Source organism: Colletotrichum fioriniae (assembly GCF_027942845.1).
Source record: "Colletotrichum fioriniae strain IMI 355084 chromosome Unknown scaffold_19, whole genome shotgun sequence".
Classification (NCBI taxonomy): domain Eukaryota; kingdom Fungi; phylum Ascomycota; class Sordariomycetes; order Glomerellales; family Glomerellaceae; genus Colletotrichum; species Colletotrichum fioriniae.
The window spans coordinates 272,480-329,638 of record NW_027076855.1 but is presented as its reverse complement, the minus strand read 5'-3'; the positions used below and the strand labels follow the sequence as shown (position 1 = coordinate 329,638).

At 52.1% G+C, this 57,159-nt stretch overlaps 15 protein-coding genes and 2 non-coding genes across 17 annotated transcripts; 9 read left to right on the top strand and 8 right to left on the bottom strand.

Annotated features, from left to right (window-relative positions):
- Nucleotides 1-1,579: 1,579 nt before the first annotated feature.
- N0V96_011822 (uncharacterized protein) lies at nt 1,580-5,236 on the top strand (the record flags this gene model as incomplete). The annotated part of the gene is made up of 3 exons (XM_053192627.2): nt 1,580-1,737; nt 1,822-2,523; nt 2,593-5,236. 3 exons carry the CDS (start codon nt 1,580-1,582, stop codon nt 5,234-5,236), a joined length of 3,504 nt encoding a protein of 1,167 aa, XP_053049984.1.
- Nucleotides 5,237-11,055: 5,819 nt separating this feature from the next.
- On the top strand, nt 11,056-14,879 carry N0V96_011821 (uncharacterized protein; the record flags this gene model as incomplete). Its single annotated transcript, XM_053192628.2, has 2 exons — nt 11,056-12,898; nt 12,949-14,879. 2 exons carry the CDS (start codon nt 11,056-11,058, stop codon nt 14,877-14,879), a joined length of 3,774 nt encoding a protein of 1,257 aa, XP_053049985.2.
- Nucleotides 14,880-15,166: 287 nt separating this feature from the next.
- Nucleotides 15,167-16,146, bottom strand: N0V96_011820 (uncharacterized protein; the record flags this gene model as incomplete). Its single annotated transcript, XM_065759410.1, has 3 exons — nt 15,167-15,313; nt 15,391-15,785; nt 16,074-16,146. The coding sequence occupies 3 exons, from the start codon at nt 16,144-16,146 to the stop codon at nt 15,167-15,169; spliced, it is 615 nt and encodes a 204-aa protein (XP_065611974.1).
- A 780-nt stretch (nt 16,147-16,926) lies between these two features.
- Nucleotides 16,927-17,007, top strand: N0V96_011819. Its single transcript has one exon. It is a non-coding gene; the product is annotated as a tRNA-Thr (tRNA).
- A 1,806-nt stretch (nt 17,008-18,813) lies between these two features.
- On the top strand, nt 18,814-21,095 carry cat1 (catalase 1; the record flags this gene model as incomplete). The annotated part of the gene is made up of 2 exons (XM_053192630.2): nt 18,814-19,041; nt 19,095-21,095. 2 exons carry the CDS (start codon nt 18,814-18,816, stop codon nt 21,093-21,095), a joined length of 2,229 nt encoding a protein of 742 aa, XP_053049987.2.
- A 309-nt stretch (nt 21,096-21,404) lies between these two features.
- Nucleotides 21,405-22,355, bottom strand: N0V96_011817 (uncharacterized protein; the record flags this gene model as incomplete). The annotated part of the gene is made up of 1 exon (XM_053192631.1): nt 21,405-22,355. The coding sequence occupies one exon, from the start codon at nt 22,353-22,355 to the stop codon at nt 21,405-21,407; it is 951 nt and encodes a 316-aa protein (XP_053049988.1).
- A 1,232-nt stretch (nt 22,356-23,587) lies between these two features.
- N0V96_011816 (uncharacterized protein) lies at nt 23,588-24,505 on the top strand (the record flags this gene model as incomplete). Its single annotated transcript, XM_053192632.2, has 1 exon — nt 23,588-24,505. One exon carries the CDS (start codon nt 23,588-23,590, stop codon nt 24,503-24,505), a length of 918 nt encoding a protein of 305 aa, XP_053049989.2.
- Nucleotides 24,506-28,934: 4,429 nt separating this feature from the next.
- Nucleotides 28,935-29,007, bottom strand: N0V96_011815. The gene has a single exon. It is a non-coding gene; the product is annotated as a tRNA-Lys (tRNA).
- Nucleotides 29,008-29,601: 594 nt separating this feature from the next.
- Nucleotides 29,602-30,634, bottom strand: N0V96_011814 (uncharacterized protein; the record flags this gene model as incomplete). Its single annotated transcript, XM_053192633.1, has 2 exons — nt 29,602-29,897; nt 29,956-30,634. The coding sequence occupies 2 exons, from the start codon at nt 30,632-30,634 to the stop codon at nt 29,602-29,604; spliced, it is 975 nt and encodes a 324-aa protein (XP_053049990.1).
- Nucleotides 30,635-34,684: 4,050 nt separating this feature from the next.
- THR1_2 (Trihydroxynaphthalene reductase) lies at nt 34,685-35,755 on the top strand (the record flags this gene model as incomplete). Its single annotated transcript, XM_053192634.1, has 3 exons — nt 34,685-34,796; nt 34,960-35,497; nt 35,557-35,755. The coding sequence occupies 3 exons, from the start codon at nt 34,685-34,687 to the stop codon at nt 35,753-35,755; spliced, it is 849 nt and encodes a 282-aa protein (XP_053049991.1).
- Nucleotides 35,756-36,912: 1,157 nt separating this feature from the next.
- N0V96_011812 (uncharacterized protein) lies at nt 36,913-37,366 on the top strand (the record flags this gene model as incomplete). Its single annotated transcript, XM_053192635.2, has 2 exons — nt 36,913-36,916; nt 37,095-37,366. The coding sequence occupies 2 exons, from the start codon at nt 36,913-36,915 to the stop codon at nt 37,364-37,366; spliced, it is 276 nt and encodes a 91-aa protein (XP_053049992.2).
- A 2,649-nt stretch (nt 37,367-40,015) lies between these two features.
- Nucleotides 40,016-41,747, top strand: N0V96_011811 (uncharacterized protein; the record flags this gene model as incomplete). Its single annotated transcript, XM_065759409.1, has 4 exons — nt 40,016-40,111; nt 40,345-40,572; nt 40,625-41,638; nt 41,676-41,747. 4 exons carry the CDS (start codon nt 40,016-40,018, stop codon nt 41,745-41,747), a joined length of 1,410 nt encoding a protein of 469 aa, XP_065611973.1.
- A 137-nt stretch (nt 41,748-41,884) lies between these two features.
- On the bottom strand, nt 41,885-42,722 carry N0V96_011810 (uncharacterized protein; the record flags this gene model as incomplete). Its single annotated transcript, XM_065759408.1, has 2 exons — nt 41,885-41,887; nt 41,916-42,722. 2 exons carry the CDS (start codon nt 42,720-42,722, stop codon nt 41,885-41,887), a joined length of 810 nt encoding a protein of 269 aa, XP_065611972.1.
- Nucleotides 42,723-45,328: 2,606 nt separating this feature from the next.
- On the top strand, nt 45,329-46,441 carry N0V96_011809 (uncharacterized protein; the record flags this gene model as incomplete). Its single annotated transcript, XM_065759407.1, has 4 exons — nt 45,329-45,433; nt 45,498-45,724; nt 45,781-46,127; nt 46,194-46,441. 4 exons carry the CDS (start codon nt 45,329-45,331, stop codon nt 46,439-46,441), a joined length of 927 nt encoding a protein of 308 aa, XP_065611971.1.
- Nucleotides 46,442-49,887: 3,446 nt separating this feature from the next.
- Nucleotides 49,888-51,524, bottom strand: N0V96_011808 (uncharacterized protein; the record flags this gene model as incomplete). Its single annotated transcript, XM_065759406.1, has 4 exons — nt 49,888-50,259; nt 50,316-50,690; nt 50,745-51,333; nt 51,388-51,524. 4 exons carry the CDS (start codon nt 51,522-51,524, stop codon nt 49,888-49,890), a joined length of 1,473 nt encoding a protein of 490 aa, XP_065611970.1.
- Nucleotides 51,525-52,153: 629 nt separating this feature from the next.
- N0V96_011807 (uncharacterized protein) lies at nt 52,154-54,070 on the bottom strand (the record flags this gene model as incomplete). The annotated part of the gene is made up of 1 exon (XM_053192640.2): nt 52,154-54,070. One exon carries the CDS (start codon nt 54,068-54,070, stop codon nt 52,154-52,156), a length of 1,917 nt encoding a protein of 638 aa, XP_053049997.2.
- Nucleotides 54,071-54,800: 730 nt separating this feature from the next.
- On the bottom strand, nt 54,801-56,516 carry N0V96_011806 (uncharacterized protein; the record flags this gene model as incomplete). Its single annotated transcript, XM_065759405.1, has 4 exons — nt 54,801-55,181; nt 55,251-55,494; nt 55,548-56,379; nt 56,447-56,516. 4 exons carry the CDS (start codon nt 56,514-56,516, stop codon nt 54,801-54,803), a joined length of 1,527 nt encoding a protein of 508 aa, XP_065611969.1.
- Between the last annotated feature and the right edge of the window lie 643 nt (nt 56,517-57,159).

The window sequence follows — 57,159 nt, the reverse complement described above, 5'->3', positions numbered from 1 at the left end:
GGATTGTTTCGGGGGATTGTGGCTCATGGCACCCCATCTCTACCAATCATCCACGCTCGTCCGTGCCTCCGACAGCAGGGTTGGTCAATCTGGTGTCTTGCTTGTTGTTGATGTGCTTGGTGCGGAGAGATTATGAGGAGCCAGACATGGGATGGATGGTGTGGATGGCGACAGGCATGGTGGCATGGCATGGAAGCGAGGATTCAACGGGAGACAGCAAGAAGCCGAGGACCAGGGCGTGGAAAAATGAGTGGTAAGCTGAGCATGATACTCACCTCAACCTTGCTTTCCCGCCTGCCTGCTTGTTTCTTGTTAGCTCGCATTTGTGTGGTGTTCGTGTGGTTGGTTGGTGGCATGGGACGATAGCGACAGCTTTGAAGCCGATGACGTTGGTGAGACATTCCACAGCGCGTGCTGGTCTGCAAGCTCCCCAGAATTAGAGGCTTGGAGCAGGCTTGCAGCAGGCTAATGGCGCCGCTACAGCGACCTAGCGTACTAGCACAGCTGGACGTCTCGGTTACCTCACCGGTTTATTATGTCAGCACTCAGGGAAGAAGTACTCTTTTGGGTGTAATTCCACCAAATATCAATAAAAAGATACATCGTAGCCTGGCCCGTGCTCTTCCCCCTCGGGTCAAAAAAAACTTGGCCCGCAGAAGCAGGAAGCTGCCAGCCTGGGACGGCCTCTTCTCCTGCCTCCTGCCTCCTTCCTGCCTCACCTTACGCAGGGAAGCGAACGGTAACGAACGCGAAGGGAAGCAGCAGCACAACAACAAGAAACACCACACCTTTTTTTTTGCATCACGGCTTGCTACCTTATCCTACTTCTCCCTCTTCCCCTCGTCTTCTTGCACTAGCTTGTCCATCATTCTCTCCCATACACCTCTGGGTATTCACTGCCATCTCGTGTCTAAATCATCCTTCACCGAATAGAGGAAAACAGCACTGCACCAACGTATCCCATCTCCCCCGAAAAAAAGACCCCTTCGGCTTCGGACGCCCTGAAGCAAAACTATCGCCATTCTGAAGGTAGATCATCAACTCCTAGCTCCACTATCCAACCCCCAAAGTGGCTCCCCCTCTTCGGTCCTCCCCTGCAGCTTCATCGTTCCGAAGGCGAGTGTTTGCTGCGTAGTAGCTACGCAACCCACATACGTTCGTTCACGCAGCTCTCCACTAGGCTCTGGGTTGCCCAGCCCGGTCCAGGCCGCCTGAAGCAGCCCATGTCCGTCGCCGACTGGGAACTGCGACATCTGAAAATCATCAGAGCTTCTACGCAACCCTCCCGCTGATTTCTTTTTTTTTCCCACCATTCCCACCTTTGATCTCATTTCCACCTTTCTTCCTCAATATCCTCTGCGATACCTCCTTTCATATCGCCTAGCTGACCACTGTCTGTTACCCAGTAGTTCGGCGCAGTCTCGAGTCCTCCACTGCATCATCCTCGACGCACGCACGCACGCACGCACGCACGCACCAGTTTTCCCGACTAACGGTACCCTACCCTGCGATAAGGAAAACACCAAATCACGTCACTTACGCGAGCTGCCTGGTATATCCAGACCACACAACCTCCGCCATGGAGGCTTCCAGTGGCTATGCCAGTAACGGCTATCCGAAAGCTCCGAACGGAAAGATCAACGGCAAGATGAACGGCCAGGCTGTGACAGTCAAGAGGAGGACAACGCCTACAAGAGGGCCCTCGTTTCTCCGCCGTTCGTTCAACATCTTGGCGAGGTATGTTCCCGATTCTTGGCCGTCACCAGCATCACGGCCCTGTGCATATTGTGAAGCGTATTCGGACTAACACTCAATCCCTAGGATCCTGACGTGGTACTCCCTTATCTCGATCCTCTTCCGCTGTCCCGCAAACCTCGAAGCTTGCGACGAGTCTTCCCCAAAGATTTGCAAGCCATACTTCCAGCTGAAGCAGGCCGTATTACCTCATGTCGAGCCCTACTATGATACCTATGCCGCTCCCTACGTTGAGAAGGCTGCCCCTTACTACGATATTGCCAACGAGAGGGTCTTCGTCCCTACGAAGGCTTATGCGACCAAGTACGGCGCCCCTCGTCTCCAGCAAGCCCAGTCTTACGGCCAGGCACAATGGGAGAAGAACATCCAGCCGCAGTTGTCCGTCTACCAGAAGTTAGCTCAAGACAAGTATGACCAGACCGTTGCACCTCACGTTGCCAAGGCCTCCACCACTGTTGGCCCGTACTACGACATTGCGCGTACAAGTGCTCTCCAGACCTACCACGATGTTCTTTTCCCCTCGTACCAATTCGTGCAGCCTTACGCCGCCCAGGGCTACGCCGTCGCCTCTCAATTCACCACCGAGACCGCTGTTCCCTCTGCCTACTGGGCATGGAACAAGACCTACAGCTTCCTAGATGCCACAGTTTGGCCCCAGTTCCGGGTTTTGTACATTGAGAATGTCGAGCCTCAGCTAGCTAGGATTGGACAGCGTCTCGGCCGCTACAAGAACAAGACAAAGGGGTCGCTCGAAAACGTCTCTGAGAGGTAAGAAGAAAAATGACGCATGCTTCTACCACTGCTTCAAGTTCACCCACTTACCAGTTGTGTATACAGTGGTTCTGCCAAGGCTTCTTCCTTCACAAAACCCGCGGCTTCCACCGCCTCCTCCCTTTCCTCGTCCGCCTCCTCCGTAGTTTCATCAGCTACTCAGAAGGCATCCACGGCCATTGAAAGCGCTCATATTCCCGACGCATCCGAGGTGGCTCAACACGACCACTCTGAGCAGGTTCACGCGCCCCCGGCTGGCGAGAACGAGTCCGACATCCGCAAGATCGCCAGGGAGACTGTCATCGAAGACCTGAGTAGCTGGCAGGCCAAGTTCGCCAAGGCAGCTGACGAGGGTGCTTCTGAAATCGAAGATCGCGTCGAAGAGATCTCCCAGCGCGTCATTAAGGAGAGAGCTCATGGCCAGGGCAGAACCCTCGTGACCGAGCTTCAGGATGCTGCCAAGTCTGAGGTTGATGCTCTGCAAAAGCAAATCATTAAGCTCGTCCAGAAGTCTGTTGATGCCCCGGAATCCGCCCAAGATGAGCTGCTCGCCAGTGTTCGCAAGGCTGGTCTCAACGTCAAGGAGAAAGCTCAAAAGATCCGTGCCTGGAAGGCCGAGTACGAGGCCGAAATCGAGAGCTCCGTCTCCGAGGCCGCTGATACCCACTTCAAGATCCTCGAGAGTATCCGCGACCTTGCCCTTCAGCGCATTGGAATGAAGTGGGCTTGGATGGACGGCATCACCTACAAGGATTGGGCCAAGTATCACGAGTTGAAGGACCGCTTCGCCGAGTGGATGAGCGATCTGAAGAAGCTCATCATCACCCACCCCGGCCTGGAAGCAGCCCGCGAGGCTTCCAACGAAGTCGAGGATTCTGGTATGGCTGTCGCTCAATCAGCAGCCCAGGAACTCGCGAGGCTCAAGCAGATCGGTCTCTGGAAGCTCGCTGCAAAGGATTCATCCGACAACTTTGACAGTGAGACGGCGCGCCTTGCTGCCGAGGAAGCCGATCGTGCGCGTGAAGCTGAGGTCGCTGCCGCTGAGGCCGCCAAGGTCGCCGAGGCATCTGCTGCTGAGGCTGCCGCCACCGCTTCCGAGGCAGTTTCTACCCCCGAGGAGGACCCTCTGGAGTCAGCCGCCAGCTTGATCGAAGATGAGTCCCCCGCTTCCGACCTCAACTCGGCTGGGGCCGCGAGCTCTGTTAGCAGTGTCGCCAGCGAAGTCAAGGAAAGTGTGAGCAGTGCCATTCCCGCTGTCTCTTCCGCTGTGTCCGAGTCTGTCAGCAGCGCCGCTAGCCAAGTCTCCAGCGCTGTGTCCGGCAGCTCTTCCAGTGTTGCTTCGGAGCCCGACCTGGCATCCACCATCATCCCGGGCCAGGACCAGACTTACGTCGTCGACACTGATGGAACGTCGCCTGCAGGCGATGAAGAGAATGCCCTGCCTGGAGAGAAGTTGGAGGAGGAGATCATCTCCGAATCCGTCGAGGATAAGCCTGTTGCCGCAGCCACTGAGTCTGTGAAGCCGGCTTTCCTAGGAGCTGCCGCCCAATCCGTGCCCAGCCGGGTTCCCATTTTGGACGACGACGAAGATGAGGAGAGCGTTTCTTCCAGAGCGCAAGAGGCCTACTCCGCCGCTGTCTCCAAGGCATCTGAGCAGTACTCGTCCGCCAGCGCCGCCATCTCCATCAAGATCTACGGCACCCCTCAACCGACGGCTGAGAAGCTGGTGGCGTCTGCTTCTGGTATCTACGCAGCTGCCATCGCGTCAGCCAGTGCCAAGTATGATGAAGCTGTCAAGGCCGCCTCAAATGCCATCTACGGCACTGTGGCTCCTAAGCCTACCCCCTCGTACGACTGGTCCAGCGTCAAGGCTATCGCAATGCAGCGTCTGAACGAGGGACGTTTGGCGGCTGAGCAACAGTACGAGAGCGCCAAGATTAAACTTGGCCTCGCCACTGCGACTCCCACTTCCACCGTCGACAAGCTTCTTGAGCAGGCCAAGTACAACTACTACGCTGGCCTCGGTGTGGCTCACGCACGGTACTCTGAATTCATGGCCGCCGCTTCAGCTGCCATGAGCTCCGCGACTGCTACTTCCACCCCGATTAACATTGCCGGCACCGCATCTTCGGCTGCATCCTCGGCTGCGTCAGTCGCCACCCGCTCAGCTGATGCGGTTGCCTCCGGAGCGCAAAAGGAAGCCATGGCTGTCGCTTCCGCAGTCAGCGATGGGTTCTCGGCGGCTGCTTCGATCGTCAGCGACTCTGTTTCCGCAGGTGTTCAGGATGTTGTCGATGCCGCCCAGGCCATTGAGAAGGGTGTGTCTGACACCTGGGAGGCTGTTGTCAGCCGTGCCAGCGTTCAGATCTACGGCAAGCCTACCCCTACCGCATGGTATGACAGCGCCTACAGCGGTGCCGGACAGTACGCGTCGCAGGCTACTGCTGCTGTGGTCGAGAGTTTGGCCGCTGCGCAGGTCCAAGCTGCCAAGCAGTACGAGGACATGAGCAAGCTCGTCTCTGAGCTCCTTGTGGGCAAGGAGCCTACCGTTTCCGAGAGTGTCCTGGCTCGCTTGCAGGCGGCCTACTCCACGGGCATCGCCTCCGCTGCCAGCATTGCTAGTGCTGCTTCCGCAACTGTGTCTTCTGCTGCCTCGGCTGTTACGGATGCCGTTAAGGAGACCGTCCAGCACGTCCGCGATGAGTTGTAAACGGCTCTCAGCACATACAACGCCTCCTGAAATACCATGAAAACATACGATTGCATGAGTAATAAATAGCACACGAAATCATCTCAAACCCCGCCTGAAAAGGCAAATACTTCCATCACGCTCTTTTACGTACCAGATACCCTCGCGCCTCGAGTATCGTGGCCGACTAGTCTCGAAAATTTTCTTTTCTGTCCTGCTCTCATCTGGCTACTTTGTAGCGCCGGTCCCGAAGCCATCGAAATTGTTGTTCGTCGATACGTCTTCTCAAAAAAAAAGACGTGGAGCATCTGATTCCTATTTTACGCATTGGAGGTGTAGGAGGAAAGGAGGAAGTAAGGTGAAGACGAGGCTGGCTTGTGGTACAATGTGGCAGGGCACGGAGCTGGCGTTTGACAGTGGGAAACTGGGATCGCGGTTCTTTGGGGATACAATGACCGGCTGGCCCAATACTATTTCACCTTTACGTTTATGTATGCTCATGTGTTATGTCTGTCTGTATAATTACAGTTTGTGTAAAGAAAAGATTTGACTCGAATGGGGCATTGCCTGTGAATGATTGAAACGACGATGAGACTCTCGAACTGATGACGCGAACGGCGTTGGTGCACTTTGGGTACCTACATTCTCTGGCGTTAAACATGAATTATAGCAATACGGTCTGTCGACACAGGATGGGCTCAAGTTACATGGCAGTCATGTGTCATTGGATCCTGATACGATGAATCTTCACCGCCTTGGAGTAGTAGATGTAAACGGAAACCCATGAACGTGAGGTCCTTCGGCATGGAGAATGGACGATTGGCTTTCAGGACTGGTTCGTTGAGATACTCCCAATTGCGACGCGCCCTCTCCGCCGATTCACCCTCAAGTTCCCCTTTTCCTCGAGACATGTTGGTGTTGAGTAAGCTATCGTGGAAGGATGCCACGGCTGCAAGTGAAGTTCGGATACCCTGCCACGTCTAGATCTCAGATGCCTTGGAATGGCTTTTGTAGGGTGAGTTCGTTGCTATGACGATTTTGGGCCAGAGGAAGATAAAAGCATTTTAGATGGGCTGGCGATTAGAAGAGAATTTGATTCTCTCATCCGCCCTTTCTTCAATCACAAATCCTTCACAAGTTCGCGTCAACTCATTTACCCGCCGTCTCGCCCTGATATCCTCCAGGTATGAGAAGGAAAATTGCCTCGTCTGTCATTGAGATCTCACGACACATTAAATAATATCGGGTACGGCTCCTAGAGAACTGTTTTGCTTCCATGGTCTCCAGGTTTTAAGTCTTGGTTGTTTCTGTCATGAGAATTTGCTTGCTTCCTATATACACGGGGCCTATCAGAGAGTCTCCTTGGATCTTTGGCGACTCGTCCCAAGAACAGGTGTATTTCGAGCCTTCTGTAATAATTCTCTCTTGTTGGGGGGTCTCGAGGGTCGGGTAGCTGGCTTTCAGGTCGTACGCTTAGAGAAGGGGTAGAGCGAAGGAGTCAAGATACTCATATTGACGAACCAAAACATCATGCACGAAATCATGTTTGATACCTGACCCTTTGCTGTAATGGTACCGTCAATTCGATGCAGCTACCTCGAGTCTGATTAAAACGAAGTGAAGTGACTCTCAATTGGATGGGTATCCAAATACGTCGTCCGTTCTCTCCGGGGGTATATAATGCTCCTCACCAACATCACTTTGACCCCCGAGCCTGCCCGTCGGGAATCGGCCGAAGTAATATCCGTCGACTTCTCAGCCTCGTTCAAGGTCACAGTTTGCATAGTCAAGACGTTTTAGTTCTCACATTTCTGAATGGATAGATTGAATATAGATCATGGAGAGCAGTCGCAGTGCGGTATACCTGAAGAATAATTGACCATGTCCCTTTCAAGCAGCATTGTGAGCCTGCTTCTTGACAAGCTTACACGACGTCCAGCACCTTTACCGCTAACACCCCCTCACAGCAAATCGCGATCAATGGACAACGGCATCTCCTCCCCGCTTAAAGCATTCGATATCCAGATGTCACATAGCTAAACACCAGTTTCCTATCCGGCCGCGGTCCAGACCTGCTTCCGGGTCTGGGCTGGAGAATTCCCGGGGCAGTTAGAGCGTATCAAATCGTGACCTTTTCCCGCCGCGGAAGCGGTACAGAACCCGTGAGGGGGTGGTCGTTGGAACACATGCGTGAGCTACAGCAAAATTGTGATAACTTACAAAGCTGCGATGGCGTTCCGGGCTACTCGACACAAGGCAGCGAGATAAGGAGCGATGTGGTGACACAGGTCCCCTATCTCGACACACACCGCTATGGCAAGACCTGCGATTTGGATGTCACGAAACGACTCAAACAAAGGACTGTTCAGTAAGGTGAAATATGTTTTTGGACAGGATATGACCGTCGGTCTCTTGGCTTGCACATCCATACCTTCAAAGTTCAGGATCGTCAAAGCTTGACTCGAAGAGTCAGCAGTCCAAATTCCCCCTTCGAGAAAATTCTTTTTCTGATGAGCGTCAGAGAAACAACAGAATTCCATCATCGTGACTTGGTTCGTTCATCAATCAGAGTCAGAGGCATTTCATGTAGAAATGGCGCGAGCCAGGCCCCCATGCTGACCTTGCAGAAGCGAATGAATGGGGCAAGCGGGAAGCCTTTAGATTCGTCCGCTCGCAAAGGGTGTACGGAGCTTGCAATCAGTAACTTGCAAGTTGCAGTCTCACATCCGACCGCCGAGCAGGCAGCAGAATTATTTCCAACACCATTTTCCCCCCTTTTGCCCCGCGTTTGTGGTGCTTGATAGTCGGACCGAGCGTATCGTGGAACCCGACGTGTCTCTCTTCAGGTACCTAGAGTTTGGAGATGAGACAGGTTGAGAATACGTTGGAATCGTTACACGGAACTTCCTTCATGTATAAGGATCTGCCTTCGCCTTGGAATACTACCGACATGATGAATTGAGCGAGCAGAATATCGTCTTCTCGACGTGTTGATGGCTCCTGTCAGTGTCTAGCCTAGCCCTGCGACGGCAACCGCGAGGAGTGAGCTAGTGACGGATCTTTCCAGAGTACGAGTGTTGGTAGTCAGTACGAAAGGCCCTCTTTAGGAAGTCTCTGAGGACTTGAGGACGGGGCCCCTTGACGAAAGTCTGTCATTCCGACCGGGAATGTATGGGCAATTAAAGCTGCCGGGTGCAGCGATGTGGATATGAAAAGACGATTACTGCAGTCTGCGGTAGTGGTGTCGGAGATAATGTGGATGCCTCTCACTCGACGAGGTTTTAGTGTTTAGGCAGCAAGATAAAAAAAAAAGAGGAGGACGCCAACAACCATCCTGGGAGCGGAACCTAGGGACGGAAGGGCAGCGCCAAGTGCCGTGGTCAAATGGACTTCTGTGACGGAGCCGCTGCCTGTCTAGGACGAAGGGTCTGTCTGTAAAGGCACGACGAATATTTGGTACGGATACTCAAGTTCCCATTTGGAAGTTGTCTTCCATTAATAGGAAGAAGGAATTGGCGAGCAGAGGAGGAACTTGAGCCCTGGACGAGGCAGGGAGAGACGCCTCAATGTGCCTGGATGCCAAGAAAGTCAGTGACAGGTCCCCCGTCCAAACCTCCACGATCTGATGGTACGTGTATTCCAGACCTAGGCATCTGATCCATTGGGCAACCAAAGTAGGAAAGGTGAGTTTGGTGTCAAAGATTGAAGTGCCTTGATGCATGGATGACGGACACGGACTCCGTTTAGACGCCCTGCAATAGTCTGCGGTATCCATACTCTGTATGGGGTTCTCGTACACCAGAGCGAAAGAGAGAACGAGGATTGTGTGAGAGCACAGCAAAACTGGGCAAGGCAGCCGTCGATGGCGGCAGGGTTAGCACAGGTAGCGGTCCGCTGTCCACTAGGTGCTCAGCTCTCCTACGATGCTGGCGTGCTTAGTCTTTCTGGAGATGCGAGCCAGGATGAGGGAAGACACTAAAACGGTAAAACGAGCCTCAGCTTACTCAGGCTTCAGTGTGGACTGTGGAGGATGCTGATGGCTGATGAGAAAGCAGCCAACGTCGGGCGTTAGTGGTGGGCTAAGTAGTCCGAGCCTTAGTTCGATGCGGTTCCCGAGGATGTGCGTGCTGATCAGACGTAGCGTATCCGTATCTTGTGAACAAGTGGATTGCCATGTAAGAGATGCCCATTGGGAGGGAAAACGGGGGAATTCAATACGGAGTATCGTATATACCTGGGACAAACTGGGCAAAAAGACGTGCTGGACGCTGCGTTTTCCTCTTTCGTTATTCGAGTATGAGCATGTGAGAACCTAATTCGAGATGATCGCCCAACGTGTCTTGTTGAAGAGAAGCAGTGGACCTTGAAGTGTGTGCTTCCTGAATGGTGCTCTCGTACTTTCGAGTGCCAAGATCCAGACGTAGGTATTGACTCTCCATGGTGAATCACTTTTGTCAATGCAATGTAAATGTCAATGTTAATGGGTGAGAGCTTGAGAGGATGTTGATGGCAACGGGAAGGTTGAGGTACAGAAGGTACGTACTCTCGCCCCCCCCCGGCAAGTTCAGCCCCGATTGCCCGGGAGGGGCCCATATCGCAGGCTCCAGGATTCTTCTGGCCAATGACTTCCTCGATACATATGGGGCTAACCGAAACGAGCGAAACAAGCGAGGCAAGCGAGCCCCAAAGGCGCTCCTCCTCCTTCAGGCAGCAGCATTTCCAGCCAGCCAGCAATCGGCAGGAGCGACACAGCAAGCAGCCCGCGCGCACCTTCCGTCGCAGTGCAGCGCATCGCAATCGAATGTCGCACATTTTCACACGACACAATTGGCGGGCCACCAACTCCTCATCTCATCAACATCCACCCAAAGCATCACCAACATCAAGCCACAATTCTGAACCACCGTCCAGCCAGTCTCCGCCTCTCAGTTCGGATACCGGTACCGTATTTTATTTGCTGTCCCTCCTGAGCAGGCAGTGACAGGGTCCCGTCCGTACGGTGTACGGAGTACGGGTAGTGTGGACGGATACCTGATGGATTATCGACAGGAAAGGGTAAAGACCGTCCGTACCTAAACTGTGGTCTGTAGGCACCGAAATAATCCAATCCTTCTTCCCGCAGTCTCGGGTCTCTGCTTGGCTTAGGTTGGATCTTTGGTCGCACCTGGTCCCCTACCATACCTTAGCACCTCTCGGCCTCCATCCACTCGCTGGCGCCCATATTCTACGTGCCTACGTTCTTGGACTTCCTTGATGACCACGACGGGGCCCACGAGTGTTGGATGCAATCTTCTTCCCTCTTTACTTTCTTGCCTCGCACTTGTCTGCTTTCTCCCTTCACTTCAACAACAAGGCTGGCCATCTCACAACGAATATTCAAACCAACAAGCTAGAAGAGTGTTGGAACCATCTATTATTATCATCACCTCACTCACATACGTACGCAAGCAGCTTTAGCCGCGTAATCGCTCACTTCAGCTTCTCTGCGCTGCGGACGGCTGTATACGTACCCCCGTCCACGTCCAACGACCACTCACAGTCGCACTTCACCCGCCAACTGAGCCCCGCCGCCCGCACAACCTGGCTCATCCGCTTCCGATATTCACAGCGCCGACCCCGAGTCCCGACTTCTCATCACCACCTCCGGTCCTTTCTAGAGCCGCATTGCCAACACAGTCTCCGATTATGTTACTGTGAAGAGCTCCTTATAGACGCATTATCTAATTCTCACGAGCCGCGCTCACTTGCTCTGGCTTCGACTCCCTCACATCTCACCCCCGCCTCGCTGGTGAGGGGCTCACCTCTTTGTCCTTAACCTGCACAGTGTTTCAACCGCCAATATGGAGGGCATTCGTTCCACTGGCGGCTACATGCAGCGGCGCCTGAGTCGTCTGTATAATGACACAAAGAAGTCTTCAGACTTTGTTCAGGAACCGGTCAAGGCTCCCGAGGACCCTGAAATCAAGTCACTGTTCAGAAAGCTCCGCATCCAAAAGGACCGCGTATCGACCTGGGGTATCGAGTGGACAGATCCTAACCAGTCAGACGAGATTGATAGCTCACTATCAAAAGCCGGTTTGAGTGAGGTTGTTCACAGCATCCTTTCGACTGTTCGGGAAACGCTGTCAGAATTGGACGCCCTATGGAAGAGCTACACCAACCCGCTAGGCACAGTCTCAGAAAAGTCGGCAGATCGCAAGACCCCCTTTGTAACCTGGGACAAGGCAGTATTCGCCGATGCCATTGGAGATCTCACTCAGTCTGTCGACACACTTTATGACCTTTCTAGAACACGCTCCTCCGCCCAGATGTCGTCGCGTTCCAAGCTTGAAAAGTCCATGGCCTCCACGGAAGAGCTGCGGCCTTTTGAGTCCACTAGAATGCAGACGCCTCAAGAAATCGACCCGACAACATTAACAAACATTCGGTCCATGCAGGCCGAGCCCATGACCGAGTCCAGAGCTAATCTGCCGCCGCGCGATATCGTCTTCATGAGCAAGCAAGCCTGGTCAGACCTGTCGCAACACATTGGTCGGCAACCCTTTGCGCCACTTCTGTTGGAATTTGCAACGTTCGATTCCATGTACGCCATCACGGGTATCATGCCTCCCATGTCGCGCTTCGAGAAGCTGTCAGCCGGCTTGCAGCAGGACTCGCAGAGGGCTCCGGGTACTTGGATCGGTCTGCCGAGACTGCTAGGTTACTTTGAGGATCTGGAGCACGCCCGCCTTGGACTCGTCTATCACTTCCCGCCCAACTTCAACGCCGTCTCTTTCGAAAACTTTACGCAAAACCCTCTCTACAATGTTTGCACGCTCGCCGATCTATTGTCGCGACCAGACTTTGAGCCGACCTTGGAGGCCAAGTATCGTTTGGCTTCCAACCTTGTCAACACCGTATTCGACCTGCACGCCCGGGGTATCACTCACGGCTGCATAATCGACAAGAACGTATCTTTCTGCAACATGTCTACGCCCGACTTGACCACGGGTCCCGGCGAGGTGGATATTCGCCGGCCTCTCATCTCATCCTTTGATCTGTTCCCAGATGCTCCGTCGGATGATGAAACAGTCTCGCCATCGCTGCCACTTTTCCGACACCCCCTGGACCCTCGCACCACTCCGGCATCGCCCATCAACGACAAGATGGACTCTCGTATCCTCGATCTGTACTCTCTCGCCATGGTTTTGTTGTCAATCGGTCTTTGGACCAAGCTCGATAACCTCGTGCCTGATCCTTCTCAGCCAATTCCCGAGTCAGTGTTGAACCAGTTGGGAATTCGTTGCTCTACCCTTTACAAGAGGGCTGTAGAGACTTGCTGGACAGCGGTTGATACGTCGCTCCAAGGAGGTACCTCCGACGAGGAGCTTCTCTCGGCTGTGCAGGTCAGTGTGACGCGTTATCTCGACTCGTGCGCCATCCTAGACAACATCAGTTCTCTCGAAGATCGCCTCAACCTCGACCTTGGGAAGAAGACTTCCGTGTCTCCCATCAGCACACCCACTCGTCAGAGCATCTCAGGACCCTCAAAGGAGACCAAGGCGGTGGTGTCCCGACCTTCCATCGACACTCGCCGTTCCTCAGCTGATACCAAGACTCCCATTTCGGAACCCAGCTCCGCGCGCCGTTCGTATCCCTCTGCTGCAGAGGAGAAGCGACAGCTTGCCAGGCAAGAGGTTCAAAGTAAGTACTGCATCGCAGATTGCATCTTGCGGCCACTAACAACATCACAGCCGGCCCGGTGGAGCTTCCTGCCGAGTCAAAGCCTGCCAAGGCACCGTCTCCCAAGACCCGCCTCTACCCGCAGATCCCCTTGCCTCCCGATGCTGTGGAGAAGTGGAACACACTGGTGATGCCTCAAGTCAACCAAGCACTGCGCCACTTTTACCGCAAACACCGCGAGGAGTCTGTCGAAGTTTCCCTCGAGTCCATCGGCAGTTCACCGACAAGAACACAGCCGACCGTTCTGGTGGTGTGCACGTCTGTCAGCAAAGTCAAGGCTATCCTGACGCGCAAGCTGGGCGAGCTTTTTGAGGGCAAGTCTGGGTTCGGGTTGAAGGTTTGCAAGGGACAGGTTCTGAGGTCACGAAAGCAAGCCGGCGACCCCAAACGAAGCGCAGCACAGGATGACAACGATGATGATGACGGCGCAGTCAAGGCAGCCAACCCTGATTTTCAAGCGCGACCAAGCAATGGCGCGAGTATCGGAGCTTGGGTGGGGGACCGCCACCTGCCGCCCGTTAGCTTGGGCGGCCTCGTTGTAGTCGACGACAAGCCGTATGGGATGACGGTCCACCACATGCTGGACGATCCCGAGGAGATTTACAAGCACACGAAAGCCCAAGATCCGACGATGCGTAGTATGGCGCGAGATGCTGAAGACATTCGTTTCGACTGGTACGCCGAGTCGTCGGCAGAAAGCAGCAGTGGTGAAGACTATGCTTGCGAGTTTTCGGAATCAGAGGAGTCCGAAGCGTATTCGGAGACGGATGTTACTAGCGACGCGTCAGACGAGGAGGACAGCGGTGATGAGTCAGAGGGCGAATATGACCAACCCGGCGATATCCCTGGTGTTGAGCCGGGCTGCGGCGACGGATACATCATCACGCAGCCCGCCATGGACGACGTTGACGAGGAGTTTTATGCTTCGGCGGAGACGGCAAACGAAGATCACTTGGACAGCTTTACCGTTGGTGAGGTTTACGCATCGAGCGGCATCAAAAGGAGGGAGCAGAACGGACTCATCCACGAAATCGACTGGGCCCTTTTCGAATTCGCCGAGGAGAGACTACCTGAGGACAATTCGATACCCAGAATCCAGAGCAAGCAGCTGTCGCCTTCGTACGGGAAATTCCCATCAAAGCAAGGCAAAGTCATGCACCCCATGACCGTTGCGCCCACCACAGCGCTGCCCGGCCTGGAAGTGCAGTGCATGGCGCGCACCAGTGGCCTGCAGACGGGTCTCATCCTGCCCGCTCTGACGAGCGTCAAGATCTTTGGGCGGACGACGCCTAGCCACACGTATCAGGTCAGCAGTGCCGCCACCGAGACACCTGCCGAGTTGAGCGGTGGCGGCAAGAGGCAACCCATGGGTATCCCCGGAGACAGCGGCGCCTGGGTCGTGGAGCACGCCCACGGGCGGGTTTGCGGGCACGTCTTGGCGTGGAGTGGGCGGAAGCGCGTTGCGTATATTTGTCCAATGGACGTCTTGCTTCTGGATATCGCAGAGACTCTCGAGGCACACGAGGTCGGTTTGCCCGGTGGCGAGCCTGTTGTGAGTCTGAAAGGGCGGAACGAGGAGGATGAGGAAGAGGATGGGGGGACGTATAGAGACGACGAGCCTTCCTCGTCGCCTTTTTTGGACCCCAAGGATGACGATGATTTGGATGTCGTTTCTGAAGAGGGGGATGACGGCGAGCTGCCTGTTCTCGTTCGCTCACGCGCCCCTCCCCGAGGACGCGCTACGAAGAAGGAAGAAGGTCAACAACACCAGGACCAAGACCAGAAGCAGGAAGAGCCTGGCCACGAGCAAGAGAAGAAAAAGCAGGATGGCGCTTCGCAGGAGCGGGAAAAGTTTTCGTCTGGCGAGAATCATGATTTATCACGCAGGATGGAGTCTATGGGCATTGGCAGGAGTCGCATGGGCGTCGGCATGTGCAGCTGACTGGCTGAGGGCCTCGGGGTGCGTCCCGCGCCCTGTATTTGGAATACCCCATTTGGATTTTAAGTAGATTATGTAGCATTAATGAAGCATGAAGCGAAGTCATTACAACATTTGTCTCTTTGTGGTACGGCATCGACGTGAACGGCAGCAGAACGCATGATCTTGGTCTAGTAATGGAGACCCTTGATAGAGGGAGAGGCGGACGATGAGGCTGAATAGCATTAACGGTGGAAGAAAAGCTTCCCGCTGTAAGACGAAAAATGCGAGACGAACATATAGGGAGACGACTACATGAAGTCATCCTCCCAGTTCTCGTCGCGGTTCTGGTTGCTCGTGACCTCCATGTTCTCTTCCGTAAAGATATCATCATACGCGTGGTCCTTTTGCCATTTCTTCTCCTTGCGCTCCTGCATGACGCGTGCCTCTTCTCGTTTCTGCACGTTTTTGTTAGCACAATCTTCCCTGGAAGCTGAGTGGAGCTGAGTGCAAGACAGAGTATGAAGAGACTAACCCTCTCCAGAGTAGAAGCCTGATCCCTCTTCCTTAGCTCCTTCAACCGATCCTCCCTCTCCTGCTGCAAATCCGGCTTCTTCTCGACTTTAGTCTTGTTGAGCCTGTTGACGATGGGATTCTCGCGCTGCGCGACGAGGACCTTTTTCACTTTACGCGGGTCCTTGAAGGAGACTTGGCCGACGGCCATGCTGCCGTCCTTTTTCAAGTTGGACCAGGGCGTGTAGATGATTGTGATGTTATCCTTTTTGTTGCCCTCGATGGAGTTTGCTTTTGTGAGCTGGGCGAGGTCGGTGAGGAGGGGTTGGGGGATGGCGTCCCATGTCATGGGCGTTGTTGTGGATGGGTCCTTTGGGTCTGGGAGGCGGAGGTAGATGTGGGCTGAGGAGAGTTTGTCTACGTGGAACTTTTGGGGGTGTTAGTGAGGGAGGTTGAGTGAGGTGAGGTGAGGTGAATGATGAGGGTTGTGAGACGAGAGTTTGCGTACCCTGTGGAAGGTTAGTGAGTGATGAGTTTGAGGATGGGTGAGGCGGACTTACCAGACGTCTTCCTCCCAGCCGTACTTGATTAATTCCTCATCTGCTCTTCGTCATTAGCATCTCACTCTCTCCTTCTTCCATAACCGTGAAGATGTAGGCGATGCAAACCCCCATCCCGCCTTTACACAACCGGGAAGAAACGCACTCTCAAACTTGTCCTTGCCCACGTAGATGAAGGCGGCCGGGTCCACCGCCTTGGAGGTGAAGTAGTAGACCATTGCGCCGATTGACCTCTCCAGTCGGTAGGCTCTCCTTGTTAACCTAGTTATCCTGAGTCGGTATTGTAAGTGAAGTGAGGATTTGGCGGTGATTGACCTTCTCGGCTCGTTTGCGCGACGGGATTATTTGGCGGGGTTGCGATTTGCGACGCTGGAAAGGAGAGAATTTCGAGGTGGGGGTGGGTCTGGGTTGAGGTACTTACTTCTTAGCAGACGGGCCTCTTTTCTGCGCTGTCTCCAGCAGGGTATGGCGCAACGTCTGTTAGTGTGGTAGTAAGTGGAGGAAACAACAACCATGTGAACTCGACTTGGGCAGTCAGAGGGACAAAAGTGAGGTTCGATCAGAGCTCCTGCTTTTTGTCATTTTTGAGTTCTCAATACTAAAAGAAAAGATTATCTACCTTAACTTAAAACAGAATCATGGATCTAATGTTCGGAAATTTCTAACGCCGCCTGTTCCCAACCATAGTCCCAATTTTGTTGCGTCTATTCAAGTCATTTTGCCTACAGCATGAGTGTGGTGCAGCGATCTGCGCTCAGACAAGCGCGCCGTCAGCAAATCCTTTGTCGCGCCACGCCGTGCCACCAAAGCAAGCAAGTTTAAACTCTAGCCAAAGTTTCTTTCCGTGGCACCTTTCAGCCTCGTTCTATCGTTTTCACTGATTTTCCTATCTTTCCATCCATCGTCAACTTTGAACATGCTTCTCCGCAGCACAACAACGATCGCATCCACGTCCCCGACCTCGCTACATATTCTCTATAACCGGGCAGAAGAAGCAAGCCTTGTTGGCTAAGTGGTATAGCGTCTCACTAGTACCTAGTGACATGAGAAGATCGGCGGTTCGATTCCGCCACGAGGCAGTAAGAAATGATCACTACAGGGGTATATATGTTTTTTTGCATTTTGTTTGTAGAACATGAGACTTTGGGATAGATGGACGTGATACTTGTTTGTCAATCTAATTATTTTGTTGTATTAGGAAAGACGGAAGGATACCTAGAGTTACCTGCCAGATCAACTCATGTTAGCCACGCGCGACGGTTGATTTGCCCACATTTGCCAATGCATTCATCTCTTCAGTTTTCTGCACTAATGCTTCTTCACACATGCGATCGTCTCCGGGCAGCGTTACTTCACCATCTCGTTTACCATAGCGCTTCACCGTATGGCTAACATTGCGACCTCGTAGATACTGACGCATACAGTTTGAGCATCCAGAATCGAGGCGGTCGCTTTACCTCTGAGACCGAGGAACTGTTCTGCTAGAGAAGAGTTAATCTAATACCAGGTACCTAGAAAGGCGGTATCTGTATTGATGAGATTGGCGAGTGCAGCTTGATTTTCTGGGTGCCAGGATGTGCCCGTGTCAGTGGACCAGCTATGCGTCGGGGTACCTGCTGTTCGTCCGTGGTCTCAGCCCGGATCCGATTATTTCGGAGTGGACGGTTCAAGGTTGTAACGGCCTGAATTGAGTAACGACGTCTCTAACGGTTATGAATCCGGGCTGCGCTGGGGTTCAATTGCAACATCGTAACATGAATTACCACAGTCTTATGATGGAATCCATCCGACCAGAAGCCATGGTCCAGTGGGTATCTTTTTCTACCTCCATAATGAGAAAAGTGTCCGGCCGTGCCAACGAAGCGCAAAGTGAGCGACGGCGATAATTGGGCTCTATGTCGGTTTAACCTTGAAAGATAGACCCTTTTGCTTCGAATATATCTTAGACGCGCACCGGAAAGTCCTTCATGTCTCGTGAGTGACTTTGGTCTTGTGTGAAGAGGATGGAGTTGATGAAGTGTCTTATTGAGTGCACCGGGCTGCTCTGCTCTGAGTGTGCCACAGCACTCGTCCCTGAGTTGGAACCTTCATCTCAGCAATTCGTGTCTGTGGAAACCAAAAAAGTGCATCTGAAAGAATCATGACCGGGCAATGATCTCACTTGTACCACAAAACGGTCGAATGAAGAGCATCCTTTTACCAATATCATGGATGAGGGCATCCGCATCGCCCAATCATCTCGAAGGTACCTCATGCAGCTGTGGCTCGGTGAGAGAGAAGCTTGGGCCATCGGGGCGCATTGGAGGGGCATCGCGGTACGTATCTCCTGGAAGCCCTGATTGTACCCTTTATTCTGTAGGATTGATATCGTGTGATTGGCTACAAGGCTGGAGCTTCTGCTCCTTTCTCCACCCTCCGGACCACAGCTCCGGCGTCCACGGCAGGAAAGCGGGCAGGTAGCCAGGGGTTCGCGGCTTCTTTGGGACCCGGCAACGTCAACTCTGACATCAACATGGCGAAATATCTACACTTCCTCCTGCTTCTTTACTGCACACCTGGCAAACGGTCCAGTCCTGCCTGGGATACTCTGACTCTGGGGAATGTCCCACCAATGGGGCAAGCAATTGGACGCCTGGATGGTAAGCAATTCGAAGGGGCAGCAGTCGTTCTCAACTGACTGGTAGCACAAGATTGACGTCAGGCAGGCACGAGTAAATGGAACCCTACGAGGAAACAGACCTGGGCGAATAGTAACCTCCAATAGCGAGGCTTGCTTTATAAAGGAGGGGGTTCGTTCTGGTGCTAGCTCGCCCTCTCAAATTCTGATCTCTTTCCCTTCTCTCTCTCAACGGATACACATGCCGTCTTCCTTATTCTCTTGAAAAATGTCCAGCATCGTCCCCGATACCCTCAAGAAAGCTGGAAACGTAATCATGGGCCAAGGAAACAAAAAGAACGCTCAGCTCGCTGAGAACATGGTCGAGGTCAACGCCAAGGCTCCCATGACCACCGATTTTGGCACAAAGATTGAGAACACGGATGACTGGCTGAGGGTCTCCAACAATGACAAGACTGGTCCCATGCTGTTAGAGGATGCCATTGCACGAGAAAAGGTTTGTCTAAATCTCCTACCTCTGACCACAATCCACCATTAACACCCGCGCAGATCCACCGCTTCGACCACGAGAGAATCCCCGAGCGTGTAGTCCACGCCAGAGGAGCAGGTGCCTTTGGAACCTTTAGACTATTCGAAAGCGCCGCAGACGTGTCAAATGCTGGCGTTCTGACCGATACATCCCGCGAGACCCCAGTCTTCCTCCGCTTCTCCACTGTCCTCGGTAGCAGAGGCAGTGCCGACACTGTTCGCGATGTCCGCGGTTTTGCTGTAAAGTTCTACACCGAGGAGGGTAACTGGGATATGGTTGGAAACAACATTCCCGTCTTCTTCATCCAGGATGCGATGAAGTTTCCCGACGTCATCCACGCCGGCAAGCCCGAGCCTCAGCTCGAGTTCCCCCAGGCTCAGTCTGCCCACGACAACTTCTGGGATTTCCAGTACCTTCACACCGAGGCCACACACATGTTTTGCTGGGCCATGTCTGACCGCACCATCCCTCGCTCGTACAGAATGATGCAGGGTTTTGGTGTCAACACCTACACCCTCACCAACGACAAGGGCGAACGGCATTTTGTCAAGTTCCACTTCACCCCCGAGCTTGGCGTCCACTCACTCGTATGGGATGAAGCACTAAAGCTGGCCGGTCAGGATCCCGATTTCCACCGCAAGGATCTCGCCGAGGCCATCGAGAACGGTGCTTTCCCCAAGTGGAAGTTTGGTATCCAGGTTCTCCCCGAGTCAAAAGAGCACGACTTTGACTTTGACATTCTCGACGCCACGAAGGTCTGGCCCGAGGAGCAGATCCCGATCCGCTACATTGGCGAGCTGGAGCTGAACAGGAATCCCGACGAGTATTTCACCCAGACCGAGCAGGTTGCCTTCTGCACCAGCCATGTTGTGCCTGGCATCGGCTTCTCCGATGACCCTCTTCTCCAGGGCCGCAACTTTTCTTATTTCGATACCCAAATCACCCGCCTCGGCATTAACTGGCAGGAATTGCCCATCAACAAGCCGGTATGCCCCGTTATGAACTTCAACCGCGACGGCGCACACCGTCAAACCATCACTAAGGGCAACGTCAACTACTGGCCTAATCGCCATGAGGCTGTTCCTCCGGCAAACCACTCCAAGGTTTCCGGCGCCTACGTTGACTTTGCCCAAAAGGTGGAAGGAATGAAGCAGCGCACCAAGAGTGCCAAGTTCAAGGACCACTTCAGCCAAGCCCAGCTCTTCTTCAACAGTCTGTCGCCAATCGAAAAGACGCATGCCGTCAACGCATTCGCCTTTGAGCTAGACCACTGCGAAGACCCCATTGTGTACGAGCGCATGGCCCAACGTCTTGCTGACATCGACCTCGGTTTGGCTCAGGCTGTTGCCGAGATGGTGGGCGCGACTTCGCCGGAAAAGGCGAGCACACCCAACCACGGCAAGAAGGCCAAGGGCCTTAGCCAGCTGGAGTTTGAGCCCGAGACACCCACCATCAAGTCACGTCGCATTGCGATCATCATCGCCGATGGCTTCGATCCTGTCGCGTTTGGTGCTATCAAGGGTGCTGCCGCAGCAGCTCAGGCCACGCCAATGATCATTGGCACCCGTCGCTCAGAGATTTTCCCTGCCGGCTCATCCAAGACGGCCGGGAACGGTGTTGTTCCTCATCACCACCTTGAAGGCTTCCGATCTACCATGGTCGATGCCATCTTCGTCCCCGGCGGCGCTGATTCCATCAAGACTCTTTCCAAGAATGGCAGGGCTGTTCACTGGATTCGCGAGGCCTTTGGTCACTTGAAGGCTATCGCTGCCACCGGCGAGGCCGTTGACTTTATCCAGGCCGCCATCTCTCTTCCCGAGGTCTCCTTGTCTAGCGACAGCAACGTTGCGGAAAGCTACGGCGTTGTCACGATGAAGTCGGTTCAGCCTGAAAGCCTAAAGGAGACTTTCGAGATTGTCAAGAACAGCAAGGGCTTCCTGGAGCAGTTCTTTTACACGATTGCTCAACACCGCGTGTGGGCGCGTGAGCTCGATGGACTCAGCACCCAGTTGGCGTACTGATCCGATGATTGATGATATGAACGGTAAATGGCGTTAAATATCATGACTGTGTATTATAATGAACAATTGATAATGATTCCTACCTTCAAAGTTCCCACACTTTCGTGATTTGACTGGAGTCTGCGAAAAGTGGCTATGAAGGCTGTGCCACTTTCATCATGTGAAAGCTGAATTATTATTCTAGAAGTCCACGCCATCGCAAGATATACCAGTTAAGCTTCAATGTAACGTCACAGTTGCTCTTGGGTAACGGGCTGTATTAATGTATATTCCTTTCTACTCAATACTTCTACCATAACGCCAGCCAGCTTACGTGTTAGCAGCAGCCGTCGTCGTTACTGGAGCCGCAGTCGTAGCAGCAGTCGTCGCCGCGACCGTTGTCCCACTCGCCGACGAGCTCCCGCTTCCCGACGCGCCACCCTTAACCACGGTCGCCCTCACGACCTGACCGAGCGTATTGAAGACGATATTCACCAAGGAACTAAGCGGCTCGTACGAGTACGTCTTCTGCGTCAGCCCGTTACCGAGATCCTGCTGGGAGCCCGTAAAGGTCATATTCTGCTGGTAGTTTCCGATGATGGAGCTCAGGGCGGTGGCACCCGCGTTGGTGACCTCTTGCACAATATTTCCCAGGTTGTCAATCAAGAAGTTAATCTTGGAGTCGCCGTTGACGATGGAACCCAGAAGGCCGTCCACGGCACCAATGACGTCGTCGACGACGTCGCCGACGGTGTCGAGGAGGTTGATGAGCAAGGGGTTCAGATCCAGCGAGGCGAGCGTGCGGTTGACAATGTCGACGAGGTTGCCGAGGCGGATGACGAGCTCGAGCTCGGCTTCGACGTCGACGATGGTGATGTTTACCTTTTCGATGCCGACTTGTACGCCCGCGTTGATCGTGACGAGCTTGGCGACCTCGGCGGCGAGGTTCACTTCGGCTGAGAGATTGTCGACGTCCAGCTCGATGCGGCCGACGGAGAGCTCGGGCACTTTGAGGTAGACGTCTGCTGGTGGGGTGGTGGTGCTGCTTCCTGCGGCCGTGGTCGTGCCGCTGCCGCTGCCACTGCCGCCGCCGGCGTTGCCTCCGGAGTTTGCGGCGGTGGATGTTGGTGTTGTTGGTGTTCCCGAGGCTTCTGGTGTTCCGGAGGGTTGCTCTGCTACGACAGAGGTGGTTGCCTCTGCAGTGTCTGTCGCGGTAGGGGTTTGTGCTGCGACGAGGGCGACGAAGAGCGCCAGTAGGAGGGAGATGATGGAGGTCCTCATTTTGGGTGATTATAAAGGTGATGGGCTATTGCAAAGGAGTGTGTTGGGTTGAATTGGATTGGGTCAAAGGAGTGGACGAGGAGCACCAGGTGAGCGAGACTGGGAACGCTGGTGAGCTGTGGGAGGGGACGAGGCCGCGATGGGAGGGCTTGCTGGGGGGATATAAGGCGGCATCGTGGGAGGAGGAGATGGAGGTTGTCAATTTACCTCTTCCTGTCCCAGTATTAGACCTCCCCCTCCCTTTCCATCCCTGCTCAACGAGGAGTCTCCATGACTACATGTAGGTACGTAGGTAGAGTGTCATGGGTTGAGGCCCATAATCCATGCCACTTACACACACATGGGATGGAGCATCCGCAATGGTGTAATGGGGCCATTGGTCTCCATATCTAGGGCGGATATGGGCAGCGGTCCCGAAGAGGCGGTGCCCACACCCCTTTTGTCCCATGGAGTTCCATTCCCCGGCAGTCGAACATCTCGATGCTCCTAGGGGAAAAGGAGGGTGGTGATTTGTGAGACAAGGTGACAAGCTGCAAGCCACCGGGCCGAAGGGCTGCATGTGGACGGGCATGTTCAGAAAAACCTTGGAATATTCCATGTCTGTGTGGCTCCCCCGGGTTCAGATGGACCATGGATCGATGGGACATTTGGGAAATTACCCTCTTTTCCCCCATTTGACCTCTCGGCTCATACTCCATCCTATCATGCCTTAAGCCCACGAGCGTTGGCGACGTTGCATCGTGCGCGAAATAAAAGTGATAACACTGCGTCACTTGACGGGGGGAAGACGGCAGACCAGTCGGGGGATTCGCTGGGCGACGGGGGCGCCGCGTGCGGAGGAGGCTTCCGAGGACGAGACCTGGTCCTCATGAATGTGGATAGGAGAAAGAAACTCACCTTGTCAGCTGTCTTCCAGGATCTGAGGTTGAAGGGAGGGGTTATTGAGTTAATATGCGCTCTTGATGCAGTGACAATCCCGAAGCCTGGCTCGTCATCGGATCTTGCACTTGCTGGTTCCCCTCCCCCCCTCATCCACTTCCCTTCTCCTCATTAGATACTAGACAATACTTGTATCGTTTGCTTCCCCGGCATCGTTGGATCTGCAGCCCTTTGCTCTCGTCCGCGGCCCCTTCACTCCCTTCGTCTTTCCATCTCCAAACTGGCCTGCAGCGCCATCACAGTCACTCCTTTACAAACTAAGACAGGAAAGTCTCTTACACTCTCTTTTCACCATGGGCTTCTTCATCACCAGGGCTCTCGCCCTCCTCACCCTGTCAGCCCTGACCCTCGCTCAAGACGAGCCGAAGGGTGACGGCTATGTAGGCTACCAGCTCAACCGCCGCGGCGACAACGAATCCGCCGTCTACGAGACGGCCAATACAAAGACCGGCATCGACACGCTCAACCCGATCCCGGACGTGTACCTCAACGCCTCCGTGTCAGTAGGCGAGATCAGCATCGAGGTACAAAACATCACCGCCAAGGTGAACCTCGACGCGAAAGTCCTGAACCTGCTGCACTTCCAGGCCGGCGTGGACGCCAGCATCGACCGCGTTAAGCTGGGCATCTACAACGTCTCGGCCAAGGTCGAGCTCGAGGCGCGGCTGGAGAACGTGGTCAAGATGGTGGACGACGTGCTCACCAGCATCGACCTGAACCCCGTCATCGCGACGCTGGGCGACACCGTCAGCGATATCGTCAACAAGACGGTTGACGTTGTCACGGATCCCGTCGAGAGCAGCGCCGCTGCGTCCGCAGTAGCGAAGCGCGACCTCACGTTCCGGCTGGAGCACAATATTCTCTACTCGGTCAACGACTTCTCGGGCCGCACGCACACGAACCGCGTGCTGGCGCAGAACGGGAGCCTGTTTGACGTCTACCTCGACAACAGCGGCAACGAGAGCGGGCGCAAGGTGGTTGGGTTCTACAGCCGCGACATGACGTTTAGCGGGCACAACAAGACCATTTCGATTGACGGGCAGGTCAAGGAGTTTGAGCTGCAGTACGTGTATGCGCCGTACCCCGGTCTCGAGGCGTTTAGCAACATCTACCTGGATACCACGGGCAAGGTCGTGAGGACCAAGATTGTGGCTGAGGCGGAGGGAGGGGGCACCGCGACGATTAGCAACGATGATGAGAGTAGTCTTTAGAGCGCGGCTAAATGTAGCGACGCGGTGTTTTTGTGCAAGGGCCTTGGGCATAATGAACATGAGAATTAGGGACATGCCAGTTACCAATTGCTGTTAATCGAGATTTCGATCCTTCCAATGACTGCCTATGACATGATGGTGAACCAATGCGGTTGTGGACGTTGATTTGCCGTCTGAGATGGTGAGGCGTGCCAGTCTAGAAGCAGTCAGACCTCCGACGCCTGGATCGTTCGATTGGGACCGCTCCGGGGAGCCGCTTCTGGGACGGGGCTCGTGTGACAGGGTGGGATATAAGAGGCGTGATATCGGCTGGGGTGACATTTTGGTAGTTGAAGAGCACAAGAGGTAAGTATTCTCTCCGACTCTCGAGTATGTCGTCTGGAATGGAACGTGGCCAAAGCTGCGAGCACCACAAATCAGATTGTAAATCAGGCGTTAGTAGTAGTAGTAGTAGTAGTAGTACAAGAGGTGTAGCCGCGGGCAAGAAAGGGGAACGACGTTGTGACGTCGCGACGTTTGGATGATATGAGCAATGTGTTATTAAATCCAGTAATAGCAAAAACAGCCGCCATCCATTATGCCCGAGCAACCATCGAGGAACAAATCCTCCGCAGACTATAACGCTCAGAGTTTTCGGGCTGGGCCTTGTTGGAAAGGGCCGGACGGGAGATCTCGGCCCCCATTTGCCATTCTTTTTTTGATGAACCTGGCGAAGAGACGCACGGCGCGCAATGAGACCATGTACCCCCCTCTTTTGTAAAGTTGCTTATGAAAGTTGTGAAGTTGAATGCGACTCTGGCAGCCACTTTGGTTGCGACTCTTCTCCGCCGTGTTTGCCGCCCGGGCAAAATGTGGAAAGTGTCACTGTCAGAAACGGACTGCAGAGGCCGGTACCGCAGCGTCGCACCCGTTGATGGCCTTAACGATTCAATGTGCCGTCGACTGTAACCGCAACGCATTGGGGGGGAGCAATATCAAAGCCTCTTTGGATCGACTCATCAAACTCACTAGTGCTAGTGGTGTGGCTAGTGCTTGGTTACCAACGGCTTTTATGGGAATCTCGCTAACAAAGTCGCTTCAAGCTGCCGCTTAACTTTGAACTGTTCTAACTTCCAACGGTTGACGCTAGCTTCAAAGTGTGTCATTGCTCATCTTTTCTTCTCCTGGATGATGGTGTGTGTGGCTGGGCCAACAGTGGCCCTCGTGCCCCTGAGCAGCATGTCGATTTACGATTAGCTGTACATCAGAGAGCCCACACGCTCCAGTTTACCTAAAATCCCTTTAGCATTCGAGCCACTGCAGGAACCAACTGGCAACGTGCCAACTTCGCCAACAAACTCTTCCTTGCCAAGTGTGTTTGCTCGACGGGGACAGCAGCGGACTGGATGAAGTTGAATGGTCCGGCTCTCTTGACTTGATCCGTCAGATCCCCGATGAACGAAGTAACTGCGGATATGGCACCTTACTCATAGACAAACCGGCCGGCCCACTGATCGAGCAGATTATAGCTCAGTATCCGCAGACTCCAGAGTGACCCATCCGCCGTCCCCATAGCGGCCTTTCCACGAACTCGATCGCGTGGTTCGTGGTCCCCGTCTGCCCACGGCAATTGGGCCAAACCCAGATTTACAACGGGAGTCTAGGCCCTCTCTAGCCTATAAGCTCTGGCGAAACGGCCTTTTCTCGACCTTGTCACGCTTGCCCATTATTGGCAGATGCAGAAATCAAGGCACAGGAGATTTGGCATGTTTCATCCCTACCATTTTGAGGGGGGATGATGGATCTGGATGAATGCCGTTTTCGTCTGCGTGCGTCTGACCCGGCCGTCGGCAATGCGGCATCCAAGGCGCATCTCATCCTCTCGTCAAGTTGGGTGTGAGTGATGCGTCCTCTGTTATGCGATGCGACCCCGCGACGTGACGAGATGACAAGAGGGAGAAGAAACTTTGGTACCGGGCAGTTATTATGCTTGATTATCATTAGCTAGAGCTAGCTGCCCCTATTCACTTTGCCTTGAGATGATCTGATGTTGGCGAGAGACGCGATCCTCTGTCACCGTGCCACCCCATGTCAACCAACACAACCCAATACATCCATCCTTGGTTGGACTGCAATATTGCAACCTCCAATGTTTGTTCGCTGCACTGTCCGTTCCCATCATCTCATTTCGGGAAAAGGTTAAAGGGGGCAACCACACGGATGAAGCCCGGCGATTGAGTACCCGCTTGGCAACTCTCTTCTTCCCCCAACCTGTCGTCATTCAGATGACATGCTTGCGAATCGCAGTGCCGGGGTAGCCCACGTTACTGTGAAATGTAACCTTTCATGGCCGATAACGCAGACTTGAGATGGAGTGCACCATCCGTGCTGGTGATGGCGATGACTTTTCTGCCCAACGCCCGCGAGTCGTGTGTGCGTTTGATGGAGGGGTAGACCGCCGGTGGGTTCAAGTTTTGATCTGTCTTTGATGTGATATTTCCCTCACTTTTGAGTTTACGATACCACTATTTGATGCTCCGTGGAGTGGTATTACATGCAAGTTGCAACGCTCAGCTACAGCTACGAGATGCTCCAGAATCACACTGAAGTTCATGCCTCACTGATTACAGATATGGGGTCAAACTCCAAGGCACTGTGTTCATTTCAAGTCCCTTGTATACTTAGCATCTGAATCACAGAAACTTGCTGCAATGTCGATGTCTGTGTTCAACTTGTTGTGATGGCGACTGGAGGCGCTCGCCGCGTTTCTTGGGTGACCTCGGGCATGTCCCCATGCACACTTACAGTAAATGGTTGATTGGAACCTTGCAGCAGTCTCCATTCAGTCGACGCCATGTGGACTTTACAGGAGACAGGGACCACGTCGTGACTGGTCTGGATGCCTGACAGACGATGGGCACTGGGTCAACTGTATCCCAATCTTGATTCTTGAGACCTACAACGCATGTCCATTGAAGCCAACGTTGATGGAGGGAACTTATACATTGCTTCGGTAGATGGGTCACTATCCAAGCGCTTGACTCTTCTCCCTGAGTTTATATTGAGACTTGTCATTATTTGTACGAAGCAAGAAGCGTTTCTTTAGTGCAGAAATCCGACGAGGTATCTCAGTGTACTATGAGTGTACCAGAAGCCTTGTAAGGTTTATGAACAAGTCTCCAATCTGCCAAGTTCTGCTCAACATATACACTTATAGTAAAGGTGAAGACAGATCCCCTGAAGCATTTACTGCCACCTGCTCGAAACACATCTCCAAACCACACTTGAGCAGCAGCGGATCCCTGCTTGCTCTCGACTCTCAGCATCCTTGGCGAGACGAGTGTCCGCATACCCAACTCTCTGAAGGCTTCGCAGCATTGTTCCCTTCGTGGCTGACTGCGTCTGCATTGAGTTCGGCGGGTACAGAAGAAGTAGCCTGCTCTGGAATGGGAATCAAAGGCAAGTCCATACTCTGCATGCCGGGCGGTTGTATAGCGAGTTGGCCAGCAGTTGGACTGATCGAGCTCGACTCTGAACCGCTTCTGGACCAGGTTATGACTTGCTGGTTGTCGTCTCTGGGAGGGTGAGTGAAACGCCACCACCACAGAGCTACACAGGAACCGATAAATGTCGCAATAGCAGCTGATAGAAACCCGAGTATTACCAGGCCCTTCGAAGGGCTTTTCTTATACTCGAACACAAGTAGTACGATGGGGCCGACGATGGCGGCCAGTGAGACGAGGGCTAATATCAATTGTGTAATCTGGCGCAAATTGACCGAGTTTGCAATATAGTAACGAAACTTGCTCTTGTACTTCCCGAAAATGTGTCGGAGACGTGTACTCATTTTGCAGGAGGATTGAGCCCGAGTTACAGACTTGGTATAGATAATCTACGCGCGAGCTCGGTTTGAATTGGTAGACTGTGACTTCCTGAATGAGTCTATGCTGGACTAGATATAGACTCGTGGTGTTCCTGAATAAGTTCTTGCAAGTTTCATGCGCGCAGAACCCTCTCTTCGTCACCATTTCGTTGCTTTGTTAGTTGCCCTTGAGTGGGTGGCGCAAAAGCCCCGCCGACGTGAGTCTTGAGGCAGATCCAAGTAAATTCTTGGATCATCCATGAGTTTCGTGAGAATGCAAACAAGAGACATTAAAGTTTCAGTCCAAGATGTCAGGAATAAGTACGTCTTCCCTCTGTGGTAACCGTCCCAATGGCTTTGTTCTGCACCTCAGGGCATTGTGCATATATCCTTCAACTTGCGCCTTCAGGTTAAACAGATAAATTTCCTCATGGAGTCTCTCTCCTTCGCTAGGATGGACTGAGTGCTCGGCAACCCCGTCAAGGCAAAAATAAACCCGCAGAGGAATATGACTGACACCTCTGCATTATACAAAAAATGCAAAAGAATAACCCGAGGAGTGGCATTGCCAATCGCGGTGAGGATTTGAGCCTCACGCGGGGGTCGAACCCGCAACCTTGAGATTAAGAGTCTCACGCTCTACCGATTGAGCTAGCAAGGCGGGTCTTGTTTGATGATTCTTTCGCCAATTTTGCGACCTATTATGGTCTCAGTTCCGCCTGGGCTCCACGTTGAAGTTCGACGATATCTTTGAAGAAGCGAAAAGCGAAAGCGCTGGTAGTCTGATGCGGAGTCGTGAAAGGTAAAAGTGCTTAAAATGATTTGAGTGCAGCTAGATGAACCTTATCCATAGGACGCACGATTTACCCCAACTGTAGAAATGCACTTTTTTGGTGTAGGCTGGCACAGGCCAATTCAGAATGCCGTAAGTTACAGGTGAGCTCTAACACGTGATGCAACATGGACATTATTGACATTTTTGATACATAAGGTATGGAATCATCTACTCAAAACGTTCAGTTCGATGCGTGAAAGATGTACAATTGAGGTTCAGAAAATAACAACTTTACTCCAGTCGAAAAGAATTAGCTAAGTATTAGGAATGCAGGATGTATCGCACGATACAGCCATGATGAAGACACCTGGATGCCTCCCTTCAACTGATATGCTACGCCTCAAACGCCCCGCTTAGAATGGAAACATCTCATTTTACATCCGTTATTCGTTATTGACCCTCAAAACAGTCGTCCCCTCTTCACTTCGTCACCGTCGGAGTCCCGTCTCCCAGCTCTGCCCTCGGCACCTCTCGCTCCGTGCTATCTAGCTCACTGACTGGGTGCAAATCGCTCCTAAGAGCAGAGTATGATGGAAGATGCCGCGGGCCCGTTGGGTGGCTGCTGAGGGAGCTCACGTTGCTGTCCGAGTAGGTCGACATATGGCGCGGGTCCATACTTATGGGCGAGCTGGGATGCTTCATGGAGTAGTATGGTGAGTGCGGTGGAGGTGATGAAGAGGCGTAGGACTCGGGGACAGCTGTTGTCGCATACGATGCTATGTAACATGTTAGCCTTGATCTGGCTCTGAATTGGTGATTTTGGTCAAGACTTACCATGTGCTGGATCGTAGGGGCTAGGGCTATGTGGTACATATCCCATCTCAGGGTGTTGGCTCGGATGAGGGCTCTGGGCAGCGGACGGCTCCCACGCCGGCGGCTCACGTCTTTCGTTGCGCTTTCTGGCGTGCCATCCGCATCTCCAGATAATGGCAACAATAATACCAACAGCTACCGCAGCGCCAATTGCGATGCCGACAATGGCTCCCGTTCCCAGACCTCCACTACCACCTCCGGAGGAAGACCCACTCGGAGCCGGCGTTGCTGTAGACGATGCGGATGCTGACGGCGTGGGTGTCACGGACTCATCCGGTAGGAACACGGCCCTGGAGCTGGCATTCGAACTCAGCGTCGCCGATATAAGATTCGACTGCGGGCATAACCCATCGGGTTCCTGGCACGGGTTCGTCGCGCAGCATCCGATGAAGGAGATATCGTTTGTGCATGTCCAGAAGATCTCGCTCGGCGGTCTGGCGTCGTCGCAGCCCTGGGCTGGTATGTTGGCGTAGCGGTCTGGGTTAAAGGACGATATCCTCCTGTCCTTTGTTGGACACTTTCCGCTGCCGTCGGCGCAGGGATTTGTCGCGCAGCAACCTAGGAATTCGACTTTACTCCCTTCGCAGATATAAAAGTCGCCGCCTTTGGGACAGCTTAGGCCCAAGCTGGCTACCGCCATTGTAGATGGTTGGTGGGTATGATGATGTAGATATGTTCAGAAGTCCGATTCGCTCTTGAGGTTCACAGTTCGATGTCTAGCTTGTACCGTCTGTGAAAACTATAGCAGAGGGGCTCGAGAAGTTCTGACAGGAACACATAGTAATGCTACTTAAGACACAGGTTTGCGATGTATATAAGCTCATAAGCCTAAAACTTGAGGGAAGGCCCGCTGCCCAAAGGTGTGACCAACGGCTCCAAGCCTGCATCATGCTGATCGCCGACTCGACCGGGCAACATCATTCGACATGTCGGACTAAGACGGGGCTTCTCTGGTGACATACCTGCAAGCAGCCTTGGAAACCTCGTCTTCCTTCTGCAGGCAGACAAATATTTGTCTTATTGTTGCAAGGGGAGCATGGGAGGGCGGTGGGAGGATGCAGCCAAATTTCGCACTTGCGGGTCTCCACAGCCTCTTTTGGGGGCACAAAGCTAGGAAGCCTGGCTTCGCTTGGCATCTCGAGCTGAGCGAGAGCCTTCTCTATCACCTGGAGGTTGATGAATGCAGTGTTTTCAAGCAGGCTATGCTAGTCTGCTACGTATTGAGGTTGATCTGCATATGCTGCGTGATTCTTTGGAATCTTTTGCAGACAACCTTCCTCAGGTGTGTACGACCTCGGAGGCAATAAAATCGAGACACAGAGGGACTCGGGGGCCACGATAACCTTTGTTGGAGCATGCATGCCACTTCTGCGCCGCATGATCTTATGAGACAGGTTAGGGAAGCACAAGAGAGCACTTGTGCAAACAATGATCAAACGGAGAGACCGTTGGTGCCATGGTGGCAACATGAAACTCTTGATGAGTGCATATGCGGCGAGGTAGTCCTGTTGGTTGTGAATTAGATGCCGCGTTGGTTGGTGCATGTCTTGTTGGAACTTGGTAGTGTTGGCGTTGGTGGTGGTGGTTGGGAGGCTGAGGCTTTGCACTATTTCCTGAAGGATCACCAGCGGAGTTCTTGGTCGCTCAGCTGAGAATGAGAATGAGATAAGCCCATGTCGACTTCCCTTAGTAATTCCCCAAAGCTAAAAATACGAAAGTGAGAGATGGAGGTTTGTCATGGTGGCAACCCCGATCGGGTGGGCTATTGCTGACAGGATGACAGGATTCCACCAAAACCCCAAGTCCCGAGGATGCGGATTCGGATTCACAACTGTCTGTAGTACTGCATCGGCTCACCGTTGACAGCCTGCAATAGATGAAGAAGCCCCATCGAAAAGTTTGAACCGAGGTGATGCGACTGACGTTATGAGGTAAAGAAGCGAGAGTTAGAGTCAAGAAACGAGACGAACCCGTAACTATTCCAGCACCGGGGTTTTGGGGCAAAGTCGCATCGCAACCCAGCCGTCCGGGTCGATAATGAGATGGGTGCGGACACGTAAAACACATACTTTGTCCGACTAGCCCGTCACCAACTCGTGTTCGCGCTTCTCCGTAGAGTCTAATTTCTCACCATTGGGAAGGCTGTACTTCCCCATCAGTGAGATGGCGATATCCGAAAAGAAGGAGGGTCGGGGAGGAAGCAGGATGGAGGATGGACGTAGAAGGAGTCTTGCTGACCGCCCCGATCCGGAGCCTCGGTGCTGTGCTGGCTGTGCTGGCTACACCATGAACGTGATCGTGACTGCACGGCTCGCTAGGCGGTGTCTTCGAGGCTGCCGGCGCCGAACGGAGTCAGATTCCCAAAACTTTCTCGCTTTTCGAGTTGGCTTTTGCCACAGGTTATACTTCGATGGGGAAGATGATCGCAGAACGTTATTTGTAGAGGGGCGGATAACGGATGCTTTTCAATCTTTCCGTAACCCATCGATATCCATCGTACTGTAAAACAGATGATTCGCTTGCCAACAGTGTATTAGGAATAGCCCTGGTTGGCCCATGACCGCCCAGAAGACCGGAATCACCCAGGATTAGTGTGGAGTGGTAATCAGCCCCGCGAAACGATATTACCGAACACAACACGGAAACTGTTGCCGTTACTTTGTAATCAGCCCGAAGACCGTAGAGATATTAGGAGCCATGCGAAAAGCACCGGGGGCCACGTCCGATAAAATTACTAGAAAAGGCAATTTCTCGGATGAGGGGAAGGGAGGGCGGCCTGGCGAGGATCTCCCGGCGGGTGCCGTATTCTCGAAGACCCAGCGCGGAGGCAACGCAACCATTAGTTCGAGACTTCCGGGCCGGGCCATGATTGAGGAAGGGGGCCTTACGCCTTCACAGTCACATTGTACCATAGAGTTCACTTGCTGACCCTGGGTGGCTTAAGTTCGTCGGGCATCCGAGACCGCAACACCAGACACTTGACCGACTCCGAGGCCCGAATCTGGCGTGGCTGGGGAGGGCCCTGCTCCGGATCCGGGCCTGAGCAATTTGAGCCGGTAGAGCCCTTCCAGCCGTGACTCTCGCAGATTGTCTCACAGTCACGGCGGTTGCCGACTCAGTCAAGCCCACCCATTGGAACCGTCACCGTGGTGAGAACCGGTACCGATTGCCGCGTCTCGAGTGATGAGGCCCCCGAGCTTGTGGGTACCAGCTCTCTGGAACCTTTACACCCGCGAACGTAATCCTCGGGTTCGCCAAGTGAGAGGTTCTATTTTGAAGAGGCTTAACATCAGACGATGGCAACATCATGACATGTACAAGATGGTAAGGAATGGAACCTCGTGAATTCTGCAAAATCGTGAAAACGCCGAGCCAGTATCGCCGTCAATCGTGATACGGCGGCGAGCGGATTTGCACAAGAGCCCGGCTCAAGAAAGACTTCAAAAATTGTCGCAACACACCGTCAACGTAGGCGATCCCAAGTACGGAGGCGTAGCATTGATCCTCTCGGACGGTCTTCGAGACTCGTGGCGGCGCCTCATCCTATGGTTGATCGGCAACTCTCTCAATTAAGGTGGCAGTATTTTCTTCTGGTGACGACCGTGGTGATCCGTGGCCGGGATGTGGAGAGGGCGGCCCCCCATGCCCGGGGGAAGAACCCGAAATCCTATTGTCTCGAACATCATCGCATCCGAAAGCCCTGCGGGGCACATGGAAATCAGTGCGCATCGGCGAGCTGGATGTCGTCCGAATAGCGAGAAAAGAGCGAGTACACGTAAGTAGCGGGCAAGGCCTGTAGGATGATCCTCACGGCCAGCCAGCCACGGGCCACCAGAGGAATTCGCGCCGAAGACAATGGCGAGGGCCAGCGACTTTGACCAGGCTCCTAGGGAAACCAATGATGCGTCTGCGGGTATGTACCCATGCGTACATGTGTGCGAGCAAAGGGATCCGTGGCGGTGGGACATGCCGCCTTGGCTCGCGGCCGTGGCTCGGTCCGGGCGGTCTCAAAGACTTCAATGTTCTTTCTAATGTTCCTGGGCAACTAGAACTGAGGTAGCAATAAGGGGGAAAGAAACGGCCGTGATAGCGCTTCGGTCGTGTGGGTTGAACCGTGGTGTGGTTAAACCCAGGCGCGCCAAGGGACCGGTCAACCAAGCGCTAGTTCAGGGACGCACAATGAAGGGCAAAGATCAGCCCAAAAAAAGAATAGGGATGGACACATTCTGCTTCCTTGTGGCGTTACGTTAACTCTGTTCGGCTCTCGCTTCTTGGTGCGGGAAGCGATGTGCAGCGTTGGGAAACTAACTAGCAGCAGCACCCGCACTCCCAAGACCTATGAACCGTCTCGTTTCACGGACGTCCGGAGGCGCACGTCCATGTCCGGCGGTCTCTCCACGGGCGTCCGGGCGCGCGACGAACCGCCTCAGGTGAGCCGGTTGTCTAGGAGGGGAAAGCGAGTAAATAGAAACAACGGAGTTGTAAAGGAGAGGTTTGTTGAGATTGAAATGTCATATTTAAGAACCTGGAATGCCAGCCTCGATACATCTACTTTCCGAAACAATTCAGCAGAACTCAATCACTCACTTAACCAATCGATCAACTCCTCGGTATCTCGACGATCCAACCCTCTTGACCAGCACACCATCACCACCACCCTCCAGTCAACACCACATTAACAACATTCAAAATGCCTGGCGTTACTTCTCAGTCTACCGGTTCCAAGTACGATGCCATTCCCGGCCCCCTGGGTTTGGCCTCTGCTTCCCTCGAGGGCAAGGTTGCTCTCGTGACCGGTGCCGGTATGTGCCACTCAATGCTCCTTTCCTTCCCTCTTTGCCTCTTCCTAGGCAGCTTCCTTCGTCGGGAGAGCTGCAACCGATAATCAGCAAGCTTCCTGGGGTGCATCATTAGGGTGGTCTGTTCGTCTGATCTCAAAACTCAACTAACACAAACACCATCTAGGCCGTGGTATTGGTCGTGAGATGGCCCTTGAGCTCGGACGTCGTGGTGCCAAGGTCATCGTCAACTACGCCAACAGCGCCGAGACCGCCGAGGAGGTCGTCCAGGCCATCAAGAAGTCCGGCTCCGACGCCGCTTCCATCAAGGCCAACGTCTCCGACGTTGACCAGATTGTCTCCATGTTCGCCGAGGCCAAGAAGATCTTCGGCAAGCTCCACATTGTCTGCTCCAACTCTGGTGTCGTCTCCTTCGGCCACGTCAAGGATGTCACCCCCGAGGAGTTCGACCGCGTCTTCTCCATCAACACCCGTGGTCAGTTCTTCGTTGCCCGCGAGGCCTACAAGAACCTCGAGGTCGGCGGCCGTGTCATCCTCATGGGATCCATCACTGGCCAGGCCAAGGGTGTCCCCAAGCACGCCGTCTACTCTGGCTCCAAGGGAACCATTGAGACCTTTGTCCGCTGCATGGCTATCGACTTCGGTGACAAGAAGATCACCGTCAACGCTGTTGCCCCCGGTGGCATCAAGACCGATATGTACCGGTAAGTGCACACGTCCAACTTAGTTGCCTCACAGACCAAGAAGCTAACATGCCATTTAGTGATGTCTGCCGCGAGTACATCCCCGGTGGCACTGAGCTCGATGACGAAGGTGTCGATGAGTACGCCGCTGGCTGGTCCCCCATGCACCGCGTCGGCCTCCCGATCGATATCGCCCGTGTCGTCTGCTTCCTGGCTTCCCAGGACGGCGAGTGGATCAACGGAAAGGTCCTCGGCATCGACGGTGCCGCCTGCATGTAAACTACCTATACCATACCTAATGTAGTAATCGGAGTAATGGGCATCGGACGGGGATACTAGATTGGATCACTGTACATTTTAGATTTATGACATGGGATATAATGAATAAAGACATATGCCCCATTACAAACAGACCCCGTTTCGTGACCTTCTCTCATGTGCACGATTTTTTGGCTTCCTTTGGCTAAGGTAGTAAAGACTTGTTGTTCTGGTTGGCCATTGACGCATGTGAGTTTTGACATTTGCTTCTTCCGTGAGATTCAATATGCTCTTTATTCGTTGTCCATAGAAAACTTGGGTTGGCACGAATTTCAAACCCGAAGTCTTCATTGCGGCGGCCGCTGTCGATGGCGCAAGTACAACTCTCGCAATACCCCCACTGTGACCGCAAATTGCAAATTTCCGCGCCCTATATTGTTCTGAACCTTCTGTGATTCGTACAAAGATTTTCCCATTCTCTATGCTCGTATTTCTATTTGAAAATGACAATGGGCAAGCTTTGTACGAAAGCTTACTTCTCGTGACATGTTCGAACTGTCGCTGCTTGCTAGAGCCCGGGTTTGCGTTGCCGAAACCAAGACGAACTACTCCGTTATCTCGTTCTCCAGTTTTAGGTCTCAGAAAATCGAGAACTTGTTCTTTGACGGTAAGTTATGGTCTCCAGACCGACCGCTATACATTAAATCTCGAAGTAGAGTAGGTACTAAGTAGGATTTTCACTAGGTGAGAGTCGATCAACTTTCGCAGTTCCTTTATGCCTAAAGTCCCCGTGTTGAGTTTGCGTGGTTGAAAAAGAGGTGAGGCGTTTAGGCAATACCCGAAACCCTATGGCTACCTCGGGAGAATCAGCAGTTGCGGTGAATGATCGACAAGCCCGTACAGTTGACTGCTTACTTAGAGTTCCGTGGTTGTGGTTCTACTGTCTCCATTCCGTGATTTGTGAGTCTCAGGGTACTATAACCTAAATGAAAACTGCTAGCCGTAACCTTGAAGCCGGCAAAAAATGTCCGTGTTGCCGGCAGTCTGACCAACAGTTCACCGATAGATTTTGATACAATGATTCATGTGGTGGTCTAAGAAGAATGCGATCGTCGTGAGCTTGACTCGTACAGGGCAAAAACAGCCTGTCCTTGGGAAACTGAGGCGCTGCACAAGTCATGCGTCTACGAGGCGAGAGCGAGGAGGATATTACCGATAGTCATGAAATGGGGAAACCATTCGGTTTGAAACCCGACTCTCCCAGTCTTTAAATACAACCAAAGACAGCTTGATTTTGAAGTCACCAAACTACTACACTCAACCTATACGCTCTTTACAACAACCAGTCAGTCCTTACCAGCCTGTAAACCCAACTCCAAAATGCACGCCGCCTCTATCCTCGTTGTCGCCCTCTCGGCCGTCGCCATGGCTGCCGACAAGCCCAAGCGCGACTGCAGACGCGACAGATCCCACCCCGGCCGCGGTTGGTACTGGATCGTCGAGGGCGATACCCTCAACGAGATCGCTGCCGACTTCGGTTCCACCGCCAACATCATCGCCGCCATGAACGGCATCCCGAACCCCGACTCTATCCCGGCCTGGCACACCATTGTCGTCCCCTGCCCTCCTTAGATCATTCGATCTAGAACAACGGATACCCATTGATATGATACCGGTTCACCGCAAACGAATTTCACTACCGTCAGCAACTGGGAAAATCTGGGCATCTACGAAGTCAAGGTTTAGGGAAGCGCCTAGATAATGCATAATACAAGTTGAAAGCACATTGGACCCGCACGAGTGATTCAGTGATTCGTCTTGCTTGTGGACTTTTTCAGAAATGGTTCGAAGCTTCAACCCTTCCGAAAAGGCCTGGGTACTTAGTTTTGTCAGCTGCAGCACACAAGAGGTAGTATCCTGGTTTTATGCGGCAACTTTTGACACGGACATCGAAAGATAAGAAAAAAAGAACTATCATATGCTGCCTTTCCGGCGATCTATAGGCTCCATCTCGAACTCACCCACACTCTTTGACATGTCCGTCTCGATTGATCATTTGTAATGTCCGGTCTGAGGTCGAGGTGCGTATTCAACGCTCACCTCGGTAGTCCATGTGATACCGCCTCTTCCACCAGCATTGCTTCCATGCTGCCCCGAAACCAGTATGCTGCTGTCACTAGAAGCATCCTGATCCCTTGGCTCTGCTCTTGTCGCCGTCACAGTACTCTGATTGTAAAACCTTCCGCTGGGATCCCCCGTCTTGATGTATGTCCCAGCTCCCGGGGAGGACTCTGTTCGTTTCCGGACCTGGCGAACGAAACCACGGAGAACTAGTATGGACGCTGAGATAATCGTGACGTTTGGTTCTGCCATGGACCATACCCAGTAGATTGCTTGGTTGTATAAATCTGATAAACAAATCGACATCAGCGCATGCTAGTGTTCAACACGGAATGAACCCCTTACAATCAGGAGATCTCACGTTGATCAGCATGTAACCCTGGACAGCTTTCATAACCCCTGTAACACCTGCTAGGATTCCCATGCTTAAAGCCACTGCTTCACTTATCCTCTCTGACTGTTTCATCTGTAGGTTGAAGATCATCTTCCAAGGTAGAAGAGCAAGAACGATGTCGCAAATCGCCGAGTATACTGCAGCAGACAAATCAGACTTAGATACCACTGCCAGACATGATTGAAACTCACATGCACTGAAGACAGTGAATGCTACCGACTGGTCTAATCGCCAGCATCTATCCCCTCCGATATGTCCTTGGTCTGGTGCACCGCAGATAGCCTGCCACGTTGCGATGATGTGTATCGCAAATTGTAGGTTCATCGTAATGATAACGCCCCATATGAGCTTGGCTTCCCAACCCCCGGGCATCAACCGCAACAGTATGATTCCAAACGATGTCTTCGTTAGCCCTAGAGCGACAGATTGAAGGTTATGATGGGTTCGGGCAATGGTGATCTTCAGCAGGTTTCCTCGAACAAGAAACACAGCCATCAACCAGGACACGTTTGCTGATGCTACAAGCAAGAAGAGCCATCCCGCAACGAGCACCCAGTCGTCTGCTTGTAGCCCGATCTCAGTGCTTCGAAGCCGGCTATAGACTCGGAGGGCGAGGAAGACAGTTGATAGAAAGAGCATCTAAGATCGAGGAGTTTGTTAGAATAGGTACACAACTCAAATCAGGCGGCCTTGGACCCTTAGTTTCGCAAACTTGACTTACCACCCATGTTGTTGCATGGACAAGCACCAAGAGATCGCTGTTGGTCCACGCCATGACGATGACAATCAAATGGAGATCTGAGCAGGTGGCTTTAAACCACCGAGATTCTTCCAAAGCCCATCGGAAATCCGAAGGGGAGGTCTTTCTCAGGAAATCTGACCCAGATTTGAACCAGGGCATGGTAGGCAGTTATGTAAGGCCAGGATGCCAGTCAGCAGGCTACTGCACCGGCTCTCTAAAGTTCATGCTAAGTTGCTTACCAAGGTCTACTCCTGGTACCACATTCTGTAGACCGAGTCGTATCTCCAAGTTGGTCCTGGCCGGGCATTGCGGAGGTATGAGCCGACCCTCGTCGTGTCTCTTGGCAAAATCCGCATAATGACCATATCAAGCAAAGTCCGAGGAAGTATCCGGAATTGTATGCGGCGCTGCGGCGCAGCTCGGTCTACTACGAGCCTTCGACCAACGACAAACTACGATATTCACCCGCCTCCAGGGTCCTGGGTACCGTTCCGACTTGGCAGAAATTCGTCAAGACCTGGAGTCGTCCAGCTGCATACAAGCGACATTGCGTTTCATAATCGCTAAAGAACCAATCGAGGATTTCTACGCTGTGCCGCATGTATGCCCCAAATAAAGATACCATTGACCAAAGAACTGAAGATGCGAGACCGAGCTATTCCAGGGACTGGTGGATGATGAGATGAGATTAGCCGGAATGATGGTCTAAAGGCCTATTCTGTGATGTCCTCCGTGCCGCGTATTGGTCCCGATGTGTGACTGGTGGCTTCAGTGCCAATGGTCTGCGATCTTCCTGCACTTAGAGATCGCAAAGCGGACTTCAGACTGGAAGGAGGGAGAGACTCAGAGAGCAGTAACGAAGTAAGGCGGATGCATTTCTATCTGGCATTGAGCATGCTGTAAGTAAATAAAGACTCGGGGCCCAGCGTTCGCAACACAGAGTAGGCTGTAGTATCAGCACCAAACTACCCTCTCCCTTTATTCTCTTTTGGTGTTTTTCGCCCGAGTCATTCCTTTATCCACCATGGTTCTGAAGGGGTATCTTGGCATAGCTGCCTTACTCGGGCTATTCAGCCAAGTTTTGGCTCAGTTAAACACCACATCATCCGGGTTCAAAGCTGTAAGTTCTCTCACTGGCGGGATATCTCTGCTCTCTGTTGCGACGAACCTGCACCGTGGCCACTGCCTCCTCTTTTGCACGTCAGATACTGATTGAACTTAAAGTGTGATGCCCTCTTTGATGCCGGGCCTGGGGATATTCTCGTCTTTCCGACCGACATTGCCTACACTGAGAGTACCTCGACGTACTATTCGTCAGAGAATCGTCGACTTCGACCCTACTGTATCGTTCAGCCGCGCTCGACCGAAGATGTTTCCTCCACCATCAAAGCTCTGGGTGGCGTAAGCGGTGCTGGGAACTGGGACGTTGCTATTCGTTCTGGTGGCCACAGTGACTACGACAACAACGCTGCTCACCGAGGAGTCACTATCGATCTCACATTCTTCAACTCTACTGAGCTTGTAAAGAGTAGTTGTTTCAATGGTACTGCGAATTGGATAGGCCGAAGTGTTCTGACCAAGGTAAGTAAACCTCTGTTGTGATTTTGCAGAGTGACGAGCTAATACCGGGAAGAACATCGCGCAGATCCGCCCTGCTGCCCGTTGGGGCAACGTCATGACCTACCTCGAGCCATACAATTTGGGAGTAACAGGTGGACGATCTGGTCACGTCGGCGTTGGTGGCCTGCTAGTGTCTGGCGGTGCTTCCCACCACACGCAGCTTTATGGCTTTTCATGCGACAATGTCGTCGGCTACGAGGTTGTCCTCTCCGATGGATCGATAGTCGAGGCTAATATAGAGGAGAACACAGACCTGTTCAAGGCTTTGAAGGGTGGCGGAAGCAACTTGGGCATTGTCACTCGTTTCGACCTCAGAACCTTCACCATACCCCCTACTGGTGCCTATGGCGGCCTACTCTTTGCATCCTGGAGCGACTTGAGCGTCGTGGTTGACCAGTTTGTCAGCTATGCCAGCTCAATTGGTTCCGGCAGCCCCGACCACGAGTTTGTTGTCTATCGATCCGACGCTGGTAATCTGGCTGTGATGGCCATGGCAGTCAGCACTGACGGCAACGAGAACTCGACAACGTTTGCTCCTTTCAATGACATTACCTTGACGAGAGACGTGAGATCCAAACAACCTCTCAGTAAGATTGCAGCGACCATTGCTGACACCGGTGGTTCGCATTACATCCCTTTCTCTCTGTCCATTCAGGCCACTGCGGAAATCATGAACAAAGCTGCGGAAATCTTCGTGGCTTTGACACAAGAATTCGACGCCACCAGTGTTCCGGTTTCCGTCAATTTCGTCTTCCAGCCCCTCCCTAAGAACCTTGCCGCCGTCACGCCCGGTAACAACATACTAGGCTTCGACGAAAACCTACCCTCCGACTCGATTCTCTTCGAGGCTAGAGGTACCCTAGCAGCCACTGATGCAGAGTATGGAGGCGTTGTTGAGAATATGATGGGCAGAGCCATCGAGGAACTCAGAGCATACTCCGCTTCCCTTGAAGGCTACTCGACCTTCCTATACATGAATTATGCCAACCCAGAACAAGACGTTCTCGGATCATATGGTGCAGACAATGTCCAATTCCTGAAGGATAATCTTGATATGTATGGAGGAGCAGTTGCTCTCGAATGTCACCGTTGTGTCCCATGTCAACATTGTCATGAATATCTGCGACAGTGTCTGAGCCAAATATCTGCTTCGATATGCTTCGATCGAAGGCTTGGATGATGTTGTGATAACAGTCGTTTCTAGGGAAGTCGACAAATATGGCCAGTTCTGTCTTTCTGACCTTAGCAATGGCTACCTTAGACACAGCCCCTGCTACTGCGCTGTTAAGGTCATGATATGCGACGTCCTCCCAGATATCCTGGAGGTACGTTCGCATATCACACCACTCCGACCTGAAGGCACTGGCGGCCATGCTGTATTCGTCCATGAGATCCTCGTCAGCTTCAAAAATGCGGTAGCTGTCGAGGGGTGCTTCCTTGTCAGACCCTGATGTGTGTATTTTCTTCGATCCTTTGCTTTTGGCCTTGCTCTTCTGGTTCTTCTTTCCTTTGTTGAACCTTTTCTTCTTGTTTTGGATGACACTCTGGCCCTCATTGCCACTCTCAGATTCTGGTTCACTCGTCTGCTCATCTTCGCCGAGGTCCAGGGCGCTAAAAATGTTGTAAAAAATGAAATCCTCGACAGCCTCTGCAACCTTCTTGAACTGGATGGCTTGGGCCCCCGGGCCCTTGACTGGCTTGCCTGGCGAATTGTCCGGGGTAGCCCCTGGCCGAGAGAGCCAGGCCTCCCCCCCAAGGGTGATAAAGACGCTGACGAGAGTATCGATAAAGTACCGATGATTGTTGTTGCTTGCTTCAATCCTGGCATCGGGATTCATAGAGACAATGGATACCCATGAGTCGTAATGGGCGGTTCTTGCGCGAATGACAGAGCGAAGCCAATAGAAGACTTTAGAGGGAACTTCGACCTGACCAGCCACAATGAGGGTCGCCATCGATGACAAGTCTTTAACTCGGATATGAGTCGATTTGTAAATCTCCTGAGTGAAAGCTTCACTAGAGTTTATGACGTTGTTGGTCTTGTTCCTCATCCAGGAAAGAAGCAGATTGGTGTCGCGCTTGTATCCAAGGTATGACTGTCGTGAAGCCATCACCACAGTAGTCCCACTGTTATCTGGCAGAAAAGGAGTAGCCATTATCAACTAGCTTGGTCAGTAAGTCTCGTAAATTGATGTTCCAGGAGACTCACATGTTTGTAGCCGGGTAGGTTTTGAAGCCTGGAAGATGATCAACACGGATAACAAAACGAGAAATTCTACAAGACCTCTACGATAGAGCGAGGAAAGAGATAATTAAATAAATGACAGGACCAACGGGTGGACGAATTTTTTCTTGGGGTCAAGCAAAGAGATGCAGGGAGTATCTATTCTAAGAACTGAGAGAGAGTTAGGGGATAAGTTTGACATTGTAAGTAATTCGTTTGAGGGAGATTACTTTTGAAGTCTTGAAATAGGAACGAAAGGGCGGGGTTTTCATCTACTTGTTAGCAATACAGGTAATGAATGTGCCCAAAAGCGGTCTGCAGATTTGTCTTCACGCAGGAGGGAATCCCTGGGCGATTTCGTTTCACTACAGCACCGAAGGGAAGACCGCATAGGGAAATCGAGGCTTTGATGATAGTTATTACTTGAGAGCAAACGTATCGAAGAACCCTTGAAGCATTTGGTCCGAGAACCATTGTTATTGCTACAATATAATGCAAGATGAGAGGTACAATGTATGTGGGCCCAGTGAACAGGATGAACGGCGTCTACCCAAAGCCGGAACTATTATTGATTCCCAACAGCAGCCCCTTAAGAGGAATATCTGTCAATGTCCCGATTCTTAGAATGGAGCATGGCCGTGGGCAAGTGACGGCCATAGTCCCAACGGTAGTATCGTTGACCGATAAAAGTACTGCTTAGACTCACATTAATATCACTGAAGGAACTCAACTGGAAGTAAACGCGAATGATGCGGCCGAAAACGCTGCCGGCATTGACGAGAGTCGTCAATGCCTAGTCTGCGTTGCCGGTTTCTCCCTTACTTGCTGAAATGACACAAAAGACGCGAGGGGCGTAAGCAATTCATACTCCATGAAAAGATTCCCTCACATTAAAACAAGAAGTCATGTCCTCGAGCAAGTAAGAGTCTGGCCAGCTAGTAGCGAAGACTTTGCTGCAAGGCAGACGCGTTCGTAGACATAGGATCTTGGTCAAGATCGCAACTTCGCAAGTACGAGATGGGCATGTTAAAGCCAAGAGGGGCGTACTTCGAGCAACCCCGAGCTTTTGCAATTCTGCACAAAATAAAGAGAAAAACAATGCCCGCAATCGAGCCGCTGGTTGCTACGATTCCCGGAGCCAGAACCCGTCTGTTGTTGAACCAAAGCCCATTGAAAGCAAAGGCAAGGGGTATCCATCAAAGACGCGCCATGACCAGCCAGGGCCCGCGAGGTCAGATTCAGTCGATAGTAGGCTGTTTTCAGTTCGTCAGTGTCTTTGTCTCTTTGAGACAGGCATTACGTTGTAATTCGCTGTCGCAGAAACTCAAGACGACAAAACTGCCGACCATGATGATGCTGCTAACAGCAACTTGAACGCGATGCCCATGTTCGTCAACCATGGGTCCTACCGAGATGCCAGCCAAGTAGGTAATAACCAGGTAAATAATGAAAACCGAGTGTCAATCTGAGAAGGCGTGTACGCTTGAAGTTGTTGCTTGGAGAGGTAAGACTCAAAGGCTACGGCTGTGTTTAGCAGATCGAGAAATGAAAACTATCGCGCAGACTGCCGAAAACACCACGCCCCATCCTTTAACTCCGCTTTCCGATTATTTTGATTCCTTTGTTGGCAGTGAATGTCGCCAGTTTGGTGTTGCTTTTGGCACCGGCCTCTTTACGGCTTGCTGCATTACTACCATTCGTGTTGTCGCCGGACGTCGCAGTTCGGCGGGTGACGTCCAGCGGCTGCGAGAATAATTCAATCATACCCAACAGCTAGCAGATCTTGTCGTAAACTCCGTGAAACAACGGTTAGGGTTTAGTCAGTCTGTTGCGTACTGCCCTGTAGGAAAGATCATCGTAGACGAAATCGAGAACCATGCGGGCCAGTTACTTAGTGCAACGAAGTAAAACTCCATGCAGATATTTGCAGTGACGATCGCAACGAGAGAATGCAATCGCTTTTGGTGGAGGTGACAGAAGCGATGACTAAAATACTGAGGGACATGATCAACGGGTAAGAGATCAAATAAGTCGGGGTCCAAGGAACTTATTTCCCGCCCACTGCCACGGAGATCCACACCAAAGTATCATGGCTCCCGCCGTATTTCCCCGCACTTTTCCCTATTAGGAACATGTTCCAACTTCCGAGCCCATCGATGTACACTCACCAACATTTCTCCAGCCGTGATCCCGGGCAGACCGTTGTCAGCTTTTGCAAATCATGCAGCTTTCTATCATTCCGCGGTTGATGTCTAAGGCTAGCTAGTCAAGCTCGAGATCATACTTTTGCTTACTTACTCTGTAGAAGAGGCTGGATTTCAAAGCAACAATAGGACTAGCGACCAAGTCATGAAGAGCACTATATAACTCGCGATTCCAACTCAAGCTGAAAAACTTACTAAGTATTTTACACCACATCCAGCTCGGTCAACAGTTGTCCGCTTGAAACTAATAATTTAATCATCTACGAACCGCATCAAGTTCTAGATTACTATGGCTATCATTGCTATTGCAGGCGGCACGGGGGCGGTAGGCAAGACTATCGTCGAGGGCATCGTTGCTCACGGCGGCCATAGCGTCTTCGTTCTCTCGAGAACGGTCAGTATCTACGGGATCACCTGGTCCATCTCATCAAGGTATTGACCAACACTTCATTGCACAGAGCCGAGAACCAAGGGATGGGGTACAGTTTCTCGCTGTTGATTACCAGGACGTGGAAGGAATCAGCAAGATCTTGCAAGAGAACCAAATTGACACTGTCATTTCCGCCATGGGTGTTGTCACGCCGGAGACCAACCAGGCTCAAATTAATCTAGTCAAAGCATCGAACACGTCCAGCTCGACGCGCCGCTTCATCGTCAGTGCGTATGACATGCTGCACACAAGGGAGTATGGTTACGCCTCCCGTCAACCTTCATGACAGGTGGATGCTAACAATGACCTAGCCAGATTTCGCATTATCCTCTCGCCCAATACGCGTTTGAGGCAATCGACGAGCTCGATAAGACAGATATCGAGTACACTCGAGTTGTGAACGGCTTCTTCTTGGATTGTTTTGGCATGCCACACTACAAGACGCATCTCCACCCATGGGTCAACTTCGTCAACTTGGAGAAGAAGTGGGCTGTAATTCCTGGCGACGGCTCAGCCAGGGCCAACTTCATCACAACGCAGGATATGGCAAAGTACATCGCCCGCCTGGTCGGTCTTGACAAGTGGTCCAAAGTAAGCAGCATCGTGGCTCAGAACTACTCGATTTCTGAGATACTCGAATTGGCGGAGAAGACACGAGGTGAGATCAAGTCTTTATGAAACATGCGTGAGTCCAGGATTCGTACTGACAGAAAACTGCATGCAGGCCCCGCATTCAGGGTCGCTTATGATGACTTGGAGAAGCTAAAGTCGGGAAAGATTTCTTTCATTGAGGATTTCCCTGATTTCGAGCTCAGCCGCGAAGAGTCGGAGGCCCTTTTTGCCAAGGTCCACTACTACGCCGGCATCGGCAAGTTTCTTGTTCCTACCGAGGACACTTTGAACTCCAGGTTCCCAGACATTGTTCCGAAAACAGCTGCTCAAGTCCTTGAGGAGTCATGGCAAGGTAAATGAGACAGTTGCGGGCAGTGGGTCGTGAAGCTCAGTGTCAATGACGAGGAGAAAAGGCATGTCCGCCGAGTTTTTGGGCGGTTCTCCTCTGGGAAACCAATCGGTATATTTTTCATCTGCTTTTCGATACTCGTCAACTTGATCAATTCCCCGTGATTAGTCCTGGCATACTGCCAAGGTGCTTCTCACACATCTTCCTGTATTCTCTTGCAGATCTCCATCGCATACTGAGCTCATCCAAGAACTTCGTTAAACTCAGTACGTCAGATTGGTATGATTGGCTGCTAGCTCCATCTTCTGAGAGTCGGTAGAGGTTAGATGATGCATTATACACGGCATCAAGTATGAACGGTGATATGATACCCAGATTTCCGATGGAATCTTTCCCATCAAATAATTGGTTGTAGAGTGCTTTCGAAATGTTTCGTATGTCCAGACTCGCCTGCCATACAACTCTTGCTGAGCATCTCTGTATCTTCTTCATTTCGTGACTCTCTGATTCGTCCCCATGATGGGGCTTCAGTAGATATTTGCCGTCTGTGGTAACCTTCGCGCGCAAGGTGAGCTTTTTGACGCAAAGGAACAGAGCCGAGCGAGCGGCGAAGCGAGGTCCGATCAGTCGAAGAGCAAGGTCGGTGCCATTTGGAGACTTTGACTCCTGGTCGACGGTATCAATCCATTCTAGAATTTTCTTAGAATGACTGACGGTATCTTCAATGTGAACCTGATCGAGTGTGCCCTCAATGCGAGATAGTACAAGTGCGCTGTCAATCAAGAGGGCGGCTTCGCAGAGTCGTGAGAACCCGGAGTGTTCTGTAGATATTACCGGCCGCCAGTCGTACTCAAAGTCCCCGAGGACATCATAGTCGAGAGATTCCTATTACAAATTAGCCCATGAGCAAACGAAATGCAGCACTGTTCTTCAAGGTCAAGTGCTCGTTAACAAGTACCAACCCATTTGTCGTCATGCATCGGAAGTTTAATGTCTTCCTGAGGTCTTGATATTGCACATGGACGCTTGCTTCCGACAGACATAAGTCTGTCAAGTATAAAGACGGCCCACCATGATCTCCTTCTTTCTTCCTCGTCCGTTTCGAACCATTGTCGCTGTTCAGTTAATGCCAGTTTCATCATGGATAAATACTGTGAGAGCGTCAAAGGATCCGAAGACTTACAGGCTTTCTTAGCGCAACGGTGTCTATTGATCCATGGAAAGCCGTTTCTCTTGTTGCCCAGGATACGCCCACAAGCTCAATGTACCGAGTACATAATCCAATGCTCACCCATGCGGCAGGGTAGACCGCGTGACAGTATTCGTAAAGTGTAACAAGGATCATTGCCTGAAGAACTGGCAGTGACACAACTCCTCTAGCCACGATTGTGTCCAAAAAGCCTTTGGTCTGGTTATAAAGGTAGCCGCAAGTGTCGTCGTCGGGGTCGGATGTCATGAGTCTCATTGCCAGAGCAAGCGCGACTATGTCCGGCTCACAATTTTCAGCAAATGGAGCTTGCAATCGCTTCTTGGCGGATAGGAACCGAAACCAGATGTGAACGGTGTTGAAATACTCGTCGCAGGAGTTTTTGACGTTGTCGCTCTCATTGACGACCGATAGGATGGCCTTTCAGTTGTCTATGATATTAGATGTTAAACTACGTGGGAACTAAGCTGTGAGCCTTACCTCAGGTACTGAGAAATTTGGTCGGTACAGCTCTTCAAGTAAGGCCTCAGTATGGAATCGATCGCCGTCGAGAAAAGCCGAAGCTGGAAAGGCACTGTCGATATGTACATGTAGGGACTGTGTCTCCCTACGCAAGGCGCTTAGCGAAGATCTACTATCCGGATCATCAGTGATATGCATTTCATCCGATGGCGTCAGCATAAGCACTTCGTCCTGTTCATTGGGAAGATGCCTGTGGTTGCTGAATTGTTTCTCAATCGCATCGACTCGAGCTTGCAGAGCGGCAAAGTCCACGGCACTAGGCGGGCGATCCGACTCATGTTGTGAGCCATGGAGTCGACGAACTTGGTGGGGACGATCATCGCGAGGAAGCTCATCGTCGCGCCGCCTTTTGTCGCCCACTCTTGCGACTATGTTGCTGTCAGACGACATGGCGAGACTACTATAAGATGTCGTGCAATCGACGTCTCGCTATGAGATGGTGATGTAGTTGCTCTGGGGAAAGGGAGAAATTAAGAAGGGTGATTAGTTGGCACCCCTTGGCTGTAGCGTTAAAAGGCAATAGGCACTTGCGCCTCAGCCACTGCCGACCTGGGGTGTCTCGAAAAGTGTGGCTGGACAAGGTCATAACACATCCAAGAGGACTCGCAACGAGCCTCTTTGCTCTCTCCATTTCTCCCTTGGAGTATTCCTAAAAATCTGAAAACGCACTTCTGAAGCTACTGAGACCCGAACGAAACATAAAAGCGAGAAAGACCTCAGGTGGGGAACGTAGAGTTGCAAATTTGCCTAATTGGGATAAAAGGTGAAGCACTTGATCATAGCCCTCCGTACGTCTATGGATTAACAAAGGTGAACATGTTTTGGCCAGACGCAAGCAAAGGTGAAGTTCCTCACAAAAACAAGGAAAATGACAACACTGCCTACTACTTTTGCTCATCTGCATTTCTTCTTGAAAACTCTATAAAGTCAACTTTGTGCGCAATCCGGTCAACTTGTCCTCTTCCTCCCGCACAAATAAAATATCAATCGTACCAAAAGTACACCACTACACACGAGCAACGATTTCCAAACACACACAATTTCCGCATCACAAGCCACAGTGACTATCATTCTCACAGCAAACAGCCAATTCAAAGTGAAGTAAGCAAAGCGCAAAGCAAAGAGAGACCTTGGTTCTTTGATGTTGATTCTGTTACTCAGCTACTTTTGGACTCCCTCCACAATGTGTCAAAACATGTACTACACGTTCGATTGTGGCCATCGTATCGGACACATTGCCGTCCTTCGCTGCGACAAATGTGTCACATCTGGTTTCGATTGCTAGTATCGCGAGACCTGTGAGGATGAGAAGCTGCCTGGAGGAGCGGGCTTATGTCGCGACTGTAGACTAGCCCCTTCCGCCGAAAGCGCGCCTGCGCCAAGCGAAGACAAAACGCCTGAAGGGTTCTGGAAGAAGACAGGGCAGATGCTCGCTACTACGGTTGGAGCGATCAAACCGTCGACGAAGCAAGGATTGTCTGATAGTTGCGACGTGATATTGGATGGCTCGGCTCTCTGAAGGAAGCTGAAAATTTAAGTTTGTCGCTGGTTTTCACAGTGGAACATTTCTACAGCGACGCGTTGGTTTGGATCGTGACGAGAGCGAAAGAAGATGACTGCAGCACTTTTGTCGTATCATTTTGGTAGCAACTAAGGAATCGACGCTCGCCGTCACAATGTGATGCAGCAACGCCAGAGCTTGTGGTGCCAATGCGTGACTCGTGAAATCTATAACCTCGATCTGATGGGCTTCCCATCGAGCTCAGCCTCGGCTTTCTTTCTGGAGTCTTCCCAGAAGTTGGTTTTCGCAGATCCCATGGCCGCCCATATATCTAATAGCTTGTCGTCGAAAGGTGGCAAGATGCGACCTGTCGTTCCCGGCGCGGGATCCCCTGCCACCGACCTGAAGTACTCAAACACCTCTTTGTAGAATGGCGCAATGGTGTAATAGTCTTTACCTCCACTAAACTCGGCAACACGGTCCTTCTCCCATGCCTTCTGTTCCTTCTTTGATGGTAAGGGGTTGCCCCTGCCTGCCAGAAGACGAGATACCGCGACTGCTTGCCATTCGAAAAGGCGGAAAGTGAAGCCACCTCCACACTGCACCGTGTCTGTCAGCATCGTCGTCTCATACGAAACAGAATTCAGTAACTTACCATTCCTAAGAAGGCAAGAGTTGGATCTTCAATATCCCAAGTGTGGAAGTAGACTCCCGATAACCTACGGTCAACTTGACGTATGCGTTCTTGTACCTCCGGCAAGAAGGGGAAGCTAAAAGTGAAACCAGTCCCGAAGACCACATAGTCTACGCCTTCAACTACGGTTCCGTCCTCGAAGGTGATGGCGCCAGTATCTGAGTCGAACTTGATGATCTGCTTCTGGACAGAGATATGGGGGTGCGTGAAAGGGGCCCAGCCAAAGTGAGGAAGAGGCTCTCCGCGAAGTGAAGCATAGACCGGGTGTTGGGCAACCGGCAGAAACTCGTGTAAGATTTCGTGCGACGATACTGAGCCTCCCACAACGATCACTTTCTGTGGGTACGATAAGCGTCTGACCTCAACTGGGTGGTCGGGATATCGACTTACCTTTCCCTTATACTTATCAGAATCTCTGAAGTGCTTGCTGTGCACAATACGGCCAGGAAACCTCTCGTCGTATTCCGTGATTCCTTCGATATTCGGAAGCCAGGGTACGTTGTAATGCCCAGTTGCTACAATGAGGGCATCAAATCTCTCTTGCCACCAGTGGTTTTTTCCAGGGAGCTCTTTCCTCAGTGTAAGAACCCATTCGTCACCCTCTTTGGTTGCAAGTTCCACGGTGGTACTGAGTTCTAGCAGTTCTTTATGTCCATTACGGACAAAGATGTTTTCAACCCACTCCCGGATCTGTTCCCGGCCGCGGAAGGGAGCGTCATCACCATACTTCTCTCGAATGCGTTCAGTCAAAGTTTCCGGAAAGGGTTCAGTGGTAAAGCTCATGATCTCTGGGGTTATGTTGGTGTGGAGGTGTTCATGCTGAGCGGTATCCGAAAACCGGATCTGATGACTGTTGATGGCCTCGGACTTGGGTGTCTGGGCTGGAAGCTGAGATGGAATTGGAACGGGAGCATCGGCCTTTCCATCTAAGAGTGTTTTGAGAGATGGAATACTGGCAGGCAAGTGTGGAGTGTAGATCCTATGGTAAGAGTTAGAAGTCTTGTAGGGTTGAAGAGATGATTGTTCAGCTTACCAGGTTCCTCCTGGGATTGGTCGTCGATCGAAGACTCGGACTGTGTCAAAAGCTTGTTCCTTGACCAAGGCATCCGTAGCAATTGCGCCTGAGGGCCCAGCACCGATTACGGCCACTCTCTTAATCCTGCTCGTCATGTCGTTTGGTTTCGTCCTATAGCTCAATCCAAAGTCTGAGAGATAACGATGAAGCCAGTACTGAGTGGCTTATTAGTTGTTCAGTCACGACTTCCGGCAACTCTTGCGCTTCCGAGGCTCATATGAGACATTGGCATCCTACACACATCTACTCTTCAATTGAGTTCCGATGATTTGGCGCCAATTTATGAGGTTTCCGCACGTTAAACAATGGCGCCACGGGATGGGTGGCATTGCGTCTTGTTGGAAGTCGAGCACGCAACCCGACTTGATGTGGGTCAAAGGATGCATGTTAACCACACCAAGAGCGAAGCGATATCAGTCTTCAGAAAGCCCGTATCGGAAGGAAGCCGACTGCAGGTCCGGGATTGCATGTGGCTTTTTCATCGGTAAGCCTCCGGTTCGCGGCAGAGTTTCGCGGCTATCCGACTACACAGCACCAGTTCACATCGATATCGTCATCGTCCAATCGAATAACGGACCCATTAGATCACCAAAGGCTTCATACGATTATGGACTCAGTTGGCACTACGATATCTGTCAAAGTAAAATGCAATCTCATTTTCTCACTACAATGATTCAGTGCTAAGAAACGAAGGAGGAAATTTATCTTGATCACTTTACTCGTGCTACTCGGTGCTGGCTTCCGCAACCTCCGTCTTGATTAGAAGTAAGCCCTTGCTGGGCATACCGTCCTTGTCGAGCAACCTGACGAAGCGATATCCAAGCCTCAACCTATCCAATCGGACGCATGCCCACGCAGTCATGACATCCGGCCCGACAACGTCATTCATGACGACGAATGAGAGGAAAGCCAGCTGCGGAACAACGCCCTCGACGTTCAGGAACTCGATCACCTCGCCGCCAAAATCCGGGCTAGTGCCAGTACTCTTGCTCGTTTGGCCACTGTAGCCAATCTGTGTGACTTGCTCCCCGTCGGCATCCTCACGCACCATGGCGGACAGCGCATCTGGTTCCGTATGCAACCCAACTTTGATGTAAGGGATGAACTTTGTGGGATCATCATGTGGGTTGAGCAGAGGAAGATTCTGAGCTGCCAGCACTGTAACGGCGACTCTATCCAATTTCTTGCTCTCGATGTTGGATCCCATATCTTCGTCGTCTGACTCGCCGGTAGGGTCGCGCCGATACCCATTAGGCTTGAGGACGTACCCATTCGAACCCGCAAACATACCCTCGTTGAGAATCATGCCCACATCCCAGGACTGCCAGTTCAGGGCGACGACCTGCACGCCCGCTCGCCAAAAGATGACAGGATCAAAGTTGGACGAGTCAACCCGCATGCCGTGTGGGTAGGTTCTCATGAGGAAGTCCCTGTTGTGCGAGAACAGTGCCTTTGGCATTCTCCTCTGAATAGCAAATGCTGTCTTCTCTGAAAGGGAAAAGATGTGATTCGGCATTGATGCCTCGGCTTGCTCAAGAGACTTGAAGGCAATACCGCGCGTGTAGATGCCCAAACGGCTGAGGCGAGAGATGACCTTGGGTGGCTTGACCTTTACCGCCTTCTTCTCGCCTCCTTCTGTTGTCGTGACATCAAGGATGCTGCTGCTGTCGTCGTCTAAGCCCCCACTGACGCTTTCGGCACCGTCTTTATCCTGCGGGACATATTTGACCTTGACAAGGATCTTTCTGCGTAGCTGTTCAGGCGACGCCAGAGAAGCAGGCTCCAAGTCGGGCACGGGAAGAAGGAACTCTCCCCAAGTCTCCTCCATGATGTCGACCATAGCAGCTTGCTGTAGTGGAGTGCAGTGCACCTCCAGGCTGATAATTAGCGGCAGATCCGACGTGACAAAGGCGTATTCCTTTACGACTTGGCAAACTTCGCGGAACAGAATCTCCTTGGTGAGAGTGAAACCATGAAGGACCCGCGGCTCAGCCCCAATAATGTCCGAAAGCCTGTCATCGGCAGTCCTGCCTTCTGGATCCACGGGGTCAAACTTATTCATGATCCAACGGCCGACCTTGATGCCTAGTCTGTCTCTCCGACTGACCTTGGCCGGTGCATTGTTTGTGCCGTTCTCATCTTCTCCATCGGGGTTGAACCCGGGCTTGTATCGTTCTTCGCCATCCCAAACATCAATCTCGATGCAGCGGCATCCCCGGAGGAGGACATCCCTGTAAGCGTCGGCGCTGGAGTCGCTTGAGAGTTGGTTTCCGGTAAGATAAGTGTTGTGACTGGAGCTGATGAAGTAGCTGCTCAGCGGCCACGACAGGTCCTGAGCAGCCGCCATCTCGAGAACGTTGCCGCATGGCGAGGTGATGTATTTGATCAGCTCGAAGAGATCCAACTCGTCTTTGTCGATGAGGTAACCCGCCAGACCATTGGGATCCTCGGCTTGCACGTGCTGCATGAAAATGCTGATCTGGTCTCGTGTCCATGTGTTGTTTGCAGTGGCATATTTGTTGAAGAGTTGAGAGATGTGGCCCAAGAGAGATTCGTCTAGCTTCTCTTGAATGCCTTTGCGCTCGCCGCTTGGATGGCCACCACCGGCCCGGTGTTGCTGGAGTGGAAATTCGGTCGACATCTTGTGGTCACAACCGCAGGAAGAAGTGTACAAGGAGTAAGTTAACGTTGATTCTTGAATATTTAGTGATTAAGAAGTAACGACTATGAGGTTGTTTTAAAGCGTTGGACTAGCCATCAGAGAGAATACATTGTTTCTTAATTCTGGCTGCCTCTTTCGTCTCGTTATGTAATTGGTCTGGAGATATTACCCAAAATGGCATATATAAGAGGAGCTCCTTCCCGGTGGGAGGTTTCTCAGGCGGGGCTGAGGTGGAAATAGGGTCTCTACGGTTATTGTATTAGTGAACTTACGCATCGTCGGCCTGGCCGAAGGCTGTCTTTAGCTTTGTGGAACCTCTGTGTTTGGGCATGGAAGAGGCCAAGGCTTGCGAAGTGGAAACGGCTATCACGGCAACGCACCGACTGGACTCAGCCTCAAGTAGGTAGGAGAGAGAATATGAGCGAAAGGCTGGGGTGATGACTTCTTTAAGGAACTGGCGACCGTCACGGATTCCGGGTATCACGGACCCCGAGGACGGTATCGAGCCCCACTTCGTCAATAGATCAAACCAGAGATATCTGTAAAGACTGTATGGTCACAACGTAGAGAGTGTCCATTGCAGGGAGTCTTGTGCGGTCAACTTTTCCCGATTTGGGAAGAAATGCATTAATTCTCCTTGATCTTCGTTGCTATCGTAGACCATGCGCATAGCAGAACAACGGCCTCGGCACTCGTTTGTATCAATTCATCAATCCTTCAGGACCACCGCAACCTTCTCCCCATCATCCACCTCGACGGTCTCAATCTCAGAATGGTAGTTCTTGAACTCTCGAGTTGGCAATCGCTTCTGAAACATGTTTTCCAGCTCCAGGTAACTGCGGCCTTTCATCTCTGGGAAGCAGAAGTAGAGATAGATAGAACACAGCAGCGACGGTCCAAAGAAGACGAATGCAACCTTGCCCCCGAGATTAGCGTTGCTGGGGTTGATCAAAAACGGCATGAGCTGCGTGACAAGACATGCGGCCGCTGTGTTGCTCATCACATTGATGGAGTAGGTCTTTTGACGAAGACGAGGGGATGCAGTTTCGCCACCTACAGCATACCCGACAGCACCAATCGAAAGTTGAAACTGTGCACTGATTGTCAGCGACGAGGGAGAAATAAATCGAAGAGTAGGTTTCGCTTTGACTTGACTTACGATGAATCCCCAAAGAGCCATGAGTGCAACCATGGCAGTAAGAGCGCTTTGATTACTCTTGGGAACACCCAAACCACCAATCACTAGCAGAAGAGCGGTCATAGCAACAGTTCCCCAGACTATTAGTGGTCTGCGGCCAACTCGTTCGACTAGAAACCAAGAGCAAATATTGCCAAGCAGCTGGATGCTGTAACAAACCTGGGCAATACCGATAGGGTTGCCAACCCCAGCAATAGTGAAGAAGCTATGAGGTAATCATGTTAGTAGATGAATAATTCCCGGATGGTCTAGACTTACTATGATAGGTATCCCACAACCAGCTGAGCACCAGCAAATTGCTGGGTCAAATACACCATGCAAACGATCGTAGTCCTGCGCAAGTTGGTACCTCGGAAACAGTCCAAGTATGACGCACCACCTTGGCTCAATGCCTTTTCCTTCTCGAGTGTTGCTTCCATGATTGCTAAACTCTCTTCCACGTTGTGTCTTGGGCCGTTGAATTTGCGTAGTGACTTCCCAGCTTCCTCGCGTCTCCCTTTCATCAACAGCCACGACGGGGATTCTGGGAGTAAGATCCCTCCAAGTACCAGCATCAAGAACGGAGGGGCCAGCTGGGCGAGCACAGGCAACCTCCAGCCCCAGTCGCTCCTGATGAAGGACCCGCCGTAGCCGACCAGGGCGCAAGACCACTGTCCAATGACGATCATCGTGTTGATGAGAATGAGACATACTCCCCGTAGAGAGTCTGGGGCAATCTCAGCGACATAAACGGGTCCCAGAGCGTGGCCCAGACCATAGCCAACGGTGCTGATGAGCTTGCCGCCGAAGAGCATCAAGATTGAGTTCGCAAAGCCTTGTACGATGATCCCGGCAATGCAGAGAACACAACCACATATGACTACCATGCGACGCCCGATAATATCCGAGATAAATCCGGTACAATATGCTGCTAGGACAATACCAACAGTAGTTGAGGCATTGAGGATTTGCTGGTCTTGGGTCGGAATCTCCTTGATACCGGATGCCGTGGTCGTCCCGAAGCGGTCAAGGAAGGCAGGAATCGCGAGGATGTTGCCAACGAGTGCGAGCTCGTACCCGAAGTTGACGGGTAGAATGAAAATTAGGAGGCCTATTGATGGGACGCGGTCAGACTCGGTTTCTGCTAGCGAGGATAGTCAGTTGTGAGCAATGCTTACACCAAGCCAAGACCCTCTTGTTTTTAGACAGCTCAGCAAAGCCAGCGGGCTTCTCTGAGACCAATGCCATTGTCTTTGTATTCAATTCGTTTCCAAGTCGCGAAATGTTGTAACAAGTTCCTCGAGAGAAAGTCCAAGCTGCAAGAAGAGTGTTCAGACCCGCGCGAATGAGCGATGCCTTCCCTGAGTTGCCCTGGGATTGACGAAAAAGACTCTGAAGCCATCAGGAAGAGCCTCGATTACTTATAGCTTTGGTATTTAGTCAATATAGATCATTCCGATCCGGGGTTACTCCTTAGCCCAGATGATTGACACCGAAACCACATGTTTCCCCATGGGTTACGCCCACCTCATAGTCTCTTACCCCACAACACAATGCTACCCCCGCAGACTCCATTGCGTGGAATGGCTGTGAATGGTCAAGCTAATTCACCGCGGCGAATTATGTAGTGTTGGTCTCTGCCCACATCCTGGCCACGGAACGCGTTGGCTTGCCAATTCTTCCCCTCCTCACACTTTCCTCGGTACATCGGAGAATTACCAAAAAACTACTCATGAGAAGTCCTTGGATTTCTGTACCCGACAACTTGGTACAATGACGAAACGATCCTGCGATGGATGTAGGCGGCGGAAGGTCAAGGTATGGCAACCCAGAATCAAGTTGCAACCTGCCGGCGAACGTAAGCTAGATGCAACGTGTTGTAGTGCGATGC